Source organism: Neoarius graeffei, chromosome 21, assembly GCF_027579695.1.
Source record: "Neoarius graeffei isolate fNeoGra1 chromosome 21, fNeoGra1.pri, whole genome shotgun sequence".
Taxonomy (NCBI): domain Eukaryota; kingdom Metazoa; phylum Chordata; class Actinopteri; order Siluriformes; family Ariidae; genus Neoarius; species Neoarius graeffei.
In genome coordinates, this window is record NC_083589.1 from 56,364,294 (window position 1) to 56,436,382 (window position 72,089).

Genomic DNA, 72,089 nt, shown 5'->3' on the forward strand with positions numbered 1-72,089 from the left:
ATTCATTAAAAATCCTACAATTTAATTTCCTGGATTCTTTCCCCCCATTCTGTCTCTCATAGTTGAAGTGTACCTATGATGAAAATTACAGGCCTCTCTCACCTTTTCAAGTGGGAGAACTTGCACAATTGGTGGCTGACTAAATACTTTTTTGCCCCACTGTATATTATGAACAAGTAGGGGCGGCACGGTGCTGTAGTGGTTAGCGCTGTCGCCTCACAGCAAGAAGGTCTGGGTTCGAGCCCCATGGCCGGCAAGGGCCTTTCTGTGCGGAGTTTGCATGTTCTCCCCGTGTCCGCGTGGGTTTCCTCCGGGTGCTCCGGTTTCCCCCACAGTCCAAAGACATGCAGGTTAGGTTAACTGGTGACTCTAAATTGAGCGTAGGTGTGAATGTGAGTGTGAATGGTTGTCTGTGTCTATGTGTCAGCCCTGTGATGACCTGGCGACTTGTCCAGGGTGTACCCCGCCTTTCGCCCGTAGTCAGCTGGGATAGGCTCCAGCTTGCCTGCGACCCTGTAGAAGGATAAAGCGGCTACAGATAATGAGATGAGATGAGATGAGATATTATGAACAAGTAGGGGCAGCACGGTGCTGTAGTGGTTAGCGCTGTCGCCTCACAGCAAGAAGGTCCAGGTTCGAGCCCTGTGGCTGGCGAGGGCCTTTCTGTGTGGAGTTTGCATGTTCTCCCTGTGTCCGCGTGGGTTTCCTCCGGGTGCTCCGGTTTCCCCCACAGTCCAAAGACATGCAGGTTAGGTTAACTGGTGACTCTAAATTGACCGTAGGTGTGAATGTGAGTGTGAATGGTTGTCTGTGTCTATGTGTCAGCCCTGTGATGACCTGGCGACTTGTCCAGGGTGTACCCCGCCTTTCGCCCGTAGTCAGCTGGGATAGGCTCCAGCTTGCCTGCGACCCTGTAGAACAGGATAAAGCGGCTAGAGATAATGAGATGAGATGATTCGTTTGTTTTTCAGTAACTCGCTAACTCACCACACGGGGGCGCTGAAGAGAAAAACTGCAGAGAGCACAACAGAGAAGAACAAACGTAATATAGTGTCAATCCAGTTTAATACAACATCCTACTTTACTTCCCTTTGTTCTGGCTTCTTTTTAATGTCCCATGATTTTGTCACATTTTTCGGCAAATTCTTTACAAAGTTATATAGCTTTGCTTTAATGTTTTATACTGCGTACTAAAATGACAAAACATCCCTGAGGGTACAAAGTTTGTGCCACAGGGGTCCAAAATTCAAATTGATTCAAACTGGTTTTGTACCAATTTTTAAGTGGACAAGTTAAAGAACAGATTTCAGGTAATTTTTTGACATATGTGTATGGTAGTTTTGTGTAATCTGCTATAAGACGGGAGAAACAAATGAAGTGATTCTCGGAGAGGACTTTTTTTTTTTTTTTGACAATTCAGAATCCACTACTTCCATAGTGCTTTTAAATATAAGGCTGTAAGCTTTGTGTTAGTTGTCTCTAATATTTATGTCCCAATATCTTATATGTTATTTTATATTGAAAAATTAGCTGTCTCGGAGAGGACATTTTTTGACACAATTACATACTAATTTGATCAAAATAGTCTGAAAGCTTACTGGCATTCCACATTAAAACTTAACTATATGTTTCCAATGATATGGAACCAAATATTTGTTTTACGGTATAAAGAATGATTTAAGTGCATCCCTTTTGGAGCTACCTGTGGTCAAAAAAGCACTTTTTCTAAATGACACGAGTAATTTTGCTAAATATGACATATATTGCCATACATTCACCAAAAATAACGTTATCACCAAATATTTTTTTGTATGGTAAATAGAGCTATCACAGGGCTACAATAAACAACCAAGTTTATTTAGTCAAGCCTTTTGATATTGAAGATAATAAGTGTTAAATGTGATTTGTAAAACAACCCCTATACAAATAAACTTGACTTATCCTTGAAGGGGCACAAACTTTTGCACTCCATGGTACCGCCCCGAAAGCGGCCGTTTCCATTAGAGACCGAGTGCCCTAGATAGAGCGCACACTCCCGGATTTTATCCTCACTTCTATCCGGAGTAGGGCTCAGTGTGGGGTTTAACACTCCTCAGCTACACTTTGTCCAAAGTAATGATTCAAACTCACTTCTCAAACTTCCGCATTAATAAAGAGCATTAGCAACTCGCTAAACTAGCATTCAGCGCTGCTCGGGTAAGGGACTAGGGAGAAAGGACGAGCTGATTTGAAACGCGTCCGACACAGAGCCGCGGCCGTTGGTGGCTCGCTCAGTGTGCGAGTGCGACTCCGGGTTTAAATAAAAACAAACCGCGGTGTGACCGGTTTTAAAGATGGGACCCGAGGCTCCGCTGTGGAAGCGCGTCCAGGCGTTTCGCGGCCCTGTTCCTCGGGCGAGGCACGGACACCGAGCGGCGGCCATCCGGGAGCTGGTGGTGGTGTTCGGGGGTGGAAATGAAGGAATAGCGGAGGAGCTGCATGTTTATAACACGGGTAGGAGACCCGAGCAGCGCTGAATGCTAGTTTAGCAAGTTGCTAATGCTAATGCTCTTTACTTTATTAATGCGGAAGTTTGAGAAGTGAGTTTGAATCATTACTTTGGACAAAGTGTAGCTGAGGAGTGTTAAACCCCACACTGAGCCCTACTCCGGATAGAAGTGAGGATAAAATCCGGGAGTGTGCGCTCTATCTAGGGCACTCGGTCTCTAATGGAAACGGCCGCTTTCGGGGCGGTACCATGGAGTGCAAAAGTTTGTGCCCCTTCAAGGATAAGTCAAGTTTATTTGTATAGGGGTTGTTTTACAAATCACATTTAACACTTATTATCTTCAATATCAAAAGGCTTGACTAAATAAACTTGGTTGTTTATTGTAGCCCTGTGATAGCTCTATTTACCATACAAAAAAAATTTGGTGATAACATTATTTTTGGTGAATGTATGGCAATATATGTCATATTTAGCAAAATTACTCGTGTCATTTACAGTGGTGCTTGAAAGTTTGTGAACCCTTTAGAATTTTCTATATTTCTGCATAAATGACCTAAAACAGCATCAGATTTTCACACAAGTCCTAAAAGTAGATAAAGAGAACCCAGTTAAACAAATGAGACAAAAATATTATACTTGGTCGTTTATTTATTGAGGAAAATGATCCAATATTACATATCTGTGAGTGGCAAAAGTATGTGAACCTTTGCTTTCAGTATCTGGTGTGACCCCCTTGTGCAGCAATAACTGCAACTAAACGTTTGCCGTAACTGTTGATCAGTCCTGCACACCGGCTTGGAGGAATTTTAGCCCATTCCTCCGTACAGAACAGCTTCAACTCTGGGATGTTGGTGAGTTTCCTCACATGAGCTGCTCGCTTCAGGTCCTTCCACAACATTTCGATTGGATTAAGGTCAGGACTTTGACTTGGCCATTCCAAAACATTAACTTTATTCTTCTTTAACCATTCTTTGGTAGAACGACTTGTGTGCTTAGGGTCGTTGTCTTGCTGCATGACCCACCTTCTCTTGAGATTCAGTTCATGGACAGATGTCCTGACATTTTCCTTTAGAATTCGCTGGTATAATTCAGAATTCATTGTTCCATCAATGATGGCAAGCCGTCCTGGCCCAGATGCAGCAAAACAGGCCCAAACCATGATACTACCACCACCATGTTTCACAGATGGGATAAGGTTCTTATGCTGGAATGCAGTGTTTTCCTTTCTCCAAACATAACGCTTCTCATTTAAACCAAAAAGTTTTATTTTGGTCTCGTCCATCCACAAAACATTTTTCCAATAGCCTTCTGGCTTGTCCACGTGATCTTTAGCAAACTGCAGATGAGCAGCAATGTTCTTTTTGGAGAGCAGTGGCTTTCTCCTTGCAACCCTGCCATGCACACCATTGTTGTTCAGTGTTCTCCTCATGGTGGACTCATGAACATGGACATTAGCCAATTTGAGAGAGGCCTTCAGTTACTTAGAAGTTACCCTGGGGTCCTTTGTGACCTCACCGACTATTACACGCCTTGCTCTTGGAGTGATCTTTGTTCGTCGACCACTCCTGGGGAGGGTAACAATGGTCTTGAATTTCCTCCATTTGTGCACAATCTGTCTGACTGTGGATTGGTGGAGTCCAAAGTCTTTAGAGATGGTTTTGTAACCTTTTCCAGCCCGATGAGCATCAACAACGCTTTTTCTGAGGTCCTCAGAAATCTTCTTTGTTCATACCATGATACACTTCCACAAACATGTGTTGTGAAGATCAGACTTTGATAGATCCCTGTTCTTTAAATAAAACAGGGTGCCCACTCACACCTGATTGTCATCCCATTGATTGAAAAAACCTGACTCTAATTTCACCTTCAAATTAACTGCTAATCCTAGAGGTTCACATACTTTTGCCACTCACAGATATGTAATATTGGATCATTTTCCTCAATAAATAAATGACCAAGTATAATATTTTTGTCTCATTTGTTTAACTGGGTTCTCTTTATCTACTTTTAGGACTTGTGTGAAAATCTGATGATGTTTTAGGTCATATTTATGCAGAAATATAGAAAATTCTAAAGGGTTCACAAACTTTCAAGCACCACCGTAGAAAAAGTGCTTTTTTGACCACAGGTAGCTCCAAAAGGGATGCACTTAAATCATTCTTTATATATTCTTTATACTCATCTCATTATCTGTAGCCGCTTTATCCTGTTCTACAGGGTCACAGGCAAGCTGGAGCCTATCCCAGCTGACTACGGGCGAAAGGCGGGGTACACCCTGGACAAGTCGCCAGGTCATCACAGGGCTGACACACAGACACAGACAACCATTCACACTCACATTCACACCTACGGTCAATTTAGAGTCACCAGTTAACCTAAAGCCTCGGTCATAACCGGCCGTACGTGCTCCTACGGCCAGTGTATGTGCAAAAAACGCAAGAAACGCACGGAGGGCATGCGTGTGACATGCTGATTTTCGATCCGTAGACCGGCCGCAGAGGTTCTTTGTCATGTCAAACAAACTCTACGGGTGCTTATGTTTTTTTCAGGTTGCAAGACAAACTTACAGTCAACACGCATCTTTCTCCATGAACAAAAAAAACGCAGCGATTTGGGAAACGCCAAAAATCGCACGACCAAAAAAATCGTACGTCCGGTTGTGACCTAGGCTTAACCTGCATGTCTTTGGACTGTGGGGGAAACTGGAGCACCCAGAGGAAACCCATGCGGACACAGGAAGAACATGTAAACTCCGCACAGAAAGGCCCTCGCCGGCCCCGGGGCTCGAACCCGGACCTTCTTGCTGTGAGGCGACAGCGCTAACCACTACACCACCGTACCGCCCCTAAAATGATTATTTTCATCCTAAAATGTGGTCAAGATATTGGGACATAAATATTAGAGACAACTAACATAAAGCTTACAGCCTTATGTTTAAAAGCACTATTTAAGTAGTGGATTCTGAATTGTCAAAAAAAATGTCCTCTCCGAGAATCACTTCATTTGTTTCTCCCGTCTTATAGCAGATTACACAAAACTACCATACACATGTCAAAAAAATTACCTGAAATCTGTTCTTTAACTTGTCCTTCACTTAAAAACTGGTACAAGAACCAGTTTGAATCAATTTGAATTTTGGACCCCTGTGACACAAACTTTGTACCCTGATTGTAAAACAACCCATAGCGCTTTTAACAATAAACATTCTCGCAAAGCAGCTTTACAGGATTTGAACGACTTAAAACATGAGCTAATTTTATCCCTAATCTATCCCCAATGAGCAAGCCTGTGGCGACGGGGGCAAGGAAAAACTCCCTCGAGAGGAACCAGACTCAAAAGGGAACCCATCCTCATTTGGGCAACAACAGACAACATGACTATAACATTTGGTATAGGTAATCGTATGGGGCTGAGTAAAATTAAGGATTAATTTCATGAGTGATTTTGCAACTCGGGCAATTTCAAAACTTCGAAATCACAAGTGAAATCGATCCTTAATTTTAGGAGAAACCATATGATTACTTGTTCATAATACACTATATTGCCAAAAGTATTCGCTCACCTGCCTTGACTCATGAGCTTAAGGCTACGTTTACATTACGTCGAATCAGCGGATCATCAGATTAATGTTCTTAAAATGATTCGCGTTTACACTAAAACCGTTAGCCGTGCACACAGCAACACCAATACGTGGATACGCTCGGCTCCGCAGGCATCCTGCGCTCCAAATCACTCCGCCCTGAACAGCGAGTGCCCTCTGGAGGGTGTGCACTCCGGCCCTGCGCAGCTCACAGAGCGCGCGAGTGAAGTGAACAAGCCACGATTCGGGACTGAGCCGCTGTGTGTGAGATCCCAGCGCATATCACTTATTACTTGCAAGTGGAAGGATGGCAAGCCTAAAGACAATCATAACTACACAATGGGCAGTATTTGCATCAGTATTTGCAGTATTTTCATACTTTTATACTCTTTAATGAAAGGTGATACAAGGCGGAAGTCTGCGCCGTTTTTCAGCAGTCGCGTCACATGACCAACGCCAGCGAATCAGGAAGGTGGATGTCACAGTGACGTTGTCCAATGAGATGCCAGCTAGAGCTCAGCACAGCGTATTCGCGTATTCTCAATGTTTACACAGCACCGGAGCTGATACGATCTAGATTGAATACGTGGACGCTGGCGGATTCCCGTTTCCCCGCTTTTTCAGGGGAGTTAATGTAAACGGACAGTGCATCCGCGAAGAAAACGAGACAGATACGGTCTAGTGTAAACGTAGCCTCAGTGACATCCCGTTCCTAATCCATAGGGTTCAATATGACATCGGTCCACCCTTTGCAGCTAGAACAGCTTCAACTCTTCTGGGAAGGCTGTCCACAAGGTTTAGGAGTGTGTTTATGGGAATTTTTGACCATTCTTCCAGAAGCGCATTTGTGAGGTCATACACTGATGTTGGATGAGAAGGCCTGGCTCTCAGTCTCCGCTCTAATTCATCCCAAAGGTGTTCTATCGGGTTGAGGTCAGGACTCTGTGCAGGCCAGTCAAGTTCATCCATACCAGACTCTGTCATCCTTGCTTTGTGTGCACAGTCATGTTGGAAGAGGAAGGGCCCAGCTCCAAACTGTAAAAACAGTCTGCATGCCTAGGTGCTTGATTTTATACACCTGTGGCCATGGAAGTGATTTGGAACACCTGATTCCGATAATTTGGATGGGTGAGCAAATACTTTTGGCAATATAGTGCAGAGACTCAGATTCTTTTGCAGGTCAAGGGGCCCACAGGGCCCCTCCTGGGAAAAAAACAGGGGCCCATTTCTACAATGGGGGGGCCCAGTGATTATCCTTCAGTTGAAGCAAACCTAGTGAGCGAAGCAAGCCCAGTGAACAACTGGGGCAGCCCAGGGGCTGTTTTTTTCTTCTCAATTTTTTTTTTTGTATTAGAAGCCATATGTAGCAATGTAGATGACAAAAATCAATGCTTCAACCAAATATAATGAAATATTGTTTAATCAGTGGCAATATTTTGGAATTCAATCACAGGCCACTATATATCACATCTATATTATCTCCTCCTTGTAAATTATAATTTATTTTATTAACTTGTTTTCAGTTTGGTGTAGGTCTATAGTAGTGGTAGTGGCAGTAGTCGTCACCAGTGGCAGTAGTAGTAGTGGTTGCTGTTGTAGTAGTTGATGTTGCAGTAGTTGTTGCTGTAAATCTAGTATGACTAATTACCTTGGGTATCAGTTTTTTCAGGTGAATGTACTCTCTTTCTGCCGAAGAATGACAAAATAGATGTCTCATCTCATTATCTCTAGCCGCTTTATCCTTCTACAGGGTCGCAGGCGAGCTGGAGCCTATCCCAGCTGACTACGGGCGAAAGGCGGGGTACACCGTGGACAAGTCGCCAGGTCATCACAGGGCTGACACATAGACACAGACAACCATTCACACTCACATTCACACCTACGGTCAATTTAGAGTCACCAGTTAACCTAAGGCCACACCAATTTAATTAGTTGGTTCTTGGATTTTTTTCAGGAAAAATATGAAGCGAGCGAGCGAAATAAAATTAAAATTAAAAAAATGCTCTGATGGTAAAATTAGTGGTGGAAATAGAGGGCTTTCATAATATGCCCAGGGCTGGTTCGGGGCCAGTGCTTAGTTTGGAACCGGGTTTTCTGTTTCCACTGACAAAGAACTGGCTCTGGGGCCAGAAAAACCGGTTCCAGGCTAGCACCAACTCTCTGCTGGGCCAGAGGAAAGAACCGCTTACGTCAGCGGGGGGGCGGAGTTGTTAAGACCAACAACAATCGCAAGACCGCGAAAGGTCGCCATTTTTAAGCGACGAGAAGCAGCAGCTGTACAAACATGAAGTCATCCATTATTATTATTGTTGTTGCTGCTTCTTCTTCTCGGTGTTGTTGTTGCTTCGATATTCGCGCCAAGGTTTATGCAAACGCAGCGACGTAATGACGTGGCCTGACAAGTCAGAATGCCATCTCTCTGCACGCCTTTTATCAGGCAAACCAGTAAACAGATAGATAGGCTAAATAAACGGTTGAATTACAGTCAATTGAACATCTACAATGCACAGAAAAAAAGATTTGACCAGGAGTAGGCTACTTCTGATGGCTAAATACTTCGAATGATTTTTTGTTTGCCCCTCACATCAATCAATAAAATATATAAATCAAACCCACCTCCACAGAGTTGTTGTCCAAGTTGGTACATCGCAGGGTAACAAGCTCACGGCATCTTGAGTACAGCTGTGCAAAGTTTTCCCCCTCTTGAATTTTGACACACCTGTCAAAGATTTTACGCTTCTGTTTGCTGAATATCCTAACAATCACAAACACAGGCTTTGCAGGATTCCCCTCCACAGGCAGGTTTCTTCCACAAGTCTTTATCTAAAGTGAAAGGGGCGATTTGATTGATTTTTGACATCACGTGACCTCAACCTGCAGTCTTCAGTATTTTGAACCATCAGCCACGATGTTTTTCTGTTGGTGGGAGTTTGATTTCGATTTTTTTTTTTTTCATTTTGCATTTTCTTCAAGCAGCGATTCCGAGAACCAACTAATCGAATTGGTGTGGCCTAACCTGCATGCCTTTGGACTGTGGGGGAGCACCCGGAGGAAACCCATGTGGACATGGGGAGAACATGCAAACTCCGCACAGAAAGGCCCTCGCCGGCCACGGGGCTTGAACCCGGACCTTTTTGCTGTGAAGCGACAGTGCTAATCACTACACCACCGTGCCGCCCCTACTTGTTCATAATATATAGGGCCAAATTCATACTTCGGAAGCCATTCAAGTTCACAACATTTGTCATTCACGTTTTCTGAACCAATCAGGGCACAAGACTATCTTGCACGTTTGAATCAGTTTCTAAAGCGTCTTTCGTCATGACACGACACGAGGATTTTGAAAGTGGTTTACAAAATTTTATTGGAACTTCTTTACAAAAGCCATTTTGTTGACACAATTTGCTCGTTTTTGTAACCGTAACCAAGCAACGAACTAGCCAATAGCGTTTCAGAAACACGGCCCCGTGTTAAGGAAAAAAAAAAAGTCCTCCTTGATTGACTAATCAGAATCGAGTAATTTGGCCCTATGTATTATAAACAGTTTTAACATGAAGTCAGTTTTGTTGATGTTATAAACTCTTCATTGATGGAAACTTGAGTGCAAAACTGCTCATGACAACTGCAGTCCTAAAGTTAGCAAGTCAACTGTAAAAGCATTACTGTAAGTGTCCAACGCGTCCTCCCGGTGTGACTTTCAACTGTCCACACGGGGCCGTCCTCCACAGGAGCAATACGATGAGACTCCAACCAGACACAGGGCACCAGGATGGATCAGGCAGGTCCGAGGAGCAGAAGAGGTTCAGCGTCTTGATCCCAGGACCGACATGTAACTCAGAGGGACAGATTTTTTTTTGGGGGGGGGAGAGGGAGAGAAAACACAGGTGGTTAGGTATGCCCAATGTCACCTGAATAAGTAGGAACAGTATACATATTGCACTGAGTACAAGCAGGGACTCCGGCAACTAACTATGACAGCATAACTAAAAGGGGAGAGCCAGAAGGTAACACAGGCATGAGGGAGCCCCGGGACATAAAGCAGCAGCCACTACACCGTCAACAAACTCGAGTGAGCAAGCAAGTGGGGACTGACAGCATCCATACATCCCAGTTTACCAAAACACTCTGTCTGACGATCCTCCAGATCTACACCTCTACCTCATAAACACCATTAACAAAAGGCTTGACTAAACAGATGTGTTTCAGCCGAGACTTAGGCTACGTTCACACTGCAGGCTGAAGTGACTCAAATCCGATCTTTTCGCCCATATGTGACCTGTATCCGATCTTTTATTGACAATATGAACGACACAGATCCGATTTTTTCAAATCCGACCCAGGCCGTTTGGATATGTGGTCCTAATTCCGATTCCTATCCGCTCTTTTCATATGCGACTTCAGTCTGAACCGCCAGGTCGCATTCATCCGACTTACACGTCATCAACAAGCCACAAACGTCACTATTCTGCGCTGAAGTAGGCGGCGGGTCTCTCAAAAAAAGTTACAACAACATGGCGCATAATCACGGGCGCAGATAGAGGGTGGGACTCGTCCCAGATATAAATTCACCTCGTTCGGTCCCCCCCACTTATAGGGAGGAAAAAACGTCTATGCTGTCTTTCTTTGTATAAGGCAAACCTCACGGAAAAATCAAAAGACTAATTACCATTCGGTTTATTGAGGTGCACAGCAGTGTATACATAGTTGCAACAACTCACATAAAACAAAGACTGATATTCGGTTGGTTGAGCTGCGCAGACTGCACAGGTTGCGAGCTCGAGCTTGGTTGCTATGGTTATTAACAACAAGTTTGACAGGCATATCGGGGTTGGGGTTGGTTTGCTGGCAGCTTTGTCCCCCCCAGTTTTTTGTCCCTCCCAGTTCAAAAAACGTATCTGCGCCCCTGCGCATGACATCAATGCGAGGGAAGCTTCGGGCTGTGAAGGTTCTGAATCTTCTCAATGGAAGGACGCAGAGGTTAGGGAGCTGATTTCCATTTGGGGGGATGCAGCTATTCAAGCTAGATTGGATGGGTCATACCGCAACCGGGCGGTTTTACTTCCGTAAACACTGGCCATGCTCACTGCGTGTGACGTCGTCGTATCCTGCAGTGCGCATGCGGAACACTTTTAGGTCGCTTTTCGTTCATACTGAGAATCACATACAAGTCGCATATATTTGTTAATGTGAACGACCTCACAAAAAAATCGGAATTGAGCATTAAGCCTTGCAGTGTGAACGTAGCGTTAAACACTGAGACTGTGTCTGATTCTCTAACACTACTTAGAAGGCTGTTCCATAACTGTGGAGCTTTGTAAGAAAAGGCTCTGCCCCCTGATGTAGCCTTCACTATACGAGGTACCAGCATATAGCCTGCACCTTTTGATCGAAGTAGGCATGGCGGGTCATAGAGGAGCAGAAGTTCACTCGGGTACTGTGGTGCGAGACCATTCAGTGCTTTAAAGGTCAATAGTAGTATTTTATAATCAATATGAAATTTGATTGGGAGCCAATGCAGTGTGGATAAGACAGGGGTGATGTGGTCATATTTTCTAGTTCTAGTAAGGACTCTTGCTGCTGCATTTTGAACTAACTGGAGCTTGTTTATGCACTTATTGGAACATCCAGACAGTAAGGCATTACAATAATCCAACCTGGAGGTAACAAAAGCATGAACTAGTTTTTCCGCATCATGTAGTGATATTAAATTTCTTATCTTAGCAATATTTCTGAGATGAAAGAAAGCTATCCGGGTAATGTTATCGATGTGAGTTTCGAATGAAAGACTGGGGTCAATACTCACTCCGAGGTTTTTTACTGCTGCACGTGAAGAAACAGAAAGGCCATCCAGAGTTACTGTGTAATCAGAAAACTTCCTTCTAGCTGCATGTAGTCCGAGTACAAGTACTTCAGTCTCGTCAGAGTTAAGTAGAAGGAAGTTAACAAGCATCCAGTGTCTAATGTCCTTTACACATTCCTCAGTTCTATTAAGCTGGTGTCTCTCATCAGGTTTTGCAGAAACGTACAACTGTGTGTCATCAGCATAACAGTGGAAAATAATACGATGTTTACGAATAATATCGCCCAGAGGTAACATATATAAAGAAAAAAGCAGTGGACCCAAGACAGAACCTTGTGGAACACCAAACTTTACTTCAGTATGTCTAGAAATATCACCATTTACATCAACATGCTGATAGCGATCAGTTAAATAAGACCTGAGCCAGGAGAGGGCCATTCCCTTAACTCCCACAGCATTTTCTAATCTATCCAGAAGAATGGAATGATCAATGGTATCAAATGCTGCACTAAGATCAAGCAGCGAGACACAGCCCTGATCAGACGCCAACAGCAGATCGTTTACTACTTTAACCAGTGCTGTCTCTGTGCTATGATGAGGTCTAAATCCTGACTGATATACATTTCATGGATGTTATTCCGATGTAAATATGAGCATAACTGCTGTGCCACAGCTTTTTAAAGGATCTTGGAGATAAAGGGGAGGTTTGATATTGGCCAGTAATTGGCCAGTTGACAGGGATCAAGGTCAGGTTTTTTAATCAGGGGTTTGATAACTGGGGTTTCATGGATTTGGGTACATAGCCAATCCTAAGAGAAGAATTCATTATTTTTAGAAGCAGTTCAATTACTTCAGGCATTATCTGTTTGAATAGACGTGTAGGTAAGGGATCTAGTACTCAAGTTGAGGCTTTTGATGCGGAGATTAATGAAAATAATTCAGTTTTTCTAAGGGTAGTAAAACATTCTAACTGCTGATCTGATACAGTTATATTGTTAACTACAGGGTCACTTACATTGTCTGACCTTAAATTAGTAGTTTGAATTTTTTGTCGGATATTCTCAATTTTGTCATTAAAAAAATTCATGAAGTCGTTGCTACTACATACTGCAGGTGTGCATGTGTCTATAGTGGACTTATTCCTGGTTAATTTTGCTACAGTATTAAATAGGAATCTAGGATTATTTTTGTTATCTTCTATTAGGGAGGAGAGATATGTTGATCTAGCAGCACTAAGAGCTTTTCTATACTTCAGGAAGCTAATTTGAATGCTACTAATTTTGTTTGACGTCATTTACGTTCCAATTTTCGAGTGGTCTGTTTTAAAGTGCGAGCGTCATCATTATACCAGGGTGCTAATTTTTTGTCTCTGACCATTTTCCTTTTAAGAGGAGCTACATTATCTAAAGTATGGCGGAACGTTGACTAAGCATTCAGTTGCCTGATCAAGTTCTGCAGGGGCCGACAGTGACCCAATCAAAGTTGATAACTCTGGGAGATCATTTATAAAGCTCTGTGCAGTAATTGACGTGAATGTACATTTAATACAGTAGCGTGGCGAGGTGCACATATTATTACTCAGACATTTTGAATGAGATGAGAGAATGATCTGAGATAACTTCAGACTGTGGAAGTATGACTATATTTTCTACGTTTAACCGGAATGTTAGTATTAGATCGAGGGTGTGACCACCATTATGGGCCAGTCCTATGACATTCTGATTAATCCCTACTGAATCTAAAATGGACACAAACACTGTTTTCAAAGGGTCTTCTGGGTTATCGAAGTGAATATTAAAATCTCCGACAACTAAAGCTTTGTCTAAGGAAATAACCAGATCGGAGATAAAATCTGCAAATTCAGAAAGAAATTTTAACGTTCAGTAGGGATGGGCGATGATATCACTGGTTTCCTTTCCTATCCGATACTAAGGCTAGTATCCTGATATTGATACTGACACTTTAAAAAGTCCTCTTATGTCGGGGGAAAAGGTGGCCATTAGGTCCTATAGGGTATTAGGCCCCATGGGGCATTAGATTCTGTGGGGCATTAGATTCTGTGGGGTGTTAGATTCTGTGGGGCATTAGTCCCTGTGGGGCTTTTGGCCCTGTGGGGTATTAGTCCTTGTGGGCCACAAGTCCCACATTCGTCCCTGCGGGGCATTAGATTCTGTAGGGCATTAGTCCCTGCGGGGCATTAGATTCTGTGGGGCATTAGTCCCACATTAGTCCCTGCAGGGCATTAGATTCTGTGGGACATTTGGCCCTGTGGGGCATTAGGCCCTGTGGGGCGGTTAGTCCCACATTAGGCCCTGTGGGGCATTAGATTCTGTGGGGCGTTAGTTCCACATTAGATTCTGTGGGTCATTAGTCCCACATTAGGCCCTGTGGGGCGTTAGTTCCACATTAGATTCTGTGGGGCGGTTAGTTCCACATTAGATTCTGTGGGGCGTTAGTCCCTGTGGGGTATTAGTCCCTGTGGGGCATTAGTCCCACATTAGTCCCTGTGGGGCGTTAGTCCCACATTAGTCCCTGTGGGGCGTTAGTCCCACATTAGTCCCTGTGGGGCGTTAGTCCCACATTAGTCCCTGTGGGGCGTTAGTCCCACATTAGTCCCTGTGGGGCGTTAGTCCCACATTAGGCCCTGTGGGGCGTTAGTCCCACATTAGGCCCTGTGGGGCGTTAGTCCCACATTAGGCCCTGTGGGGCGTTAGTCCCACATTAGGCCCTGTGGGGCGTTAGTCCCACATTAGGCCCTGTGGGGCGTTAGTCCCACATTAGGCCCTGTGGGGCGTTAGTCCCACATTAGGCCCTGTGGGGCGTTAGTCCCACATTAGGCCCTGTGGGGCGTTAGATTCTGTGTGGTATTAGTCCCTGTGGGATATTAGGTCCTATAGGGCATTAGATCCCGCTACACTGAAAAAAGCATGGAATTTATCACCATCATGTCAGACATTATTGCAGGTTACTCAGGAGCCAATCAGTGTGTGTGATAACTGAACCCAGTAAAATGAAATAGAAATTGAAAGTTGGACTCTTCTGCTGGGGGCCCCCACACCTGTGGGGAATCGATGCTCTTGTTTAAAAAAAAAAAATTCACTTGTTAGAAAACTGTTTCACTTTCATCATTGGATCTGATGCCAGTTAATTTTGTAATTGTGTTTGTTCTGTTACACTGTTAATGAAGTTACATTATTTATACCATATCACTTTAAAACAAAAAAGTGTGACCCCTAATCCCCGCCCTTTTTTTTTTTTTGCCCTATGCTAACAGGAAATCTTTTTTTTAGATAGATAGATAGATAGATAGATAGATAGATAGATAGATAGATAGATAGATAGATAGATAGATAGATAGATAGTGAAAATTTGCGACAAAACATCAGAAGTTGTACTTGAAAGCTTTGGCACTATTATGAAGAACTGTAAAAGTTCAGCCTTCTCTATTCTGTTTTAACTTTAATAACTGCAATTATAAAACACAAGTTCAGTCAGGTGGAAGAATGTCCAACAAATGTTTATTTACATTAGTATCCTTTTCAGAAGTTATTCTCCACATGAACAGGTTCGAGGTATTCAGCATCAGTGTTTCATTTCCTTTCTGCTGTTGTGCGACTGATTAACTGGCAGAATCTGTTTCTCTGTGTGCCTCACTACTGCTTTACCGTAAACTGTGGTGAGACGAGGGATGTGGTGTGTTTTGTATCACAACAGGACCCCCCCACCCACACACACACACACACACAGAATGGTAGTGAAGCTGGGACTGATTTCTTTCCAGCCCAGACTGTAGACTCATGCAGTGACGGTCATGTCGGGTGATTTAAACGCAGTATGAAGATTTTGATTTCTCTTTGAGCTGATATTTTTCAGATACATCCCTAACACATCAGCAGTAGTGAAATACAGTTAGGGGTGTGATAAATGTGAACAAGGTTTACTTTCTTCTTTTTTTCCAAGGAGGAGAAACTAAAAGTAAACAAACTAAGCATATATTGTCCAGTCAAATTACACAAGGGTTTATGACCAAACTGTAAGTTTAGTAGGGTTTTTTTTTTTTTGAATGAATGAATGAATGGTTTACAACTTTATCAATTTGTTTAATGATTAATCTAGTTAAGGGCAATTCCATGTAAATGTCAACCTCACCATGCAAAAATAAAGCAACATGTAATACATCAAAACCACTCCCAGAGATATCACCTAGGCCTGTATTTTACAGATGTGAATAAGTTGAACCAATTTGTCACAAGAATTGTTCCCGTCGCCTTAATGTCAGTCTTTCTTTCTTATAATGTAAACCCCAAGCTAAAATCAACTTTGATCATGTACAATTCTGTATTATTGCCACAAGCCACAGAAATGTATGCTAAAATCCACAAAACAGCAAAACAATAGCCATCCTAAATATTATTTAAGAACTTTGATAGTTTTAGCTGATATTTAGAGTTTTTCAAAGGGTTATGGTGGTTAAATTGCTGATTTTCTAAACATATGCCATGTCTATTTCAGACGCGTCACATCCATAACGGAATTTCGTCACATCCATAACGCTGACTTTTCCTTCCGAAACTCTGCATGAAATACAAAATATTTTAAACAAAGATTTTTTTAATATTCACCTTGGACCCCTCTATCAAATGGATATCTCCATTTCGACATTAGGTTTACAATTTCACAGAGTTTGATAAAAATGTACAGTCACCCAAGAAAAGTGATACTTTTTCTGTCACATCCATAACGCATCTTTTATTGGCATTTTCTGGCATGTCCTAGATGTACTATGGGAATTGTTCTTGTTCTATCACTTCTCCAGTATGGTACAGCCTTAAAATATGCAACACCTGTTTAAATACTGGGAGACAATAAAACATGCACTGGGTCATTTGTTGCCATTTTGAGTTCAAGTGTCACATCCATAACGCTGGAATTGCTCTTAATTAATTCTGTTGGAAAATTGTAGCCCTGATGGCACTAATGGACTCGTACACACCTTCCTTCTGTCTCTACCCCCTTAGTTTCCAGACAGTGGTTTCTCCCGGCAGTGAGAGGAGACATCCCTCCTGGCTGTGCTGCACATGGGTTTGTGTGTGAAGGCACTCGCATCCTGGTGTTTGGAGGAATGGTGGAATTTGGACAATACAGCAACAGTGTCTATGAGCTGCAGGTTACAACGCTCAGTCATTAAAAGAACAACAGGAGCATTACGTAAAATATAAAAATGCTGAACTCCTGCTTCATGATCTTTGTAGGCCAGTCGCTGGCTGTGGAAGAAGCTGAAGCCACGGCCACCGAAGAACACTTCGCCTCCTTGCCCTCGTCTGGGACACAGTTTCACTCTCCATGGCAACAAGTGCTATCTGTTTGGAGGGCTGGCCAATGACAGTGAAGACCCAAATGGTAACGTGCCTCGGTGAGTGCTGTTTTTAAAGGTACACTCTTGGAATTGAAAATGATAATTTTTAATTCCATAACAAAACCTTTTCAGTCCCCAAAAGAACTTTTTCAACGTTTTATATGTGGCTGGATTAAAGATAAATTCTGTATCGTTTATGCCTGGGTAAGTTGGCATTTTTGGGCTTTTTGTACACGTCTTTGCAGTGGTTACAAGGATGCTACAGGTTTTAGTATTGGGTGTAAACCAGGGGTGGGCAATTATTTTTTCCATGGGGCCACATGAGAAACAGAAAATTTTGTGGAGGGCCGAACCAAAAGGCTGAACTAAATTCTGCATAATATTAAGTGTATTTCTTTATATAAAGCAATAAATAACATTGTTTTTACAAGCTGCTAAGACTGGTAAGAGTATGGAAAAAACGAGGTTGCCTTACAAAAATGTCATTTATTCAGTCAGATTTCCCAAAACAATGGTTAACAAAATGTGAACGTTTGTCCTTTTTTTTTTCAGTCACATTCACCCCAAAACACAATAAAGACATCACAATATTGTCTTTCTACTCCAAATATCAAGCAAGATACATCATATTATAATAATGATGCCCACATTTGTAGTCTAATCACCTCATTTGATGTTTTTCAGTTTTTTTATTTGTTCAGTGAGAGAAATCTAGTCTCTGTTGGTCTTTAACGAGTGCATCAGAGTCAGGTTGAATGTCTGAGGCGGAGATGCGAAGCACAGCTGACAGATGATCATCAGTCGATTCGGTGTAGGTATCAGATCTACAGATCGGCTCGGGCTCCGGCGCCTGCTGGTGACGTCACGCTATGTGATTGGCTGGACCATTTGAAGGATGACGTACAAGTTTGTGGTTGGTCTGGACAAATTACGGAAGTAGTTATCGCGGGGGGCGGCACGGTGGTGTAGTGGTTAGCGCTGTCGCCTCACAGCAAGAAGGTCCTGGGTTCGAGCCCCGGGGCCGGCGAGGGCCTTTCTGTGTGGAGTTTGCATGTTCTCCCCGTGTCCGCGTGGGTTTCCTCCGGGTGCTCCGGTTTCCCCCACAGTCCAAAGACATGCAGGTTAGGTTAACTGGTGACTCTAAATTGACCGTAGGTGTGAATGTGAGTGTGAATGGTTGTCTGTGTCTATGTGTCAGCCCTGTGATGACCTGGCGACTTGTCCAGGGTGTACTCCGCCTTTCGCCCGTAGTCAGCTGTGATAGGCTCCAGCTTGCCTGCGACCCTGTAGAACAGGATAAAGCGGCTACAGATAATGAGGAGTTATCGCGGGATTAGGTTTCGTGGGATTTCATGTCATGTTCATGTCACGCGCATTGCGTTTTTGTTGAACACAACTTCAAAATAAAAGCAATGCACATTCAGTCCATGCATGAGGTAAAATTAGAAAATACATTTATTTTGTAATTTCTAATTAACCTTACGCGGGCCGGTCAGAATGAACCAAAGGGCCGGATGCGGCCCGCGGGCCGTAAAATGCCCAGGTCTGGTGTAAACAAACCACAGCCGCGCGATTCTCAATCCTCCCTGCTCTTCTCTTCCAGCAAATGATAAGGGTTTTTTTTTGTTTGTTTTAAATTAAAACTGAGAAGGTGCATTCCAGCATCTACCGATCTACCGTATGTAGGTAACACTAGGCCACAAATCTACATCGTCACTCCAATCGTTTCGAGGAATTTTGTACGGATCATAACCACTAATAAACTCTAATTTCCACGTATATCTATCCTTCACTTCTTTCTGACTGCGATTATCCAAGTAATCCGGTAGTAAAGCTTTTTTAGCTGTAGTTTCCTTCGAACTCAAGACGTCTGACGTGTTCAGTATCGCTTGTCTTCTGTATGTAAACAAAGTTCGCTTGTCCCGCAGGACAAGGCTAGCAACGGTTGCTAATATAAATCTGATGTCAGTGCAAAGGGTCTGTAATTCTTCACCTGTTGTTTTCACAATAAACTAAAGGAAAATTTCTTATACTGTGGAGAATTCTTCTCTTCTCACATGTAGGTTTGAGGAGCTGAAAGAACAAAACACCTACTTATTTCTCAAAATCAGTAATAAAATTTATTACAAAGGAAAACCGAAGAAGTAAAAGAGGGTGGTCTAAAGAGTGAACACTGAAGAGCTGATCATAGAGCACGATCTAAACTGCCCCAGGAGCTGGACATATTTCATACCTGCAAACTAGTCACCTTTTGGCGAAATTCGCCGTTTTGATCCCAAAATAGGTCCCTTGTGTGAATCGTGTAGATCCGAAGAGTTTTTTTTTTGGGGGGGGGTGCGCGAGGCTACGTTGCCGAACATTTGGTTTCAATGTACTACTACTACTACTACTTTTCTCCTCACACCCACATTCAGACCATTTCCGCCTTCTTCATACTTCAAACGTCTCTCTGATTGGATGACATTCCAACAAGCCAATAGTCTTACAGAACGCTGGACAGTATCCGCGAATTGTAACTGAATAGAGGCGGGGTTTTCTTGAATACGGGTGTGTATAGGAGGATGGCAGAGATCATCCAAACGCAATGCAGAACGGGACACTGAGTCATGAAAACAGCTCACGGAATCATATTTTCTGATTTTTTCCAGAACTCTATATTACATCTGGAGACGGAAAAACATTTTTAGTATGCGGAGAAAGCTGTGTTACGATGAGTGCGATTTAAAGAGGCTTTAGGGTGGTTTTTTTGGTACCTGTGATTTGGTGGTCTGTGAGTCGCGTTTTATGACGTAAGACGCAAGGGGCGGGGCTGTTACGTTTGAACCGAACGCGCGACACGGAAGATGTTTCTGTGGGCTGAAACAAAACAGAAAAAAAAAAGTCAAATCAGTTTGAGTAAAGTCATTTTTTGTTGAACATAAGGATCTATAAACGCGTGTTTTGGGTAAGAGAAATCATTTTTATGTGAAACTATTGGTGGGATTGTCAAAATTATAACGTAATATGTGTTGATCTCGGTTGTATTCAGAGAACCAGTTGTGTGTGTGTGAGAGAGAGAGAGAGAGAGAAAGTGAGAGTGAGTGAGTGAGTGAGTGAGTGAGTGAGTGAGTGAGTGAGTGAGTGAGTGAGTGAGTGAGTGAGTGAGTGAGTGAGTGAGTGAGTGAGTGAGTGAGTGAGTGAGTGAGTGAGTGAGAGAGAGAGAGAGAGAGAGAGAGAGTGAGTGTGTGTGTGTGTGTGTGTGTGTGTGTGTGAGAGAGTGTGAGTGAGAGAGAGAGATTCTCTCTCTCTCTCTCACTCGCGCACACACACACACACTCTCTCACACCATGAATTTGGCAGCACTGAAGGAAAGGAGGGCTGAATTTGGTGTGCTGCTGGTAATAGGGCAGAGGTGGTGAAGAAGGATAGCATGGCGCGAAAGAGGCACATGGCAGAGCAGCATAAACGTGCCCTTGAACGGCTTGTTCGGGCCAAAAGGTCTAAAAAATGATAAACTGGTCTGCTGAAGAAAGTTTCCAGTGTCACACTTCAAAAATTACGTTTTTAAATTCAAATTTTACTTTTTATACTTTTCCTTCCTTAATGGTAATGTAATGAGGTGTCAGATGCAAAACTGAAAATTGCAAAGCTAAAAATAAATAAATCTTGTCTTTGTTTTAAATGTTGTCTTTTCCCTTTATTTTCCTTGATCGCGCGCTGTTTAAGGGGGCCGGGGGGTTACCGGTGGTTTGTCACCTTTTTCAACCCTCATGAGTTTGCAGGTATGATATTTGCTTCTGGCTAATTCTAATTTATCTTCCTCACTCTAACTCTCTTTACCATCACTAGATGTCTCCCCAACACTTTTAGATAACCTTTTTGTTATCTAAAGCAAACAAGGCCACTGAGACCTCACCAGATCAGGCTGACCTCGGAGGTGTCGCACCTTTGACGCACATACTTATTGCACATGTACTCTGAGTTTGGCCTGGTTATTTATCAAGGCTTTTCCTTCTCCTATAAAGCAGTGCTGTGCAAAACCTGGTACGAACTACATTTATATGAGAAACTTATTGTTGCCTGTTACTCTGACAGTGATGTACACAATCTGCTCCAAGTCCTAGGAATTAACGCCTTTTGATAACAATGAACTGGTTTTCTCATGTCAAGTTGCCTTTCGCGTAGGCCTAAGCTCAGCTTTCCTTCTTGAGTCACATTAAGATAAATATTATAAAATGGATTATATGCAGTATAAAATGGGTAATATGAAAATATAAAATGTTTTTTTTCTGATTATTTTCCACACCTACCACAAAGATCATGTGACATAATGCTTAGATTTATGCTGGGACCCCCCCAACACAGCCAAAAAAAAAACCAAACGGTTAAATATCTATCAATGAAGAGGAATATTCTATATTTATTCTACCCGCATTTACTGGATATGAGCAATCGTGCGCTCTGACTATTGTAGTACTAGGATATCAGCTCATATACTGTACCATGAGTAGAGAAAAACAAAATGGCGGAGTGTGTTGCTGAACCAACCGAGGACGAAATAAAAACTCTACTCAGAAAATACAGAAAAAGGCAATAAAATATGGAATGAAAGTATTTGATGGTAAGAACGTATTTTTTTTTTCTTTCACAAATTGTTCCGATCGTTTTACCGGTTTGTTGACATTCTTCATCTTTAAGCATTTAAAATTGATTTTTTTTTTTTTTTAGACTGGTTCAAAAGCTCAAAAAAGTTTGAAAATTACAGAACTGAAATGTCCAAGGAAGAATTAAATAAATGTCTAAAGCTATCCTATACCTCGGCACGACAGCAAGGTGGCACTTTCTACCAAAAAAAACAACACAAGTCAATTCCTGCAGCCATCGATGGGTTTTTAAGAAGTCCGACTAAGCGGAAATGATTTTGTCAGATGTTTTGTGTAAAGTTTTTAATTCATCAAATTTGCAAAAAAAAAAAAAAAGCTCTGTTTCTCAAAATCCAGTGAATGTGGATAGAATAAAACAGTTATTCCACTCAATCTTGTCCTACCAATGCGCCGCATCGGCTATCAGCTCATGTACCACTCGGTTTCGTGGAATAACTGTTATAGATATTCAACTCAAATTTGTCAGTCACTTGCTATATAAAATCCCTCATACATAAAGGTCTGGATAAGCAGCTTATACTGTCTGATTGAATGGGGACAGTAGTTACCTTTGTGAAAAGCCTTTCTCAACAAGCTGCTTTGGGGTAAATGAGACAGACAGACAGACAGGGTGGATCTGCAACGACATCCAGGTTATTTACACGTTAAATTTTCACTGCTACAGTTTTTTTTTTTTTTCTCTTCACATGCTCGGTTTGATCTGCTGAAATACACTCCCCGGACACTTTAATAGGGACTTGTTCTTGGTTCTAAGATCCCTGTTCTTGGCTGCAGGAATGGAACCCAATGTGGTGGTCTGCTGCTGCATGCTGAGATGCTTTTCTGCTCACCACTGTTGTAAAGAGTTGCTATGAGTTACGATATCCTTCCTGGCAAAAAAGCCCAAACCAATCTGGCCACATTTTCCTCGGACCTTTCTTATCAACAAGGCGTTTGTTTCCACCCACAGAACTGTCACTCATTCTGTGCTTTTTGTTTTTCGCACCGTTCTAGAGACTGTTGTGTGTGAAACCCCCAGGAGATCAGCAGTTTCTGAAATACTAAAATCAGGGCTTTGAACCGGTTCAAGGAACGAAAACGAAAACCGGGAACTTTTTCTATTTCACATGGAACAGAAACGAAACCAGAAACTTTATTATTTTTTATGTTCCGGAACAGAAACGCTTATTAAAAATAATGGTAACCGGTTAATACCGGTTTTTATTTCGTTCCTCAAAGTTTCTGTAGCCTACAAATAAAAAACCCATTCTTCTCCTGCGCAAGTTTCTATGACCCGCTGGGGTTCACTTCCTGTGTGACGTTCGCTGACTGAATGGAGAGAGCGGGAAGGTGGACTACTATCACGTCTCCACGTGATAATAAGTGAGTAAGTGCATTACTGAGTGTCTGAGCAAAGAAGAGCCTGAACGATGCAACCTCCCTATTGGCTGTTTGTAAAAATGTATCAGTTGTTGCCCTTCCCACGGGAATCATCGCGGGCTCGAGAGACGAGACCTGACGAGTTAGTTCGTTGGTAGCAGAACAAAATGTCTGGACACAAATCGGGTTTTCAGAAAAGGAAAGAAAATAAACGGAGGGTCGAAAATACAAAAAAGGAGGCAGAAAATGCAAAACGAGTTTTAAAGTTAGGACAAATGGTTACTTTTTAAGGCAGCCCGCCGTGGCTGCAGGCTTTCAGTTGTGTCATTGAATGGTTACTTTTCTGAGGCTGCCCGCCGTGGCTGCCTGCAGGCTTATTTATTATAGCCCATTTAGTTAAAATAGTTGATATAAAATGTTTATAGTTATGTGATGGTTGTCCTGATTTAGACTGTTTTTTTTTGGGGGGGGGGTTGCGCGATGTTGCACCCGGGTCCAGATTAGGGCAGAACCGGCCCTGGCTACATTTCAGGTGTAGTGTGTTTTATGTATGTATGTACTTGCATAGATGTGTACTTGGTCTTCCAATATGGCGCCTAACAAAATCTCGCGGCGCGGTGACGTCATGCGGCAGCCCTCTATAGGGCCTGACTAGCCTTTGGTAACACACTAAACGAATTATCTTTCATTTTTGGCACTTTTTCTGTTTGTGTAGATGGGAAGACATACTGAGAATCCAAATCGCCAACCTTTGAAATAATAATTGTTTTGAATTATTTCTTGTCTTATTTAATGAAGGTTGTAATAGAATTAGCCTACATTTGGCTTAAGCTGGATGAGACAGAGACATAACTTTATAGCCATTTGTTAAACAGCTGACAGGGAACGTAATTAACCGTTCCGGGAACGAAATTATTTTGTTCCAACCGGTTCGGGAACGTCTATTTAATGGTGGAACCCAAAACCAGAAACGTTAAAATTCCGTTTCTGTTCGGAACGAACCAATAGGAAAAAAATTCTGGTTCAAAGCCCTGACTAAAATAAACCAGTCCATCTGGCTCAAACCAACACCCGTGCCACAGAGAAAGAAAATCACACTTTGAGATCACAGTTTTTCCCGTTCTGATGTTTGAAGTGAACATTAACTGCAGCTCTTGATTTGTATCTGCATGATTTTATGCATTGTGCTGCTGGCAAGGGATCGGCTGATTAGACAGATAGGCATAATGAGTGTTCCTAATAAAGTGGCCGGTGAGCGTCCTTTGCTGAGTCCACATCCAAATTGCTTGTGTGTGTTAGTGTAGTCACTATCTGAATATCTCATGTCCGTATGATACTAATACAAGCTAAGTGAGTATTGGCTTATGTCTCATGATATGCTGTCCAATGCCGACGTTCTCTTTAAACTGAGCGGTGTGATTGGAAAACGTCAAGTTTCAAAGCAGTGTCTGCACTCATACTGGGACCCAGTATTGGGTCAGTAATACATCGACATGTAACGATATATTGTGCAACAATAAATCATAAAACAAATTTGACAGTTTGAATTAATGAAATAAAAAAATGAATTATTGTGATTATCAGGTTAGTAATCTCTTAGTTTTTCCTAGACGGAACTGTGTTTTAGACAATAATGAAAATAGCAGGAATACATGCGACTTCACTGTAGGCAGAAGTAACACAGCTCGAATGCCATGGAGAAAACGCACCCAAAAAAAAAAACTCAGATCAGCGATCGACTGTACAAATAGATTTAACAAGAAATTGGAGCTCTCTTTTTACAGACTGCTGAAAGTTAAAGAAAAGAGAAGGAAATGGAGGAAGTACAAAGGTTCATAAAAGTTTAACTTTTTTCTTTTTTTTATAAAAGGAATATTTTTGTAAATATGCTATTATTACATTACATTACATTAATGGCATTTAGCAGTTGGGGGTTAGATGCCTTGCTCAAGGGCACTTCACCCATTCCTGTGGGTTCAGGAAATCAAACCAGTGGCCTTTTGGTCCCAAAGCTGCTTTACTAACCTTTAGGCCATGGCTTTTATTAGGCCACAGTAATGTGGGTAAATTATTGTTGGTTATTAAGGAAATTAAATTTTTTTTAATTTAACAAAAGGAATATTTAAAGCCTCGGTCACAACCGGCCGTACGTGCTCCTACGGCCGGTCTACGTGCAAGAAATGCACTGAGGGCGCGCGTGTGATGTGCTGATTTTTGAGCCGTAGACTGGCCGCAGACCGGCCACAGAGGTTCTTTGTCATGTCAAACAAACTCTACGGGCGCTTACGTTTTTTTCAGGTTGCAAGACAAACTTACGGCCAACGTTCGTCTTTCTCCATGAACAAAAAAAAAAACGCAGCGATTTGGGGAAACGCCAAAAATTGCACGGCCAAAAAATCGTACGTCCGGTTGTGACCTAGGCTTAAGGTGATGAATAGTAAAATAAATGTTGCCTTTTTTTTTGCAATAAAATGTTTTTTCATTTAATTTTTTTTCCAAAAATATCATGGGAAAATTGAATCGTGAACCTGATATCGTGAATTGAATCGAATTGTGAATTGAGTGAATGTTACACGCCTAATAAAACATCCCCAGTTTAATGTAGGGGTTTGTGCTCATGCTTCTCTCACCCTTCTCATGAACTCATTCCTTCAAATGTGACGCTGTGTAGATATTTGGATGACTTCTATGAGCTGGAGCTACAGACACAGTCGGGAGTCAAAAGCTGGATCGTCCCTGAAACAAAAGGAGGGGGTCCATCACCCAGGGAGTCTCACACGTGCGTGGCCTACAGCGGGAAGAACGGCAGCTCGCCGAAGCTTTACATTTTTGGGGGCATGTGTGGGAACAGACTGGCAGATCTCTGGCAGCTTGATCTTGGTAAGCTTTGAGTGTAAGCCTTTTGAAGTGGCAAATATAAGAAATCAGTACATTTTTATAGTGCTATAGTTTGATTATGAGATCCTGAGGGAAGACCATGCTCCTTAAGCAAAAAGTATTTTTCAGACATGTAGATTACTGACTTAACTTTTCTTTCTAGTAAAAAAAAAAAAAAGGTGAGAAAACGAAGATTGTCCCACACACTCTATATCATAACTATAATTCAGTCTTTATTTGTGCCTCTCAAATCTCTTTTATTACTGTGGTTTCTCTTTCAGACACGATGACCTGGTCATTACCTAAAACTTCAGGGCCCTGTCCTTTCCCGAGAAGTCAACACTCTTCAAATGTGATTGGAAACCAGTAATAAAGCTCTTACCTTTTGCTCTCTTTCTCTCCTGTAGAGCACTGACCATGCAGTTCCCCTGCTTTTTATTATATTTTGTTTTGTTTTCACTGTTTTGAGAGGGAAATCACGAAAATGTTTAGGGTAGGCTTGCTGACATGCTGGCTAGGTTTGCATGCAAATATATACAGATGTATCAACAAAGTCTTGAAATTTCTCCTTCCACCTTGTGTGTAGGATGTATGTGTTTGGCGGCTGGGTTCCTGCAGAGCAGAAGAACGTTATAGGAGCTGAATGGATCTGTACGAACTCTATGTCCGTGCTAAACCTCGGTATGTACAGTACCTCACAGCCCATAACAGTGTTGTAGTCGAGTCCCTAGTGTTCAAGTCCAAGTCGTTAAAGAAAATTTCGAGTCGAGTCCGAGAACAAGACTCCAACCGCACCATTTGACGGTGGCTGTTTTAGCGCCATTAACATGAGTTTGTTCCTGAACATGGCGTATGAACAGGTGAATGTGCTTCTCTTTGTCAGGGAGTGTGAAGTATTCTGTCAGAGATGGTTGGGAGACGGATGTAAGTACAGAAGGTGTGTTTATTAATACAAGTGAAGACGGTAAACAATCCAGAACGGCAGGCAAAATCGTTGAAATAGGTCGAGCGAGGCACAAACAGGCTATCGTAGACTCGGCAGGATCAAAGACGAGAAACAGGAAATTGGGGATCAGGAAACCAAACAAGGAAATAAGGTTCAGTAACGTGTCAGCAACGCAACTCAATACTTCGCAAAGTAAGTGTGTTTTCACGGTTTTTATATCGGCACGCTGATTGCGCCTTAATCCTGTGCATGTGCGAGAGAGTCCGCTTGGTGCGTGCGCTGTCCAGCGCATGCTCGAGAGTCTATCTGATGCACGCGCCAAGGCGCGCAGGTGTGACACTCTTGGAGGAAATTATTACAAAATTAATGTAGCTATAAATATCTTATGGCAGATTATTATGGCATGTTGCAAAAAATTTTAAAAATCAGAGTCCTCATCTCCAATTTACGAGTCCAAATTAATGCACGAGTCCAAGTCATCGGTGCACAAGTCCTTAAAATTAGGGCACAAGTCAGACTCATGGACTCGATTATTACAAGTCTGTTTCATGACTGACAGTATTTACACACATCTGTTTTAAAAAAAATATATATTTTATCAAATTATCATGTGGTCTGCAATTTCTTTGGGGTTGTGCAATGATTGATTGATTTTTATTATATAATTCTATTATAATCTCTGACCTCACTTTAAGACACAATGACGTGGTGTGGTCTGAACCCTGAGAGCCAGCGGCAGTCGGGAACAGCTGTAGAGGATGACGAGGAGGAAGAGAAGGATCACGTCCGCTGGCCCAAAGCTCGCTCCGGTCACTGCGCTGTGGCCATCGGCACCCGCCTGTACATCTGGAGTGGACGGGACGGCTACAGGAAAAACGGGAACTGCCAAGTGTGCTTCAAAGACCTGTGGTATTTGGAAACAGGTGAAGATTCTTGTTTGAGTGTACGATACATTCAGTAGAGGAGCTCAGAATTATTGACAAAGCATTCGTGTTAATGATTCTTAACCCTTTGATGCAAAACATATGCACACCCCTTCTAATGCACAACATGGGTCAAAAATGACCTGCATTCATTTTCCAGGTTATTTCATGCTGACTGAGTTTTTCTTTGCTCTATCTTTTGAAATCAATTTATTTTATGATTGAATATTCCAAGTATTCTTTAAATATCTTGTTTTTAATTACCACAAATCATTAATTTCATTTTTTCTTTCCTACTTTATGAACAAAAATACTTTTTATATTACTACACATGGGTCATCCAAGTGTGATTTAAAATTAAATGTCTTAATACTATAATAATAATTTGTTTCAAGTAATTACTTTAGCAGTGAATGGGGCCAGTTATTTATTTATTAACTATGTCGTTAGCTAAGCCAACTACAATAAAATTAGCTAACTAAAGTAGAATATGTCAACAGCTCGGTAGCTAATAGTAATTACTTGTAACTTTCTGACAAGTAATCTACTCACTCTCAAGGGAACCTAAACATAATCAATTTTTTTCTAAGGTAATGTTAGAACAATTGAAAAACATTCCTTCCATGTATTAGATGGGCAAAGGGTGCTGTGCTGAGCTGTGAAATGTCTGACACAAGCACAATTCACAGTTCCCACCAAACGCTGGAGTAAATGCATGCGGGTCGGTTCTGACCCATGTGTGTAAACTTGATGTAGAATTACAAAAGCTGTGCTTGTTCATAACTTAAGAAAGGAAAAATAAAAATGATGATTTGTGCTAAACAAAAACAAGATATTTACTGCATATTTGGAAAAGTAAATGACGAAATGAATTTATTTCAAAAGTATATCATAGAAACACTCAGCCATACATGAAATAACCTGGAAAATGAATGCAGGTCGTTTTTGACCCATGTTGTGCATTAGAAGGGTAGTGATACAAAAAGGGTTTTTATTCAAAAAGTAAGAAAGGAAAAAATAAAATAAGGATGTATGATGATCAAAAACAAGTTAATTGAGGAATACCTTGAATACTGAATGATGGAATTAATTTATTGCAAAGATATAGAAGATAAAAACTCAGCCGGGTCACTTTTGACCCATGTTTTGCATCAAAGGGTTAAAAAAGCGTCAGTCTAGGAATCTGAATCCACTACCAAGAACTGTTTTATCAGTTGACAGTGATGCATATTTAACACGATTATACACATTTTAAATGGAAACATATGTGAATGTTCTGTTTGCACAGTCTTTGACTATTTATACCAAGTTATTTTGGTGACGTACACTATCAAAAAAATTTAACAACTGGCATTTATATTTTAGTACAGTTCAATTACAGATTGATTGATTGATTTTTTTTTTTTTACTTCATTGATCCCATGCTGGGAAATTGCTTGGTTGCAGCAGCAAGTTATCAGACATGCGAAAAGAAAGACACACTGTACAATATAAAATACAATTAACAAAAATCCCAAGAACAAGCTGACTATACAATATACAGATAAAAATGTAACGATAAAAAAAAATCTATAAATGTGCCTTGTACGTGTGAATGTGCATCAATAGTGCTAAAAACAAAAATTGCAATAATTGAAGATGACAACTGTGCAAAGGTGGCAGTATTGAACAGAAGATGGACAAATAAAAACAAGCTAATGGTGTAAAGTGACTGACAGTAAACAAATAGCTCTAGCAGTGCAAAATTACAGCCATTAAGTAAAAAGCTAATGGCAATTAAGTCAGCAAAAATAATCAGACAAGTGTACAACCAAACTTCTTATTATGACAGGTGAACTTTTGAAATTGAATCAATTTAAACAAGCTCATCAATTAAAAACCCATACTAATTCATGTTGTGTAGTAGAAGCACCTCTTTAGAGTTAGTGTCCTCCAGATTTATTGGTGCCCTTCAAAAATGAGCAAATATGATTGTGTAATATAAACGTTGCTCACAAAAATTGATTTTAAAAAAATCCTATTATTTTGGGGGGAGATAGAACATTCTCATTAGAAGTACTTTTTTAAATAATGTTTCTCTTAACTTGGTCCCAAAAATTGATACCCTCAAGGAATATTCTTTTGTAGTATTTATTTTCATAAAAGGTGCCATTAATTCTGGAGGGCACTGTATAAAGATCTGGTTCTTTTTCACTTAGATAGAAATATAATTTAGAAAGGGTACAAATATTTACAATTCATGTATACCTTTTGCTTTTATGATTTCAGTATTTAATAGAAGCCAACAGCTTGATTTCTCAAAAAATAATAAAAATATAGGGTGTTTTGAAAATATTACATATTTCATTTAAAGTGCTGATGACACGTTTTTGACATCTTTGGCGATGTTTTATAACATAAAAAGTAATTCCCGATGATCCATATATTAATTCACGAAGGCGCCTATTTTACAAGTTATGATGATAAACGCGGCTATTTGGGCAAATTTGACGGGGCTGCAGCACCCAGGAGACGAAGGAGGAGGAGGAGGAGCTATATGACGTCAGCGAAAGAACCTTCCTCCTAACTTACCAGTTTGTTGTTGATGCGACAGGTGTTCAGTTTATCATTATTAGTATTTTTATTAGACATTATTATACATTATTATATATATAGTTATTATGCCTTCGCGTTGTGTTGCCGGCTTTTGCTCCAAAACCCACAAGGATGGGGTAAGTTTATTCAAGTTTCTCAGAGATCCCGAGCTGCATGCGAAGTGGGTGAAGCAAGTCAGGCGCACTCGTGACAAGTGGGAGCCCTCACCAACATCCGTCCTGTGCTCTGAACACTTCGATTTGGATTGTTTTGACACCCTTCCCAGCTTAAAAGAATCTCTTGGGTGTTCAGTTCAGCACAAACGTGTGTTACTACCATCAGCAGTGCCTACACAGTGTTGCCAGATTGGGAGGTTTCCTGCCCAGTTGGGTGGTTTCAAGTGCATTTTGGTGGGTTTTGAACATATTTTGGGCTGGAAAACATCAGCAGTATCTGTTGCCAGATACTGCTGAAGTTTTCCAGCCCAAAATATGTTCAAAACCCACCAAAATGCACTTGAAACCGCCCAACTGGGCGGGAAACCTCCCAATCTGGCAACACTGCCAGTATTCCGGAGGGGGTCTACTAGTAGCTATGCCGGATCCAAAGACAGTCCTCCTGTCAGAACATGTGTTGTGAAATGACATAAGATAAAGGTACGTAGAGCTATAAATTCTACATGATGATCATAAATGTAATCATAAAGTCAGCGTGATATCAGTCATGTATTTGCTTGTGAAAGCTTGCGGCTTTCATGTAACTGCCGCCTAGCAACGAGAGTCAAAGGGTAAAGAGGGTAGGCTATCATAGATTCTATTCGGAAGAGATCAACACAGTTCTAGACTCCCAGAAGAGGAAGAGCTAGCACTAGAGAGTTCACCGGCGTTTTCATGCGCCATTTCCATTGAGTAGAACCAGAGTAGAACAGCCAGTGAACCGCAGCGTGTTCTCCCGCTGACGTCACAACATGGCCGCGAGCCACGGACCCAGTTTTCTTGCGCTGTGCAATTAAAAGTTGGATATTTGCGTAACAACAGCTTCTTTTCACGTAATTATAACAGAAATCTAACATGTTTGCCATGTTGTATAGTTTATTTAAGAAATTGCATAGAGTCATGTTCGTGTCATCAGCCCTTTAAATGGTAACACATTGGACAAAATCGTATTGATTGTTGAGTGATGAAAAAAGGCAGTACTTAGACCCTACTGTAAAGTCATATTTTGTTTACAATCCTAAGACGTGTGTGTGTGTGTGTGTGTGTGTGTGTGTGTGTGTGTGTGTGTGTGTGTGTGCGTGTACACAGAGAAGCCAGCAACACCAGCTGCTGTTATTTTGGTCAAGTCCACGATCAACATGCTGCATGTCGCCTGGCACCCTGTACCTGCAGCTGAGTGCTACCTGCTTCAGTTGCAGAATATTGCACCACCTCCACCCTCACAAACACAGGCCTCTGATTCGCCAGCTACCCCAACCCCACCCACCAGTCTCGCAGAGGAAGAGGACGAGTTTCTACAGGGACCTGTTCACAGACCACGTATGTGTTCAGGGTGTTGGAAATTGGAAATGTGCTTTCCATTTACTTGGTTTCACACAGTAATTAACTGTAGTGTTTTTCCTCCAGAGTCGGAGCCGTCTCACGGAGGTGGAGATGGAAACCACGGGAGCGCAACACTACAGGTCAGAGCGCGCCACATTCAGCATTTCAACAGGAATGAAAAATGTGAGAAAAATCGTCAAACCCTTCAGAACACAGTATAATTCTAGGACGTCCTGAGAATTAGCCTGAGAACTCTATTCTGACTAATAGGTTAATTACCTCACCCCCTGGTGACCAGGGGGCGAGGTATTGTTTTCAGTCGGGTTTCTTTGTTTTTATGTTAACGATATTCCGGGAAAACGGCTGGACCAATCTTCATGAAACTTTCAGGATAGATGGGCATTGATCTCAAATAGAACCTCCAACATTTTGGGGGTCATCCAGTCAAGGTCAAGGTTTTTGTGGCTACTGCCTCATACACTCTTACATATGAGCGTAACAATCGCGCACTGCTGGTGATGCAGATGTGCATACGCGTGTTCCGATTAAAATGGCCGGTGAGTGTATACAATTCGGTTGACCATTCGAAATAAATGGACTAGACTAGAAATCGCTTTCAGACATGTTTATGCTTATTACAGAGGGAAAGTGCGTTCCACTGAGCTCTAGCACCAGGCCATTTCTGGGAAATGAGAGTTTGGGTCATGGCGACAAAGTGTGTATGTCAGCCTCGGTTCAGAGGTTTCAGTTTCGAAAACTGTAAGAGTAGAATAATATAAAGTACAGACACTTGGTATATTTTACTAATGTGATTTTTTTTTTTTTTTTTTTTTTTTAATCACTTTTGGATTGCGCTTCATTTTTGTGGCTACTGCCTCATAGAGTAAATATACAGGGTGTCTCAAAAAAATGTACTCACACTTTGAATGATGAGAAAACCTTTATTTATGAACATAGAGTGAAATGGAATAGCTTCGAATACAGAAGACAAATGTAATTGAAGAATCATGTTCGCAAATGTTCAAATTGATGACCATTATTGTCCAGACAACGCTGATAACGCGCACCAAGGGATTCGCAAACGTCACGAAACCGGTCATTAGGAATATCGTGACATTGTCTTTCAATTTCCAATTTCAATGCATCAATTGTTCTTGGTTTGGTGCGATAATTTCCTGCCATGCTGTGATTAATTAATTACACCTGCAACACAAAAAAGGCAGCATGTTAGGGACAGTTAAAGTGCGAGTACATTTTTTTGAGACACCCTGTGTGTGTGTGTGTGTGTGTGTATATATATATATATATATATATATATATATATATATATATATATATATATATATATATATATATATATATAATATGCTATATTTACTGTATGGACATGGGATCAGAAAACAATTTTATTTATACGCAGTAGTCATGTACACACAGGGTACCTATTTTTTTCCATGATATCTTCCTTTATATTCATCATAAGTGCTACCGGGCGAGGTTTGTTTTGCCTGGCAACACTTGTTAGGATGCAGTGCAAAGCACTGCAACTATTGTTCTTCTACGTGTTTCTTCTTCTTCTTCCGTATTCTTCTTCTTCCTCCTACGCAAATTTTGATTTCGAATAACTCAATAACCATACGTCGCACACAGACAAACAATATATCAAAACGTGCGGCTCGATCGGACTCGCTATGCTATAACTTTTCTCTACAGAATACGATTATTTCGCGACATAGTCGCGAAAAAATCGTCGAAAAAAACCCCATTCATTTCTATGGAATTAATTGAAAAAAAAGCACTTTTTCAACATTTTTCAAACGTCCGCTGCTCTGGCATGCTTTAACCTAGAGACGTGATTCAAACTCTAAAACGTAGGAAAACTTCTCCTCTGTGGATCTGGCATTCAACTTTTCTGCTAGGTTCTACACTTTCGGATCAGTCCCGGCTCAAACACCATGTGGGTTCCGGGAGAAAATCCGGCTTTTGAATGGGTGTCTATTGCGTTACACACCAGTGAAGCTCGTTAACTTAGAGTGGAGAGAGGTTGAAAATAAAGCTCAAACTTTCTCGCTTAAACTGTGTTTTCAGCCACAAATTTCACTCTACAGACATGATTTTCTCAAAAGTAGTAGTAAAACTTGTCCTGATTCACACAATGTGTCTACCTAAACGATAGGATTTACAGTTTTTGAATGAGAAGCCTCAAACTGAGGAGAGCACAGGTGAGCGGCCTCACTGACTCCCATTATAAATGGGACAGAAAAGTCTCTCATTTTTAACTCGTTCTAGTGTCGTCATTTTTAACACTACAGACAAAAAAATACATCATTTTATTCAAGAGACCCTTCTAGCGCTCACTGTGAAAGAATTTTGTGAATAGCTGCTTCCGTTGTCGAGTTATTTGTCATTGTTCGAGGCCTGGTCCTTCATAAAAAACAGCACAAAACTCCATACCTTGTGTGTCTTAGCTCATTGACACCCATTATAAAAGTGACAGAAAAGTCTCTCATTTTTAACACTACAGACAAAAAATTACATCAGTTTATTCAGGAGACCCTTCTAGCGCTCACTGTGAAATAATTTTGTGAATTTCTTTTTATTGTGAAAAAAAAAACCAGCCTCGGTCGGCATGACACTTCAGCTTAGCCGCCCACTTTATTAGGAACACTTCTGTTCGTACATACAAACTACAAACACTCTTCTTAGAGTTTAGAGTTTATTTTATTTTTAAAAGGGACAGTGCACAAATTAAACATTATCCTTGTGGTAAGGACAGATGTCTGTACCAGGTTATAGCAGTACATGCTAATTTCCGCCTATAGTCACTTTGTTTATACTCTTGAATAGCTCTTCTTCATGACGGCTGCTGTCTCAAGCACACACATAATCATTGCATTGAAACGTCATTGCAGGTCACACATTCACGGCCAGCAAACATGCGTGACCGAATTGCTTCGCGCACTGCATCCTCTCACAATTTCCCCTGGGGAATTGTCCGGTCTAGTTATAATTGTAATGGACACTGCAGAGTCTTAAAGGCTGTAGGTTATTTGATGTGGGTATGAAACAACAGAGGAAAGAAGAAAGGCTAAAAATACCTTTGAATCTGTCGGGTACCTTTATACTAAATTATACTAAAGCTACCGTCAGCTGTCTTGTATAAATTTTCTAACGATGCTTTCACACCTATTAGTCCATTTGCCAAGTCTGAATGATGGAGAGCTTCGTTTTCATTTTACATTCATTCAACAAGCCAAAACACAAAACAAAGGTATATAGGTGTTGCCATCCATTTTGGCACATCGCTGCAGTGACGTGGCCGCTCTGACGGCCTCAGCCATCAAAGTCTCTAGGGAACATTACAGTCAGTGCGTTTACATGCACATAGAGAGAATCGAATTTCTGCCGTTGCTCGACTGAAATCGAAGTTCAGAATGCCATGTATACACCTTAATTCGGCTGAAATTGAACCGAACTTGATTTCTCGGAATCGAGCTACACGACCTCGATTATGCGATTTCTGCTGAGCTACTTAGTGCATGTAAACCCTATCGAGCTAGTAGTCGAGCTACTTACTTCAGCACTGCCCCTTCCGAGAGTGACGAGACCACAAGCGGGAAACACAACAGCCTTGGTCGGCATGACAACAGTAGTAGCGAGTAGCAGAAGAGGTCAGGAGGAACAAACGAAGAAGAGAAAATGGCGAGCAGAAACGTGCACTTCTGGAGCAATGAGGAGACAGAGTTCATGCTCATTCAGCTTAAGGAGTTGAATATATTAAAATTCATGGACGGGAGAAAAACGCGCAATGGAGAACACGGAACTGATAACTTTGTTTACACTCTTGAATAGCTCTTCTTCATGACGACAACCGGAAGTGTACCAACACGATGGGGCGTGTAGCGCCACCTGTGGCTCGGGTGCACAATGCACCTCACACAATAGCTCGATTTCATTGTGTGCATGTAGGATTGGATTTCTCTGGCACCCCTGCTGGGACCTTCAGCTCGATTACCGACAGCAGCTCGATTTGGATGTGCATGTAAACGTAGTGAGTGGTGGTTTCCTGTTGCCTTCTACTAGATTATTATAGAGGTTTTCTCCTCTCAACCATTCACACCTATGGACAATTTAGAGCCACCAATTAACCTAACCTGCACGTCTTTGGACTGTGGGGGAATCCGGAGAACCCGGAAGAAACCCATGCAGACACAGGGAGAACATGCAAACTCCACACAGAAAGGCCCCCGTCGGCCCCGGGGCTCGAACCCAGAACCTTCTTGCTGTGAGGCGACAGTGCTCACCACTACACCACCGTGCCGCCCCATATGGGTGTATAGGATTTGAGAATATGCTCATAAAAACTCATTCACTGGTCAGGAGTACAGCAATAGAAAAATCATCTGAGCATGGAGAACATAGAACAGAGGTTAAATAAATGATTGATTAAATTACTGTTGTGCATGTTTTGCTTCGTCAGTCCAAATATCCAGAACAAGTGACATTTCTGCAATTTTACCGCTTTTGGTTTAGTTTGTGCCTCGCGGCTCAGTGTAGCAGCTTGCATCTACAAAAGAATGCTGCAACTTATCAAATCACATTCTCACTGCAATCGTGAGAAAACCGTGGTAGAGTTCACATGGAAATGGACCGAGACGACCTCACACACACCAGGGTTTTATTCAAACGCACTAAACACTCCATATGTGAAATATACATAATTATGCTATGGACCGAAATGTCTTGAAATGACAATGCTTTTCAGAACACCTTTGTGATCCCACAGGAGAGAGCGGGTGCTGGTGATGCCAAAGCAGAGACTACAGATAAACCGAACAAATTAGAGTTTAGTCCGGCTGCTGGTATCAACACAGACGAGTCTGGTAACACACCCTTCCTCATGTTCATGCTGGCATTTATTTTATTCTCTCATCACAGTCGAACAGAGTTCATGTGTGTGATTGATTGATTGTATTTCCTCAATACTGACAGTAACTAGGCAGCAGGCAGCCACTTTAAGACCTGTGACAGAAGAAGCGGATGAGCAGAATGGGACTAAATCTCAGCAAGGTAAAAGCTCAGTTCAGAGTAGAGGTGTGCATGGGATGGGTTTTTTTTGGTTTTGTTTTTTTAATTATATATATCAGGGGTTTTCAAAGTGTGGGAGAGTCAGCCCCCCCCCCGAGAGCAAATAAACAACAGCGCCCCCTTACATTTTTTTGTTGTTGCTGTACTTAATGTTCCATTCGTATTTTTAAAAATGGTTGTTGTACACTTTTTTTCTTTTACACATTTTAAACATCTGTGCTTTTTGAAAACACCTTTTTTTTTACACATTTAAACCATATGAGCTTTATTAAAACATCTTTTTTACACATTTTAAACATCTGTGCTTTTTAAAACCTTTTTTACACATTTTGAACATCTGTGCTGTTTTACACATTTTAAACATCTGTGCTTTTTAAAACCTCTTTTACACATTTTGAACATGTGCTTTTTTAAACATCTTGTTTTATACATTTTAAACATCTGTGCTTTTTTTAAACATCTTGTTTTACACATTTTAAACATCTGTGCTTTTTTAAAATCTCTTACACATTTTAAACATCTGTGCTTTTTTTAAACATCTTGTTTTACACGTTTTAAACATCTGTGCTTTTTAAAACCTCTTTTTACACATTTTAAACATCTGTGCTTTTTTAAACATCTTGTTTTACACATTTTAAACATCTGTGCTTTTTTAAAACATCTTTTTTTACACGTTTTAAACATCTGTGCTTTTTAAAACCTCTTTAAAATGTGTAAAAAAAAAGGTTTTAAAAAGCACAGATGTTTAAAACGTGTAAAAAAGATGTTTAAAAAAAGCACAGATGTTTAAAATGTGTAAAAAAGGTTTTAAAAAGCACAGATGTTTAAAATGTGTAAAACAAGATGTTTAAAAAAAGCACAGATGTTTAAAATGTGTAAAAAAAAATGTGCTTTTTTAAAACCTCTTTTACACATTTTAAACATCTGTGCTTTTTTAAACATATTTTTGTTTTACACATTTTAAACATCTGTGCTTTCTTTTAAACATCTTGTTTTACACATTTTAAACATCTCATAGCATTGTTAGCTAGCACCTCTTGGCAGACAACACACTGTGGCAGTGGAGCATCTTCAGATCCAGTCCATGAAAATCCAAACTTTAAATAATCGTGGTCATACTTCCTTCTTTTTTTGCTTGGCCCAGACTCTGTCTCCTCACTCACTGTAGCTTTAGGTACTAAAAATCGATCCATTTTGTCTCTGGCAAAGGCTAGCTGAAGTTTGCTAAATGTCCACAATAGTAACTTATTCTGGTTTATTTTTCCTCACGTTGCACCCCCCCTGAAGAACTCTGGTGCCCCCTAGGGGAGGTGCGCCCCACACTTTGAAAAGCCCTGATATATATAATCCATCCCATTCCCTGCTGAAGGAATTCTGATCAATCCCACCCCTTTGTGCGGAAAGTTTGACCAGTTCCTGAATACTCCTGCAGTTATTGCTTGCAAATGTCAAAATATTTTTTAAAAAGTCATTTTAATCGCTGTGACCCTGACTAGGAAAAAAATGTATTAAAAATAAATGAATGCAGTACAATGTGAGCTCTACAGTGGCATGCAAAAGTTTGGGCACCCTTGCTGAAAATGTCTGTTACTGTGAATAGTTAAGTGAGCAGAAGATGAACTGATCACCAAAAGGCATAAAGGTAAAGACGAGACATTTCTTTTCAGCGTTTTATGCAGGATTTGTGTATTGTTTTTGTTTTGTACAATTGGAGAGTGAAAAAAGAAAAGGAACACCATGCGAAAGTTTGGGCACCCCAATACATCTGAGTTCTCGGGTAACTTTTACCAAGGTTCCAGACCTTAATTAGCTTATCGAGCTGTGGCTTGTTCAAATTCTTCGTTAGGAAAGGTCAGATGATGCAGATTTCAAAGCTGTATAAATTCTCTGACTCCTCAAACGTGTCCCTAAAATCAACAGCCATGGGCTCCTCTAAGCGACTCCCTCGCATTCTGAATAATAAAACAATTGATGCTCACAAAGCAGGAGAAGGCTACAAGAACATAGCAAAGTGTTTTCAGGTAGCTGTTTCCTCAGATTGTAATGTTATTAAGAAATGGCAGTTAACAGAAACAGTGGAGATCAAGGTGAGGTCTGGAAGATGAAGAAAACTTTCTGAAAGAACTGCTCGTTGGATTGCTAAAAGAGCAAATAAAAACCCCTGTTTGACTGCAGAAGACCTTCAGAAAGATTTAGCAGACCCTGGAGTGGTGGTGCACTGTTCTACTATGCAGCGACACCTGAAGACCTTCATGGGAGAATCATCAGAAGAAAACCTTTCCTGCATCCGAGCCACAAAATTCAGCGTCTGAAGTTTGCAAATGAACATCTAAATAAGCCTGACGCATTTTGGAAACAAGTCCTGTGGACTGATGAAATCAAAATAGAACTTTTTGGCTACAATGTGCAAAGGTATGTTTGGAGAAAAAAGGGGGCCAAATTCCAGGAAAAGAACACCTCTCCAACTCTGAAGCATGGGCTTGGATCGATCATGCTTTGGGGTCGTGCTGCAGCCAGTGGCACAGGGCACATTTCATTGGTCGAGGGAAGCATGGATTCGAATAAATACCAGTAAATTCTGGAAGCAAACATCACACCATCTGTAAAAAAGTTGATGTTAAAAAGAGGACGGGTCCTACAATAAGACAATCCAAAACACACCTCAAAATCTACAATGGAATACCTCAAGAGGCCCAAGCTGAAGGTTTTGCCCTGGCCCTCACAGTCCCCTGACCTAAACATCACTGAAAATCTGTGGATAGATCTCAAAAGAGCAGCACATGCAAGACAGCCCAAGAAACTTGTAGAACTAGAAGCCTTTTGCAAGGACGAATGTGTGAAAATCCCCCAGGTAAGAACTGAAAGATTATTAGCTGGCTACAAAAAGTGTTTACAAGCTGTGATACTTGCCAAAGGGGGTGTTAGTAGGTACTAACCATGCAGGGTACCCAAACTTTTGCTTCAGGTCCTTTTCATTTTTTTGGTATTTTACACCTGTAAATGATGGAAATAAAAATGTAATCTTGCGGAAAATATTGAAGAAATATCTGGGGGCATCGTGGCTCAGGTGGTTAAGGCGCCATACCATGAATGCGGGCGACCCGGGTTCGATTCCGGCCCGAGGTCATTTCCCGATCCCTTCCCGTCTCTCTCTCTCCCGCTCATTTCCTGTCTCTACACTGTCCTATCCAATAAAGGTGCAAAAAGCCCAAAAAAATATCTTTAAAAAAAAAAAAGAAATATCATCCTTACCCTTTTGGTGATCAGTTCATCTTCTGCTCACTTAACTATTCACAGTAACATTTTCAGCAAGGATGCCCAAACTTTTGCATGCCACTGTATGTACACTCGCAGGTTAATAAACGTGGCCTTTCTTTGTCTCGCAAGCTTCATATTTGTTGGCCTGCTCCTTCTCACATAAAATATATTACATTACAGGCATTTAGCAGACGCTCTTATCCAGAGCGACATACAACATACCCAGAGCAGCCTGGGGAGCAGTTGGGGGTTAGGTACCTTGCTCAATGGCACTTTGGCCATTCCTGATGGTCCAGGGAATCGACCCGGCGACCTTTTGGTCCCAAAGCTGCTTCTCCAACCATTAGGCCATGGCTTCTCCCACTTCCCCCAAAATACCCACTTGAGCAACATCTTTGTTGGGTCCTATGACATCCCAGGCCAGATGCACACTTCTAGCTCAGAGAATGTTGCAAACGATCTGTTATTGTTCTCTCTCAACTCTCAGACTGGGTTTAATCTGTTCAATCCACAGAACATGAAAATCGAGCCAACCCTTCAGGACAGGTAAAGATGGGTCCTGTGGGCGTGTCTGTGTGTGTCTGTTGTCGTAATCAGCACACTTGTGATGATCTGTCCCATCCCCTCCCTGCAGAATGATAGAACAGAAGTTTCCACATGGTTCGATGTCGGTATATTCAAAACACTCTTCGCTGAGGTCACACACTACTATCTGCCCTCTGAGAACGGGAGCACTGACCCGATCTCCAGTAACGGCGAGGTCAGTCTGCGAACATGATTTGTACACTTTTGGAGCTATGCAAATCCTCAATACAACTTTCTCTCTAATAGAAGATACCAGGACCTCACACATTTGAAGGACGAGAAAAGCAGGAGCTTAAATCTAATGTGACGTACCGGTTCAGAGTGGCAGGCCTAAACTGCTGTGGCCGAGGAGACTTCAGCCCCACTGGGGAATTTAAAACATGCTGTCCTGGATTCCCAGAGGCACCTCCTGCTGTCAAAATCACCAAGGTACAACTACTCATGCAGAAATATCTACAAGATATAAGGTGCTGGTTATAAATGCGGTCATCTCATGCTATTCTTCTCCCTGAATCAGGCATCTGATTCAGTACACATCACATGGGAATCACCCTCCAATTCATCAGGGAAAATTCAGGAATATTCCATGTACCTGGCGGTAAAGAAGACGCGAGGAAACACCTCAGAGAAGCCAGGAGATCTTACCTTCATACGCATTTACCGTGGCGCCAAAACCGCATGTACAGTGAACGCCGCGAATCTGAGTAACGCGTACATCGACTGCTCGGCTCGTCCTGCCATCGTGTTCCGCATCGCCGCCAAGAACGACCGTGGCTACGGGCCCGCCACTCAGATCCGCTGGCTACAAGGTAAGTTTGTGTGTGTGGTGAAGAGGGTTCTGACACTGTTTTTAATTGCATGGTAGCCCGTGAAATTCTTAATGTTTGTTTTCCTGCAGAAAGCAATAAAATCAAATCAGCATTAAAACCAGACTCCAGCCCAACCAACCCTGAGCCAGATGACATTAGGTAAGATAAAGTAGCAGCCTGTCCTCTCTGATTAAATATGGCAAAGAACTTTCATCAGCCTGTGTAATTTCTTATGCCTGAAGCTAATCAGTACCTTTTTTTTTTGCCCCCAGCTTGTGACTGCTGCAGTGGCTGTTCTTACTCTCAAATCAGCTCTGGTTCTGGGCTTATTTTCACAGGAGCATACAGCGTTTTAATTTGATGCATTCTGCCATACTATTCAGTCCCAGATATATCTTTTTTTTTTTACTCAAGTGCATTTGTACAGTTTGCTGTAAGATTCCTAACTTATTTTTTTAAATACTGTTTCTAAATCTGCATTTTTACTACTGCCGTATTTAAAAATGTGCTCAATTTCCTGCAGAGACTAAACATGCATAGACATGTTTGTTGAGGGCTCAAGACAATTTTATATTTTGTAAAATTTCATTGGTCAGTCATAGGGGTTAGATGGTTTAGTTGACCTCCCCAAAACTTGTTTGTAGAAGCAATTGAATGATTGATTTTCTTAGTAACAACATGTAGGTGTAGAGCCTGTAGGGTTTTTTTTAACTTTAAAGCAAGAGGAATTAACACTAGAGATCTGTTATAGCCTTTGTACTAAGTGAACAAAAGAACCAACTTTTCATATTTAACATTGTGTGACATTTATGAAGAATCATTTCAACTTTTTTTTTTTTAAACAGGGAAGTCCACTTTAATGTGGTAATAGTAGCGCTTGCTTCCCCCCCTTAGTTCTGTCAAAGGTAGAATTTTGGTTCAAATTCATGACCTTTAATGTAATGTAGTTACATGAATTGTAATTAAACAGTGGTACAATTAGCCAAGCTGATGCATTTCCCTCAATTTTATTTTAAGAATCAGAATGAAGTTGACCAACCAAATGGAGACTCCATTTGTGTTTACATAAACCCAGCGTTAGCCCTCCCTCCCCCCACCTGCAAACCTTTAAAAGGTAACAAATACATGGAATTCCCCCCCAAAAAACCCCACAAAAATGATTCAGTCTTCAGACATGACAGACCATTTTAAAATTAACGTACATTATAACAAAATGACTCATGAATTATAGACATCACTAGGAAAAAAAAAAAAATTTACAAATTCAGGCTCTCCGCTAGTAGATTCTTCTTTCCCTGCTCACAACTCTGTTCTCCAAAACCACCAGGAAACTTTAGAAGGTGAGAGAGCAGTCTGTGGACAAGTGCATGGTCTAGAGCTGAGCCACGTCATGAGAACTGGATTTGTTGAACAGCAGGGAGCTTTAAAAAAAAAAAAGTCATATGACAAGACAGTCATTTAATATTTCAATAATTTGCCGTTCAAGATTATAAAGAAAGCTGCATTATAAGAGCCTGTAATCCATACTATACAGACCACTGATAAAGAGCTAAATAATGATATTGTGCAAGGGGAGACAGAAATCTTAGTCCACCTACAACATGGACATTGTTACTGGGTTTTGAAAACTACTTTCCCACCAGCGCAACACACTACATCAGTGTCCCAGATGAATACAATTCACCTAAATACTGTAATCACGGATGCACAGTACAAAAGGCCAGTTTATACTTGCGTAGACTACGCTGTAGGTACGGCGCCAATGCTCACAGTATGACGCATTTATACTTGTACATGTACTACTGCATGAAACACCAGAAGGCACAACAAGAGTTCTGCAATTCACTGTAGGAAACAATATACTGAAAACATGGGAAAAGTGTATTAAGTGTACTAGTGATTAAATCAGATATCAGCTAAACTCACTGAAAGCATTTTAACTCCATTAGTATGAGCGGCGCGAAGTGAAAGTCCCGCTGCAGGCAAAGGAATAAGGCAAAAGTGACTGCATTTTAACCCACAGGATTAAACTGGCCATTATACTGAGCTACAGCCGCTATAAATGAAGCGCGAGGCTTTAGATCATAATAGATGGAAATACAATGCTAAAGTGGACCAATCAGCATTGTGAGATACAGTAGGTATTCCTAAAAAAGCACATCAGTTGTACAAGTATAGTGTAAAAACCATCATAGCTTTATCTGAACATCCATGGCAACAGCTAAAAGAATTATGGTTGCACCAACTGGCATTTTATAATAATTAATATAGCCTTAAGTTTAACTTAAACCATCCAAAATGAAATACGTAGATGCTTCATTACCTGTCTGTATGGTTTGTTACGAAAAAGTGTTGAAGCAAAACAAGGGCATAAAACACATTTGAGCTCACCATTCTCTGTAATGCCTGAAGGGATTTTGTTAATGTGCTTAAATGACTCGAAAGACTGACCTTGCTTGAAACAAAACGTTACACTGAAGACTGACACTAATCACACACAGTATCTGGATCTCAAATCATAGATGTATTTCCAGTTTATATCATTGTGTTTGATGCATTTCACCATCACCAGCCACAGTGTGACCGTTTTGAGCTACGACCATTTTCCATACTCATACTACTACTAGCAGCATACCTTAGAGATACGCAGAACCATGGCCTCACTTTGTTTATAAATGCCTTGAGACCTCAAGAATGGCATAGGAATAGTTAAGCATTAACAATACATCTAATAGTAATTTTTACAATTAAAGTGATTCATATATAGCCTGGGAAATCCCATGCTGCTTTGCACAAATCGTTCCGATCTGAAAAGACAGCATGGAAACTATGGTCTAAAGCAGGGGTCTTCAATCCTATCCACAAAGGGCCAGTGTGGCTGCAGGCTTTCATTCCAACCAAGCAGGAGCTACACCTGATTTCACTTGTTTAATCATTTCACCCTCGTCTCCAGTCAACAATCAAGTGAGCCTCCAATTTGGCTGTAATGAAAGCCTGCAGCTACACTGGCCCTTTGCGGATAGGATTGAAGACCCCTGGTCTAAAGGCTCGCCTGAGTTAGGGAGCCAATCAGAGAGAGTGGGGAGGGGTGGAAAGACGGTGACGCGTACTACTCGACAAACAGAAGCTTGTAGTTTATTTGGGACTGTTTACAGATCACATTTAACATGGCGGCGAGCGATACGAACCAAACTTTCGATCAAGCTTTAGGACACTTTTCTGAATAGTTTAAAGCGAAAGTTTGTTTTTAAAAAAAAAAAAAGCGTTTGGCGTTACAGTCTCTTCTTCCCCTCTTCGTCGCTCTAACTACGTCACCGGGTACAACTGCCATGATTGGCCATGGGCTACGTAGACGCCAAACGATAGACATTCGCAACGTCCAATAAACAGCCGTTGACAATCGTAAACCACACCTCCCCTACGAGAAATTCAATAGGCAGATTCCAGACCATATTTCACTTGTGATATGGTCTGGTGTTAACCAGACTAATTCATATAGGTAGTGGTCTGAGAATAACCTTGACATGTGATGTCACAGCAGGAAGTCTATCAGTCTCATCACCATTTCTGCTATACTAAAAAAACAGAGCTGACTGCAACTTCGAGCCTCCATTTTGAGCCAATTCATCGCCATGCCACAAAGCAACACGACAGAAGGTGGATTTACATTGCGTTCATGGCCCAAGAATGTTCAAACTGCAAAGATTTGGATGCATTTTGAGAGATTCACGGGCACATTGGGTGCCTACGAAGTGGTTTATCCTCTGCACATTTACTGAGGACTCGTACGAGACCTCTGATCTGTTGAGCATTGGCTACAAGCCCATATTGAAAGAGGGTGCAGTACCAACAATTAAAGGAAATGAAAACAAGTTGAGTTGCACCACTTCTCCTGGAGTGTGAGCTGAGGGTTGTTGCTAAAACCCAGAACAGGACGTGACATCACGGGTTTTGATAATTGCCTGAGCCGAGCAGTAATGGCGGAGTACTCAGTACTGAGAAAATGGAGAATGAGTGGACCAGCAGTCTGATTTCCCCGCTGGATATGCTTGCCTCAGCAGCAATCTCTCACCCTTGCATGAAAGTGAATGAACAGAGAACTGAAAGACTGTTTCAAAAACAAAAATCAGCCACAAGGTCAGCCTTCAAGAAGCGACTCATTTGGATACAAAAAAAAATAAAAAAAATAAAAAAATACATTTACCTGCATTTAGATCAATGCATGTAACTTGTATTGTGTATAAGTTACGGGTATAAGAATATTTAATTTGCTTCAGAATGCAATCGTCTCGGTTCATCTAATTATTTAATTAGCCTCTTACATTTTAGCAGTGAAAATGCATGCATGTTGCACAAGTTAAAATACCTATCCTGTTTTAATGAGTGTCAACCCACAATCAAGGAAGTCCAATCAGTCTGAGTTGAGCAAGTTGGTAACGGTATTTCTTACTTTCACCAAGTTTATTTATATGACTTTGGTCTATAACTCTCAAAGGCCTCGGCCTTAAAACCGGTTCCCGCTGTGACATCACGCACTCAGGGCTGACTGGCTCAGCAGGGCAACTCGAATGCCAACCTTGCGGTCAATTTTAACTCAAATTTGTGTGCGTATACATTTCCCCCCATTCATGCAGCATACAAGAGTCAATAACAGATGCTATCCACTCAAATGTATTTAAAAATAAAGGTTCTGCGTATCTCCTTTAAGATCAAAGTTATGTTCAACCTGGTGCGCTGAGAGTATGTTGGTGGCTCTGTCAAGACACTAACCTGTTGGTATGTCGTGGTGTACACCATGACATTCTGCTGTTGGCCATCAGTTGTGATCATTCCAGCAGATAATTGATTTGCTGTAACACAAACACTTACACTGAGTACACAGCACTAATGACCATCTGGTGTACTATTTTTGCAGCATTACATAGTTTACACAGAAGATATTACACAGCTGTACAAAGACGTTTCTTCAAGTGGTGAATATACATTTTAAATACAAGATGATAAACTTTATATCTTCATGCCACCATGTAATGTTCTGATATATGGACCCCAAAAAAAATAAAAACACCCACGCAAGTTAATCAAAAGAACTTCAATTTTGAACCAGTTCACCATTTTGACAACATGTGTCTAGTCAGCAGGAAAACACTGGGAGTGAGGTCATCGGAATGAAATACCAGGAATTGTCATATGACCTGTATGGACCCATGCACACGCTTAATAAAACCATTGGGAAGTCATGTGACTGGGCAGATACGGAATTTTTGAATCCGGTCTGCACAAAGCTGTAGGAGGCCCAGGACCCATTTCCCCTCACCTCCACCAGTTTCAGTTTGCTAACAAGGTCATCTTAAAAATAGTTTTCATTTCGAGAGAACAGTAAAGTTAACTGTAGTTTATAGAATTCAAACTTATTCAAAAGGTGATTGGTTCGTTTTTCCTCACACCATTCTTCCTTGTTTTCTACCGTGTCTGTTAGTTAAAAAAGGTCATATGACAAAATGCTTCTTGACTTAGGTCAGGCAGGAAAATATTTGTCTCTTGGTCATTTGTATGGACCGAGCGCATGACCTCGAGCCAAATATTTTCCCATCCAGCCCTCCCACTCAGTCAATAAGTACATAATGTCACTCTGATCCACGATGTATTTTGGATGAAAAACGAGTTTAACATGAGAAGATAAACTTCATATCTTCATTCTCTATAATATAATATTTTTATTATATATATATATATATATATATATATATATATATATATATATATATATATATATATATATATATATATAATTTTAAATATATATTATATACACACACGTGTGTATGTACAAACAAAGTACTCAAATTTATCAAAATTCATTAATTTCCTCACAAATGACATAGGGATTTATATCATGGCTTTGGACATTTCTCCATGTCCCAGATGGAGCGCGTATGAAAAATACAAGTGGTGCATTTCCCAGTAAAACACTCTGGTCCATATAGTATACAGCATATGCTGTAACACGATCGCACTCATCACTTTAGCCAACACCGGAGATATACATTTATTGAGCACTTTATCTTAAATGATGTAGCACTCACCACTCATGTGGAGATTGCATGCGCATGTCTGTTAGTATAACTTTGTGGGAAAACATGCAAGTATGAATTTCTCTGCATTGTCCATTTAAAAAAAAAACCGAACTGTTACAACAAGCACTCTATATTCAGTACTTACTGAAACTGTCTTCTGTAAGGTCTTCACTCAGGCCTTCTGCGACTGCCACTGTTGCCATCCCCTTCTCACCCTTCATCGCCTAAAACACACCACAGCCCCTTTATCTACTCCGTTACACTAACATTAAGGAACACGCAGTGTGCATGTGAGAGAACCCGTACCTCTCTGAACTTCTGCAGGTAAACTTTGAGCGGCTCCACATACATATCAAAACCCAGTGTGGACATGGCAAACAGGATGTCCTCGCCATTGATAGTCTTGCGCTTCTCCTGATGACATCGCTCGCTGGCTTCTGATGTGATGAAGCTGATGAACTCGCTCACACACTCCTGTACACATTCTTTTGCGTCTTTTGCGATCTAGGAGCAAAATTATTAAAAAAAAAATAAATAAATAAATACCATTCAGGACTTGTGATAGTTGGTGCATGTGAACGGATGGCCGAGACACAAACCTTTCCCGTCTGTGGGATGGCGTTCTTCATGATGCGAGCTACGTTAGCAATAGGCAGGTAGATATCCTGCTCTCGGAGATTGTCTTTGCAACCATTGCCATCTTCATGATCATGAAGACTTTCTTCGCCATCATCTAGACAGAGACAAAATACATTTATGAATATTTACACCATGAACAACCACCAGAAAGGATCTAAAACATGCTACAACTCTTCCCTGAAAAATGTTACAGTGGTCTCGGAGCGCTACACCAAAACCTAGTCTCTTGAGTGTAGTGTCTTTTTCTCTTGGTGTTATCCCAGTGTTGTGTGCTTCAAAGTAGGGTTGGGCGGTATTACGGTAAGAAGGTATCCCGAGGTATCCAAAAGTACCAACGGTATCGGTCTCATTACTGTCATTTTAAAAATATATATAATATCTAAATAAATATGGAATACATGAGGTCATAATATAAAATAATAAATTGAAGATCATCCCGAATAACTGTAATCGTATTTTCACTAATTCTATCAATTTCCTAAAGAAGTTCTCATCGCGTGCAGGGTTGTTTATGTCGTTACCATGGCAACCCTGCATGACATTTGGAGTCTGACAGAAAGCTTCGCAAGAGACTGAGACCGCGGTTGAAAGATGTCAAGTCAAGATAACGAGTTAGTGGCAAAAAAAAAAAAAACACAACAGTGTGGCAGTATTTTGGTTTCAAACCAAACGAAAAGGAAGAGCCAGCAATAATGTAAATGACCGCGCAAAATCGAAAAAAATCTAATATGTCCCCTAAGGCACACCATAGCCTGGGGTACTCCACTTCCACGAGATCTCTCCAATGAGTTGTGTTTTGAGTAGGTTACATGAGTAACAACAAGGTAAAATAATATAACGTATGACATTTGGGATGTGGGTAATAAACGTTTGAAATGTCATCTACTGAAGAAACGGAAGAAAACATCGTAGCGTAAACTGTTAGGTTTCTGGTGGGAATTAGCAATGCGCTTGCTATCTTTGTTGGGTGTGTTAAACCGTATGGATTTAAGTGGAATAATTGTAAGGAGTTATGTGATCAAGACAACGTTTTAAGCAAGGTAAGGCCATTTGATTATTAATTTCCCCGCCATGGCATGGACCCATATGATTTTGCCTTGTGCAGCTATCACGCATTTGAATTAGGTTCGCCTCATTTGCGCTGAAGAATATGGTTTATCGCGCAGTCTAAACGGACATTGGGTGTTGGTTGATTCTTTTTCTTTTCTATTTCCCATGCTTGAAAGGGTATGATCCTGCTCATCGTGTACTTTTTTTTGATGGAGTAGGTGAAATAGTGCTGCAAATGGCGTTTCAACACAGACATGTGTAAACGACAGTTGAATGCTATTTTCAAGATGAAGGAAGAGTTGCGTGATGCTTTGAAATATCTCTTAATCCATTCATCAATGCACAAAATTCACTTTGCTGCTTAATCCATACCACAATGCACATAATTCACTATGCTGCTTTTAAATAGTACATTTGAGGCATAGGCGCAGGTCTGGACAAGGTCCGCCGGTATAGGCGCACGTTACACAGTAGGCCGAAACAAAATATTTTTTTCCTCGGTAATACCGTATACCCCGGGAAAACACAGACAGTTTAAAGGTATCAAAATTTGGATACCGCCCAACCCTACTTCAAAGATACATTTTCAATTATTGACATGGGTATTATTATAACCAGTTTAGACCACCTACCTTCGAAAACTCACTACTACACTTCAACTAACGCTGGGTTACAAATGCGATTTTGAAGCGCATGCACCCCTGCGGATTCACTACAGGTTTGCACTTTGTTGATGTCAGGAATTGTGCACAGTTTAGGACAACATTCAGGACACGACAAACTAAAGAGCACAAAATTATCTTCACCACTGTTTATGCAGCATGGTAACAGGAAACATTCCTGGCATCCAAGTAAGAAAAATAAATTTGAATGTCCCTTTATCTTGGAGATTTTTAAAGAGCCCAGCTCACACTTCCCAGAATCCAATTCATTTACATACAGGCAACTGCGTTTTGAAAATGTGAGCACGACTGTTAGCTCTCTTCATGCATGCTCAGCTAGCAGAAAATCAAGCCTTTACAAGAAAGCTTGCACTAATAAAAAATGTAATCTTATTCCATGATGTCTTCCGAGAAGTCGAATATCAGCCTAGACATAGAAGGGGCCAGTTATCCTCAACGAAACACCTACGGTTCTCCAATTCTACCAACTTGAACAGTAGCAGACCAACAAAGTCAGGCAAACTCCTCTAGTTGTGGAAAATTATTAGCCTCAGTAAGCTGCAAGACTGATACTTATCCATCTTCCTTTATTACATGGATCATTGAATGTGAATTACTTATTACATGCATCATTAATCAATTACGGTATTCTATGGTCTGTCATACCTGAATAGCAGACCATTACTGTGGACCAGATCATTAGCAGAAGCAATAAAATAATTTTATTTTTCTTCACGGTCTGGTTTCCATCAAATCCTGCACCCTGATTGGCTGGCGAGCAGGTCCATATCCTACAATACGGACCCCAGTTACTGACCTCTGGCAACTCGCTCGCTCACAACAAACATAGTAGCATTTTGTGTCAACATTTCTCTTTTTTTAAGATTATCAAAAATCTTGTAAATTTTTGCCAGCATTTCTCAGGAGACTAGCATTAATTTTACAGCATGGATAGTGATAACAGTCTTCACAGTGAAAGCGAGTTTTACTACCCTGAGGAAGAAGAAATAAAAGAAAACATTTCAGGAGAAAGCTAAAAATCTGTAACTGTTGCTAACGCCGAGCAAAAACATGGCTGAATGACTCAATTTTGTATAAATAGGGGACTACATAGGCGGCAAAATGTAGCATTTTTCCTGCCATGGAAGTGCACTTGTATACCGAGGAGGAAGCAATTTGAATTACAGCCATGAATGAGGATTCAAAATGGCAGCTCGGCTTTCCCTTTCAGGCGCTCTCGTTTTCTGTTAGAATTTGGTAAAGAAAAGTTAAATATATTGTTTACCAGCTTAAGGTCAGTCTGTATGGTGAAATACCGTGACCTCGGCCTGTACTTTCAAGACCTCGGTCACAGTATTTCATGATGCCGACCTCCCAGCTGGTAAATAACATATCAGTTAAAAAAAAAACACATTGATTTCTTTAGGGCACTTTCACACCAAAGGTTGCCTTAAAAGTCCCAAAAACAGTTGAAAATGAACTTCAATGTAATGCAAAAATCCATCCTGAATTCCATAGAATACATATTGGGTAACATGTACCTCAAGTATCAAGGCTACAAGTCATTTCAAATTCCAAAATTTATTAGTTTTAACATAGCAGGAAGGTAAAATTCACAAATTTGGATTTTTTTACATTATCATTCAGATTTAAGCCTAATTGGTGGATTGGGTCCCCTACATTCCACCTAATTATTGCAGAGATGTTAATGGAACAAAGAGAGACCAAAATATCCATCAATGGTGGACATATTTTGGAAAATCTAGTTTTTGGTGAATTTTTTCAGTCTATTTTAGGAGTCACTTCACATATCAATAGAGCTAGAAATGAGAAATAGGTCCAGGAAATCAGCTAAAATGCCTTTTTAGAAAGATACACCAATCTGGTAGGTGACTAGAAAATTTCAACTTCATACTGTATCTACTTTCCGGTCACCGCGCAAATCAAGTCAGGTCACAAAATCCATATTTCTGTTCAGGAGAGGACAGAATGTTTAACATCTTTTCAAATGAAAAATTACTCAGGAAAACTATGGCAACAATTTTGAATATGTCTTCTGATTGAAAAAAGAACCTTTTGCAGTTTCTTGGACCATTATATTATTTCTTGGACCTTTACAATAATGGTTTATTTATCCTTATTATCCTAAAAGTACTTAACATAAGTTAGCAATTTACATCCAAAACACCTGGAGCCACAAATTTCATATGTTAAACTATGCATTTGATGAGAGCAAACATTTAACATCTAGTCAGTGAGAGAGAATTAATAGTGTTGGGAGTCTTGGGCATTTGTTCAGGAGAGGACATTTTTCTTTAACGCTTAAATTTTCTCAGAAAATTAACCAATATTGTAACCTGGGCACATTTACATCCAAATTATTTGACTTGTCTGACCAACAGGTCTTTGTTTGTACTAGTACTAGTCCCCAGATGGTAACTTTGAGGCGAAAGTTCTCTCAAATTGCCACCTAGTTCAATCTCAGAAGTTCCTCATCTGTCTATTCTCGCTTTCCTACACATCAGTAGAAAAACCTGTCAAGAAGGCCTAATGCTACAAAAACTTAACTTATCATCAAATAACAATGAACAACACAACAGTGAAACAACACCAAAACTATGCCTACTTATTTTCCAATGGCCATAATTGAACATGAAATTCCCATGAACACAGAATGTCTGATCTGAAAGTCCTGGTCGTCTACAAAATCTATTCATTTCATACACGCTATGCCTCTTTAGCATTGGACCGACATTATCAACATCAACTTTCACTTAACATGGCTAAACAAGAACCAAAATGCTAACAGTAAAACTATGAAACAACAACAACAACACCACATTGGTCCTACCAATGACTACATTCAAACAGATCATTTACACATGAATGTACTAGTAGGCATGTGGAAACAAATGCATGATAAAACTATTCCAAGCTGACATTTTCTGGTAACTTGTAGTATTGATCCCGCTTATTAACTGAAGGCTGTCCAAGTTTGGTTACAATACATTCTATGCCAACTGTATCTGTGTCCTTTTCATCCACAATGAAGTATGGTTTGCCCCTAGATTTCAGATAAACTACATCATACTGTCTATTTATCCCTACACTCTGGATGATTGCTACGTAATTCTTGACTTTTCCTGTTGTTGTGACAAGCCTCAGTATTATGTAGTCACCAACATTGAAGCCTGAAATTATACAAATGCGGTTGGGATCAAGTCAGTGTCAATGACAGTTTGATTCATGTAGTTAAAAGATTCTAAAACTTTTGTTTTGGCCAAAAAAATACTATGCTCACCATACAATATATCAATTTTGGTCTTCTACCTGTTTACACTTAAACTGTACCAATGCACCCAATGACCTTAGAATGAACCCATAAAGCACTTTTTTTGCAGGGCCAGGTTTGCTGCCTGAGTTGTTTGGTGCATGAAGTGCATTGTGTAACGCAGTACAAAATATGCCTATTATGATATTAAATATCCTGTTCTGGAGAAGACATCCCCTTTAACAACATTTTTATGTAAATGTATCTCAACCATGCATTTGAATGCGATAGTTCCTCATGGGTTTTATATTGTTGGGCCCTAATTAATCCAGTAAGAATATTTCTCCATAAAACTGAGGTAAGTTTTACAGATTATCCCAAGTTCTGGAGAGGACAGATTTTTAACGCAGATTCTACATCAGGATTTCGAATAGCTGAAAAACTCACTACCTGCTTAATAACAGTTCAAATTGAAAATGAGGTGAAAACAGTGATAAAAAACAATTTCTTAAAATGTTATTCTAGACTGATAACGCACAACACATTATCAGTTACTCATGTTGTTCAGGAAAGGACAATCACTTTATTTGTTTTAACAGGGAAGGCCATGATTCAGTTAAATCACCATAGCGGCCAAACGAATTTACCGATTTTCATAAAATTTGGAATGGACATTTCTTGACTCACCCCCTATATAAGGAAGCAGCATGCTCAGCCATGCATGGGACAGAAATTTAATACTCAATGCAATATTTTAAAATTTAATTTGGGACTGCAGATTATGTCAAAAACATGTTAAAAATGGCTAATATTTCCACAATAATGATAGGATGGAAGAACCACCGACTGTGTAGCTTCTTTCCGACCCTCAGACAAAAACAGTGAACAAAAGTGATACATTATGTCACATTTAGTTTACTTTTATGACCCTAGAAGCTAAACTTGAAAAAGGCAACCTTTGGTGTGAAAGTGCCCTTTAGCAAATAGCTACATAATATATGGGATAATGTACAGTGAGCCAGTTATTATTGCAAAATAAAACCCTTCAGGGTGATCCAAGACCCTTCTGGGATCTTCACATTAGAGTTCTCCATCACCATGGTGCAAAGCAGGAACAAGAAGAGAACAGTGTTAATTAGGGTTTTGACTATTTGTGTACAATATGCTCTAGAAACCACTAAAAACAGGGCAATATTTGGAAAATTTAAAAAGTAAGTGATTTACCGTAATCACCACCTTAAAATAAAATTTAGTGCTGACTCAACAACACTTTTTGCATTATTAAGCTAAATGAGTGGTTTTATAGCTGCACAGAAACCAAACAAGTGATGCATACAGTAACAGTCAGTCTCTCCCAATCTCAACATGGTTGCAGTGTTTCCGCTATGTACAATTGGCTGCGGCGGGCCGCCGCACCTTGATTTTTGCCGCCGCACCTTCAGGAATTCCTGAAGGGGGGCCGTGGCCTGGGTAACTTTTTGAAAATTATTTTTGAAAATTATTTAAAAAAATAGGCTAAACCAATATTTTTTGGCGTTGAGTGGACTCGAGCCTGGCATGAACCGCTCTGACGTGCTATGACACCAATCTATCACCAGCCAATCAGAAGACTTAATCAAAACGCATCTCCCACCCACTTGTGTCCGCGTCTGAGACGTTGAATTTTCACAGAAGGAGGGAAGAAGTTGACTGAGGTAAGACTCAGTGATAAATTAACGAACAAATAAAATAGGAATTTCAACATATAGGGCTTAAGTTTGTTACCGTTAAATAAGCATTGCTTGTACAGTAACGTTATGTCGTTACAACGTTGACCCACTTTTAACGTGCCGAGTACCGACTGTAGCCGCTAACATGCCAATTAGCTTGCTGTCAAAAGTACAAAGACCTTAAATTGCTCTGTGTAAATTAGAAAATGGCGCAACTTCGTCTGTAGCCGTCAACTCAACTTGAGTTTTGAGCCGATCACAACAGGGCAGCACTGTGGTCTGAGGTAAAACATGATAGTTTAAGTTTGTTTAAATTACAAAAATGAGTACACCCAATGACTGTCTCATATACTCTTCATATACTCATACTGTTTAAGTAATGCAATAAAACTAATCTTTAAAAGTGGTATTTATTCAAACTGTTTGCATAGAATGAACTTTCGGGTTAACAGTGTAATAGTGTTGCAGTGTTCTGCAAATTTGCAATTTAATATTAAAGATCTTGAGACATGAAAGTGCTATTTTAAAAAATAAAAGGTCAGAAATGTTTTCTTTGTCGTCTATTTAGTTCATTTTATTTCCTCAATAACTTTCCTTGATTGAGAAATCGGTCTGGGCTCTTATGGGTTAATCAGTAGCCTGCATGCTAGTACATGTTCCATTTACAGTCAAACATTTTGATGGACTCCAGGCTCAATTTTGATTAATCAAAAATCTGCGTAGTAGTACAGTCTGAAGATGCTCTTGCACATTTGGTGTCAATTGAACAAAAAGTATGGGAGGATATAGGTTTAATAAGTTTTACAATTTTTGAAGTGAGTGATGGATTGACAAGTTTAGATGTGTTCAATATTTTCTTATCTTCAGACATAAAATTGTAGATGTTTCTTTACCTGCTTGATAGTTTTGACTGAGACTCCAATCTTCCTCAGAAGAGTCATTAGTCCTTAAATTAAATTCATTATAGACATGAACTTAAAATCATTGTTTTATTTTATGGCCTCGGTGCCCTGGCTTTTGGCCTTCGTGCCCTCGGCATCAGCAGAGCGTTCGTTTTCCACACTTCGTCGACTGAAATCATACCTCCGATCCACAATGACACAAAAGAAACTGAATAACTTGATGAACTGCCATATTCACCGTGACATTCTGGAACAAACTGACATGACAGCCATCGCAAAGGAGTTCGTGCAGGCCAATGACAAACGCAGGCAGGCCTTTGGGAAGTTAAGGGTAAGTCATTGGTTACTTCTATTAGCACCGCCGAGTGCACTGCTTCCTCTGTTTTCAATGTTTCTATACTGCATTGATACTGATACAAGCAAGTTGTTTAAGCTGAGTTAGCCTACTACCGAGGTGCTTTTGTTGTGTACTGTTGGCTGTTTTAGCATTTTATTCTGCGCAGTTATGTGCTGGCATGTTGTGGGCTAAAGTCCTGACCGATGGATTAATCTATGTATAGCCTTCTGTGCTGTTGGCTGTTTTTATCCTCGTACTGGGGTGGGACGTCTGAGCGCAGGTCTTGCCACCGCACCTTCAAACATTTTCTAGGGGAAACCCTATGGTTGAGTTTACTTATGGACCATGGGTGTCCATGTGCCATCAAGATGTACAGCTGGCACACTCCGTTGTGTGCATGACCAAAAACATGGCAGATTTCAAAAAGATTATTAAGCCAATTCAGGTGGACAAGATTATAAATTTCTGCTGAAGATCATTCCACCTACATGTAAAAAATAAGCAAAAAACAACTGGGTATTTCCTTGCTGCATTTACTTGCAGCTTTTATTGTGTACTTGGACATTTCAACAGGCTACTTTTTCATAAATTACTTTGTGAAAAACGCTGTACTTGTTACTCCCAAATTATTTACAATAGTAGAATTAACAGAGTTTTGGCATTGCAGCAACTATATTTGCAGTGTAGGAAATGGGTGCCCACCCCACCGTGGTCAGTTTGCAGCAAGGGCGGAATGAATTTATAAGTTGCCAGCCCCACGAGCGGTCCCTCTTTGAGGGGGCTCATCGTTCTCTCAATATTTCATCATATTGAAGGACTTTTCAAGACATTTTCACTAGATTCTGTTGGTTTGTTTACCGACGCGGACGCAGCCATATTGTTTTTGCTTAGAAATTAAACGAGCGCTCTGATTGGCTGTTGCTTCGGAGGTTCAGCCAATCAGACAGCTCGATACACACAACTCCATGAAATCCACCCCAAGTCTCACCTATGTCTGTGACTTTGAAAACCAGCGTCCTACCACACGAGTTGTCAAAATATCACATAAAAATGATTGTTAATTGTTCCAAATATCTGAAAATGTATGACTATCTTGGGATAAAACCACCTGAACCAAAGACCTCTCAAAAACAAACTGAAGAGAGAAAGAAAGCACAAGAAAAATATGATAAAGATAAGAGAAGGAGAACTGTTGTGGACAGTCGGAAGCAAGAGTTTGACTGGCTGGTATCCGATGACAACAAACTACTGTAAGGTGTATAGAGCTGCATATGGGCCCTTGTCTAAATGAAAAACCCCAGATAGACTTTAGGAAATATGCCAATGGAGCTTTTGTCACTGGTTCTATCAGTCTGAAGCATGATGGTTTGGCTGATCATGAGAAAACCATGGGTCACCGGGAAGCCAAGATGTTTATAGATAGGAACTCAAACATAGGTCACATACATTTATATACATAAACACCAGTAATAAGTCATAAAACTAAATTGAATATATGAAATTACATGCATGATACAACATTACATGCATTGCCTCTTTTACAATTTTTCGAAAATTATGCGATATTACAGCGGATTATTAGTTGAAATTGGGGCAGGCAACTTTTCAGAGTCGCCTGCCCTGTGGTCTGGCTGATATTTTCCATGAATTTCCTACACTGATATTTGTAGCTGTCCCATGGGGTCTTGTATAATCCTATACCATTCGTGGATTTTAGATTAAATCCACTCACAAACAAGACCAACAATTTAAAATTAAAAAAATAAATAGCCAAGAAGCCATTTGAGAGCTCGAAGAGTCGACTCGTTAGTGAACTGAACCGATTGTTCCGACTCACTGAGGCTTCGGTTGTGGCGCACTTCAACATCTCCAGAAGCACACCTACATTTACATTTCTGTCTACAATGCAGATATCAAACATCAACTAAAAACTCTGAAATTTAGACTACATCCAGAGCCCACAGTTGCCATGAAGGCCATTAACTCTGTAGCAACATGAGCTAAACTCGGTGCGAGTCGACACATGTAGAGTGAACCGACTCACTTGAAGCTTCGTTTCATTACCTTACACTATACACGAAATGTTTTTGAACATGTCCGTTGTTGGATGGGTATTTAAGATATACAATTATATAAATATGTACAAATCAGCCATTATTAACTTACCCTCTTGTGTTTGAAGCACATAATGGCCACTGGTCATGTACTCGCTCGTTATAGCCAACTGCGAGGTATCGGTGGTGGTGCTGTCTCCGTCCATCTGAAAACAAACACCATAAAATTAGTCAGGAATGCGACAAGTGAAATAAAACTTGAGCAAATTTAACAGCCAAGCTATCTAGTTTCTCTCAGTTAGAAATGCTAGCTATAGTTAGCTACAGCGCGGGATTATTATTACTTCATAAACTAGCCAGCTCACTAAAATTAATTAAGTCCGAAAGGGGTTTACACGAAAAATAAAATAAAAAGTTATACAGTTATCCATATTCATTTTCAAATAATAAAAAAGGTGTTTGTGTTCCTTGTTTGTTTTTCAAATTAGCTTGACAACAGCTAAGGACAGTTAGCCACCTAGCTAACCGGAGAACCGCCACAGTTACTACTGAGAAATAACAGGTCCACCATAACTGTTTTTTAAAAAAAAATGAACAGACCCCTTTTTAAAGATTTCTACATCACTACATACCAGCAATGCACATAATTCCGTGGTTAGTCAGAATCCTGAGTCGGGGATGTGCTGGTGACATTTTTCCCAGAAGAGGAAATCGTTAGTGGAAGGTTTTATCCAGCAGTGTAATGTCGCTAGCTAGCTGCCTGTCCAACAAAGAAATCCTCAGCTCAGGATTGAGTTCGGGCCTTGTGGTTTATACCAGACTACAATCCCAAACCTGTCTCTAATTAAGCGTTATTCTCGACACTTCCTGCTTTCAATCGTACATTCAGACAGACAACAAGCAAAAAAATCTGTCCGAGACGGACATTTTCATTCGAGCTAACGAGAAATCGGTTAGCAATCATTGGCCGAAGCCAGATACAAACCTGCAATGAAGCCCTGGTTGGTTCGCGTCTGCAAACGGCCGTGTGGTTGGACAGAAAATGGCTGCGAAAGGACCAGTCCCAGCGCGGAGAGCGCCGCCATACTGCACCGCCTACTGCTCCCACTAGAGGCCGAGTCAGGGGCGCGACACTGGGCCAGAGCACAGCTTTACTCTGCTGCAACGCTCTTTAATCACCATTTGTTTTATTCCGTTTTATTTATATTATCACAAAGCAGTTTTACACATCCTGATGAACACTAAAAACAACAACAACAAAGGTTGTGTCCATGACACTTCCTCTGGCTGTGGTGATCTGCTCAAGTGAACACATTTGACCCTTTAGTATATATTTACACAGAAAATGCATGTAGTTTACAGTTTAAACATTTACAGTCCATTAAATCATTTTTGGATGGCTACAGCTAGTCTAGGCACGGTGGTGTAGTGGTTAGCATTGTCGCCTCACGGCAAGAAGGTTCTGGGTTCGAACCCAGTGGCCGATGAGGGCCTTTCTGTGTGGAGTTTGCATGTTCTCCTCATGTCTGCGTGTGTTTCCTCCTACAGTCCAAAGATATGCAGGTTAGGTTAATTGGTGGCTCTAAATTGACCATGAGTGTGAATGGTTGTTTGTGTCTCTATGTGTGTGTCAGCCCTGCGATGAGCTAGCAGCTTGTCCAGGACGTACCCTGGCTCTCACCCATGGTCAGCTGGGATAGGCTCCGGTTTGCCCCCTGCGACCCTGCATGGGATAAGCGGTTACAGATAAAACAAAAACAAACAGCTAGCCTAAATCTCTATACGACAAACACGTGGATGGTTCCCCAAAGACTGCACTTTCCAAATACATCCATCCATTATCTGTAACCGCTTATCCTGTGCAGGGTCGCGGGCAAGCTGGAGCCCATCCCAGCTGACTATGGGTGAGAGGCAGGGTACACCCTGGACAAGTCGCTAGATCATCACAGGGCTGACACATAGAGACAAACAACAATTCACACTCACACCTACGGTCAATTTAGAGCCACCAATTAACCTAACCTGCATGTCTTTGGACTGTGAGGGAAACTGGAGCACCCAAGGAAACCCAGGCAGACACAGGGAGAACATGCAAACTCCGCACAGAAAGGCCCCCGTCAGCCGCTGGGCTCGAACCCAGAACCTTCTGACTGTGAGGCGACAGTGCACCACTACACCACTGTGCCACCTTTCCAAACACGTTTATGCTCAATTCTCTCAATCATTAGACAGTTAATAACTTCACTTTTATACAATAGCCGTAATGTCAAAACTCTAACGAAATCCGAAATGATTCTGACAACAGCTTGTACACTGTTGATCCTGTGGTGTACAGTTATAGAAGAGAAATGGTTTATAATCGCACTATCTGGTGTCGCCCAGATAATGATGGGTCCCCTATGAGTCTGGTTACTCTGAAGGTTTCTTCCTGACATCATCTCAAGGAGATTTTCCTTTCCACCATCACCCCTGGCTTGCTCATTATGGATAAAGTTATCATTTGGGTCTGGTAAAGCTGCTTTGTGACAATGTCGATTGTTAAACATGCTATAGGCTTTGCACTGTCACGTGACTCCCATAGCAATGGTAACTACACTGCCATGACAGGAGGCAGCTTGTAGTGCTTCATTCAGACGAGTTAGTTGTTATTGATTGGTATGGGAAGGTTTTGCTGCGTTTTTAGATATGCAAATCGCAATGCAATATCTCTAGCCGCTTTATCCTTCTACAGGGTCGCAGGCAAGCTGGAGCCTATCCCAGCTGACTACGGGCGAAAGGCGGGGTACACCCTGAACAAGTCGCCAGGTCATCACAGGGCTGACACATAGACACAGACAACCATTCACACTCACACCTACGGTCAATTTAGAGTCACCAGTTAACCTAACCTGCATGTCTTTGGACTGTGGGGGGAACCGGAGCACCCGGAGGAAACCCACGCAGACACGGGGAGAACATGCAAACTCCACACAGAAAGGCCCTCGCCGGCCCCGGGGCTTGAACCCAGGACCTTCTTGCTGTGAGGCGACAGCGCTAACCACTACACCACCGTGCCACCCAAAGAGAGACATCAGATTTTTTAATTTACCAAAAGTAATTCATCATCAGAGGAAAAAACAAGAGAGATTTCTAAATGTAGAAGGGAAAAATGGTTCACAAACATACAAAGTGCAGCGAAGTGCTCATTCTTATACAGTGAAGTGAACATGAGTGTAAAAGACAAAGTGTAGCAAGGTTCTCAAGCTCATGTTCACTTCTCTGTATCAGAATGAGCACCTTGCTGAACTTTGTATGTTTGTGAGCCATTTTTCCCTTCTACATTTCGAAATCTCTCTAGTTAAAAAAATCTGATGTCTTTGTTTCATTCAGAACAATTTGCACATCCAAAAACGCAGCAAAACCTTCCCATACCAATTGATAACAACAAACTTGGCTAAATGAAGCACTACTAGCTGCCTCCTGTCATGGCGGCATAATTACCATTGCTATGGGGGCCACATGACCATGCAAAGCCTCTATACAAATAAAATTTACTTGACTTGATTTTAAATATACACTCTCTGTCCTGACCATCACACCCATATGTGGTTCTTTCCCAAATTGTTGCCACAAAGTTGTAAACACACAATTGTATTGGACGTCTGCATACTGTAGCATGGTTTCCCTTCACTGGAACTAAAGGGCACAAATTTGTTCCAGCATGACAATGCCCCTGTCCATGAAAAACAAGGCCCATGAAAACATCATATGCCAAAGTTGGAGTGGATAAACTCAAGTGGACTGCACAGACCCTGACCTCAACCCTACTGAACACCTTTAGGATGAACTGGAATGCCAACTGCACCCCAGACCTCCTCACCCAACATCAGTTCCTTAGTTTACTAATGCTTTTGTGGCTGAATGGGCAAATCCCCACAGCCACGATCCAAAATCTAGTAGAAAGCCTTCCCAGAAGAATGGAAGTTATTATAACAGCAAACATACAGAGGACTAAATCTGGAATGGGATGTTCAACAAGCAGATATGAGTGTGATTGTCAGGTGTCCACAAATTTCTTACCATATGGTGGATGTGAGCTTGGGTACATTCTGTGTAGAATATCTCCCTACGTGTCGGTTTTCTTTGGTTTCTCCAGTTTCTTTCCATCTCTCAAAAACGTATCTGTAAGTGGATTGGCTATGCTAAATTGCCCCTAGGTGGGAATATATGCATGGTGCTCTGTGGTTCCATTCATTTACTTCTTTTGGCTGACAGTTCCAAAGCAACTTACAACTGAGATATTCAACTGAATCAGAATCAGAATCAAGTTTATTGCCAAGTACATTCTCACATACAAGGAGTTTGCTTTGGCGATCGGTGCTTGAACAGTTAAGATAGAAGGAAAGTCTCTCTTAACCCTCAACTTTGAGGGTTAAGGGCCTTGCTCAAGGGCCCAACAGTGCCAGCTTGGCAGTGTTTGGATTTGAACTCACAACCATCTGTTCAGTAACCAAATACCAATCAGGGTGTATTTTGTCCTCATGCCCAGTGTTCAGGATAAAGTGGTTACTCTTACAATGTGAAGATGAATAAATAAATGAACTATTTAGTACTTAAAAATTGTAATATACCCCCATCTGTTTGTTGCCTTACAGATGATCCATGTGTGTTCACTACACACCATGACTATAAAGGCAAGCAGTGATAAAACATGGCCTGTTCAATAATTTCTCCCCAATCAAATTCCAATATGATGAACTCGGTGTAAAAAAAAAATGCTGCCAGGCATAATGGTCTGAAATGTCTTGCAAGAAGTTGGGCAAAACAAACACATCAGTTAATTTCCCACTGGTTGCTATCACACTTATGCAGTGTTGTAGTCAAGTCACTAAACCTTGAGTCCGAGTCCAGTCTCGAGTCCCCAGTGTTCAAGTCTGAGTCAAGTCCAAGTCATTCAAGAAAATTTCGAGTCCACTATTGATCCGAGTCGAGTCCAAGTTGAGTCTGAGAACAAGACTCTGACCACACCATTTGACGGTGCCTGTTGCTGCCTTTATGTGTGTGGCGAGACGCACTGAGTTAAGTGCTCCTTAGTAATTGGGGCAGTCTCAACCAATGGTGTGCGTCTCCAGCCTATTTATGGTAGAGTGATTTTGAACTCTGGATGCGCGACGACCCGTTCCCCCCTCGCTGTTTCCTGTCACAACCCTTCCCGTTTACCTGTGGCCGTGCTCCCACTGCTTGGCTTTGTTTACTTCTTGTCAGCAGTGCACCTTCCTGCGACGTGATTTTTTTTGTCTGCCGGTGACTGGTATGTATGCTTGCTCGAGCATGCTATTACTTTTGTTTACCTTGCTCAATTCAATGCTGATCTAGTCTGGCTAACACGACTTCAAAGCTCTGCGAGCATTTGGTCTGGCAAAGATATTAAGCCCAACCGTTTCCCAAAGTGCGTGGTTGACCCGCCTCCCTGAAATGCCTCAGTTTGCTACTGGTCGAAGCCAGAAAAGGCTGTGACGAAGCTTAAACCAATCACATCACTCTTTCCTCTGACGTATGTGACGCGACGGGGCTAACTGGTAGATTAAACTCTTACCGAAGCTGGTCGGGAGCAAGGCGAAAATGTCCTTCCTTTCAATAAATACCTCCAGGGCTGCTCTTTGCTCCGTTTTCAGTGAGAACTTGCTCCATGTTCGTAATGTTTCTAGTGAATGAAGCGCTTCCGGCATAGATTCTGTAAACAATCTATGGCTTCCGGTCGCAGTTCTACTACGTCAGTGCCTTGAACATGCCTCTCTACCCAGGGCCGTTGGAGATGCTCAAAGTTGATTGGCTCCCGATTTTTCGGGAGCTTGGAAGAGCTGTAGATAGCTTGCCTTGCCAGACTAAGCTCGCAACAGGCCCTCGTGTTGCGTCACGCTTAGGAAGGGCGGGCCCAGGCTAATGCTGATCCGCCTTTGGTTGCTTTTTTTTTAGTGCATCCACCGTTTGGTTTTCCTTCAGTCTTGCCCAGCTGCGCATTTTGTGTGCGGTGATTTCTGAACGTTCTCTTGGCGTCTGTTACTAAGTGCAGATGACCCATGGAATTCTGTGAGCTTCGCTGGGACTAAGCGAGAAGTTTTGGATCGCGTGGTATGTGCCCCTCCCCTTGAATTCCTACTACTCCGAGTTTATTAAGCCTGGCGTTAATTGAGTATTTTGCGTGTTCTTTAGGTGTTGCCGGTTTTGGTCCGGGTTTGCTGCTGTTCTTGCCAACGCGTTTCTATCGTGTGCTGCTTTTTTTTTGGATTGGTGCAGCTGTTTGCATGAGGAGGGCTGCGAAACCACCACAGCACTTTAACATTAGTTTTAACTTTTGTAGTGTGTGTGTGTGTGTGTGTGTGTGTGTCTGACCATTATTCATCAATAATCAGTGTATGTGTGCTTGGAGTGTGGTGTGAGGGATATTTTCTTTTCTTTTAAATTGGGTATTTTTTTTAATTTGCTTTAGTCCTGCTCAGGTTTCACCTACTGGCAGGAGGCTCTTTTTCTATAGCTGTGGATAGCCAGTGGGCTATCTTATTGGGCCTGATTTATGTTAATGCTTTTTCTTTATTTCTTATGTTTGTTTGGTTTAATGCTCGCAAGAGCTTATTTTATGTGAATTTGTGTGCGGCTAGCAACCACGTCTGCCAACTTTTTCTGCCGTGGCAAGCAGCCTTTTGTTGTCAGCTGTATGCCAGTACTGGTGGGAGGCCATTGCAAGCTGTGGATCATCAGTGGTCCACGTAGTTTCCCTCCCTTAGTTTATATCGTGTGTGGTTGTGTGTTTTAATTGGTTAGTTTGTTGTGATCAAGCTGTATGTTATTTCTTTTTCTTTGTTTGATTTTCTTTTCTTATACCTCTTCTGTTTATTTACTTTTCAGGTGCTGAGTGCCCAAGGCAGGGTGGCAGTAGCCTGGGCCCGCCCATCCTAAGCGTGACGCAACACGAGGGCCTGTTGCGAACTTAGTCTGTCCAGGCAAGCTATCTACAGCTCTTCCAAGCTCCCGAAAAATCGGGAGCCAATCAACTTTGAGCATCTCTAACGGCCCTGGGTAGAGGCGTGTTCAAGGCACTGACGTAGTAGAACTGCGACCGGAAGCCATAGATTGTTTACAGAATCTATGCCGGAAGCACTTCATTCACTAGAAACATTACGAACATGGAGCAGCGGCAAGCCTTTGACACAGCGGTAGATGCTGTATTGAAAGCATCCAACGGGAAGTTCTCATTGAAAACGGAGCAAAGAGCAGCCCTGGAGGTATTTATCATCTTCCTGTTACTCAAGCAGTTTCCATCGCGTCACATTCATCAGAGGAAAGAGTGATGTGATTGGTTTAAGCTTCGTCACAGCCTTTTCTGGCTTCGACCAGTAGCAAACTGAGGCATTTCAGGGAGGCGGGTCAACCATGCGCTTTGGGAAACGGTTGGGCTTAATATCTTTGCCAGACCAAATGCTCGCAGAGCTTTGAAGTCACGTTAGCCAGACTAGGGTGGCAGCTGATCCCTTAGGTGGTGGTGTTCCCCTATTTTCCGTGTGTGTGTTCACGTGTGCCTGCGTGGAATTCTCCTTTTGCTGTGCTTTTGATTTATTTGATTTATTTCGATCTGTTTGCAGTGAGTGTGACACGTATGCTTGTATGGTGTGCCTCCTTGGATTCCTCCTTCGTCTCTTGGTATCTTGCTCCCGCTGGTAGGCCTCAGCCCCGTTAATATTGATTTCTCCCTTATCCTTGCCCCACATACTGTACATGTCAGTCAAATCTTTGGATTGTGAGTGTGAATGAAAGTTATTGTTTGTGAAGTAAAGGACAGAACTTTTATTTTTGTAAACATTGTAATAAAATAAACCTTTTTGTATTTTCATAACTTTGGTCTCTGGTGTCTTTAGTCAAACGAACCTTGCGTGTCAACATTGTGAAGTGTTTTCTGGTTAATATTCCTGGGGTGAAAGTCCCCTGGAGGCGTAGTCAACACTTGCTTTTCTGCCCAAGGCCAAATTTAGTCAACACTTGCTTTTCTGCCCAGGGCCACATGTGAAAGCGTCTCTGCTACTGTGTTGGACTAATGTTACTGCTTGACTGCCCCATTTTAGTTAACAGGCTACAGATAAAAAAGCTCGTTCATCGCTCAGCAAGCCCCGCCCACTATCAACAGAGCAAATAACATGAGAGAGGGTTAACACTAGCTATTCATCGCTCAGCAAGCAAGCCCCGCCAACTATCAACAGAGCAATGAACATAGCGTGTCACTTCCTTCTCTGGGTGGAGTCTTGCCAAATGACGATTGAAGTTCGAGGTTGTCCCCGTCGTCTCCTCGATAGTTCTTCTACATATGGAACACATAGCAGTGCATGTTTTCCCACTGCACGAGAAGTCTGTATAAGTAAAGCAGACAATCCTGGGGCGTTCTCTCCAGGCATTTTAGCACCATTGACGTTAGTTTGTTCCTGAACATGAAAGTTCCCTGGTTCCTAACAAAAACTGTGTTTATCAGGATTTTGCTCTTAATAATGTATATGGGGCAAAATTCACAGGTTCTTTTGTATTTGCTACCTCATTGTCTGGGAATGCATAATTATCATTTTATCAGTTTGCTTAGACTGCACAGAATTCAGAAGAACTTTGGTTAGTTGTTTGTAAAGCCTTAAAAGAAGAGGAAAAGAACAAAGAACGTTTCCTAATATGTTTATACTTCTGCGCTTTATGTTTTTGATAGACCCTAAGGTCTTACAGCAAGGTTTTTCAACAATCACTTTCATCCTCACAAACTACAGTATGTTATTGTGGTTTCTTAAAACGTGATGCTCTTTAGATATTTCACACCTTTTGGGAGTTCTAGAGCAGCTATAAACATCTGGATGCTTGCTGTTAAGTCATTCAATGAGGAACCCACAGGGCTTTCATCTCTCCAAATGACTTTCTGTTGTGTAGATCAGATGTTTTTTCCATCAACAATCGTGAAAAATGAGTTTGTTAATGGTGTTATTTCACCGTGGGCTGTTTGGTTCCATCTTAGAAAAGGAAACCTTCAAGGAGCTCTTTGGCTCTAGTGTGCTTAGGGATGGTGTGATGTGGCTCGATATGAAGCAGAGTTACTATTACCAACAATTGTACTATTTTCACAAGCACATTATCAATAAGTAAGTGTCTGTTTCTCTCTGTCGAGTTACATGTCAATCCTGAGACACCAGTGATGCTGACCTCTTCTAGCCTGGGCCCGCCCATCCCAAGCGTGACGCAACACGAGGGCCTGTTGCGAGCTTAGTCTGGCCAGGCAAGCTATCTACAGCTCTTCCAAGCTCCCGAAAAATCGGGAACCAATCAACTTTGAGCATCTCCAATGGCCCTGGGTAGAGGCGTGTTCAAGGCACTGATGTAGTAGAACTGCGACCGGAAGCCATAGATTGTTTACAGAATCTATGCCGGAAGCGCTTCATTCACGCTTCTGCATCTATTACGCATAGATGCTGTATTGAAAGCATTCAACGGGAAGTTCTCATTGAAAACGGAGCAAAGAGCAGCCCTGGAGGTATTTATTGAAAGGAAGGACGTTTTCGCCTTGCTCCCGACCGGCTTCGGTAAAAGTTTAATCCATAGATATACATAGAAGACTTCTATGTACGTATATCTATGGTTTAATCTACCAGTTAGCCCTGTCGCGTCACATACGTCAGAGGAAAGAGTGATGTGATTGGTTTAAGCTTCGTCACAGCCTTTTCTGGCTTCGACCAGTAGCAAACTGAGGCATTTCAGGGAGGTGGGTCAACCACGGGCTCTGGGAAACGGTTGGGCTTAATATCTTGGCCAGACCAATAACTTGGAGAGCTTTGAAGTCGCGTTAGCCAGGCTAGACCTCTTCTGCTCTTCAGACTCACCTGATCCATCCTGATGCCCTATGTCTGGCTGGAGTCTCATCACATCACTCCTGTGGAGGACGGCCTCATATGGACAGTCGAAAGTCACACTTGGAAGATGGCTCTGGACACTTACAGTTTTGCTATCATGGCTCAGGACTACAATTGGCATGATAACTTTAGATGCAGTTGTCATGAACAGTTTTGCACTCAAGTCTCCATCAATGAACAGTTTATAACTTCAACAAAATAGACTTCATGTTAAAACTATAATGAATTTCCTGGTTACACAGTTATACTTTTTGACTATAGAAGCAAGTTAGTTATAATCACGCTATCTATTATCACCCAGATGAGAATGGGTTCCCTTTTGAGTCTGGTTCCTCTCAAGGTTTCTTCCTCATGTCGTCTGAGGGAGTTTTTCCTTGCCACCATCGCCACAGGCTTGCTCATCATGGATAAATAAATTTATTAGGGATAAAATTAGCTCATGTTTAAGGTCTTGAATTTTCTGTAAAGCTGCTTTGTGACAATGTCTGCTGTTAAAAGTGCAAATAAAGTTGAAGTAGAAGAACAATAAAAAGAAATACAGTGGTGCTTGAAAGTTTGTGAACCCTTTAGAATTTTCTATATTTCTGCATATATATGACCTAAAACATCATCAGATTTTCACACAACTCCTAAAAGTAGATAAAGAGAACCCAGTTAAACAAATGAGACAAAAATATTATACTTGGTCATTTATTTATTGAGGAAAATGATCCAATATTACATATCTGTGAGTGGCAAAAGTATGTGAATCTCTAGGATCAGCCGTTAATTTGAAGGTGAAGTTAGAGTCAGGTGTTTTCAATCAATGGGATGACAATCAGGTGTGAGTGGGCACCCTGTTTTATTTAAAGAACAGGGATCTATCAAAGTCTGATCTTCACAACACGTTTGTGGAAGTGTATCATGGCACGAACAAAGGAGATTTCTGAGGACCTCAGAAACAGCGTTGTTGATGCTCATCAGGCTGGAAAAGGTTGCAAAACCATCTCTAAAGAGTTTGGACTCCACCAATCCACAGTCAGACAGATTGTGTACAAATGCAGGAAATTCAAGACCATTGTTACCCTCCCCAGGAGTGGTCGACCAACAAAGATCACTCCAGGAGCAAGGCATGTAATAGTCGGCGAGGTCATAAAGGACCCCAGGGTAACTTCTGAGCAACTGAAGGCCTCTCTCACATTGGCTAATGTTAATGTTCATGAGTCCACCATCAGGAGAACACTGAACAACAATGGTGTGCATGGCAGGGTTGCAAGGAGAAAGCCACTGTGCTCCAAAAAGAACATTGCTGCTCATCTGCAGTTTGCTAAAGATCATGTGGACAAGCCAGAAGGCTATTGGAAAAATGTTTTGTGGACAGATGAGACCAAAATAGAACTTTTTGGTTTAAATGAGAAGCATTATGCCTGGAGAAAGGAAAAACACTGCATTCCAGCATAAGAACCTTATCCCATCTGTGAAACATGGTGGTGGTAGTATCATGGTTTGGGCCTGTTTTGCTGCATCCGGGCCAGGACGGCTTGCCATCATTGATGGAACAATGAATTCTGAATTATACCAGCGAATTCTAAAGGAAAATGTCAGGACATCTATCCATGAATTGAATCTCAAGAGAAGGTGGGTCATGCAGCAAAACAACGACCCTAAGCACACAAGTCGTTCTACCAAAGAATGGTTAAAGAAGAATAAAGTTAATGTTTTGGAATGGCCAAGTCAAAGTCCTGACCTTAATCCAATGGAAATGTTGTGGAAGGACCTGAAGCGAGCAGTTCATGTGAGACAACCCACGAACATCCCAGAGTTGAAGCTGTTCTGTACGGAGGAACGGGCTAAAATTCCTCCAAGCCGGTGTGCAGGACTGATCAACAGTTACCGGAAATGTTTAGTTGCAGTTATTGCTGCACAAGGGGGTCACACCAGATACTGAAAGCAAAGGTTCACATACTTTTGCCACTCACAGATATGTAATATTGGATCATTTTCCTCAATAAATAAATGACCAAGTATAATATTTTTGTCTCATTTGTTTAACTGTTTTTTTAAAATCTACTTTTAGGACTTGTGTGAAAATCTGATGATGTTTTAGGTCATATTTAAGCTGAAGTATAGAAAATTCTAAAGGGTTCACAAACTTTCAAGCACCACTGTAGAAGAAGAAATATAAGGAACAGGAAGAAGAAAAACAAATAGAAGGAAAAGAAGAAGAAGAGGAAAAAATATGAAAGATGCAGAAAAAGAAATATGAAGAAGAAGAAAAAGAGCAGTGGCGAGTTGTGTTTTTATGGTGGAATTTTTCCACTGCAGTTACAAGGTCTGACCAGCAGATGTCGCAAATTTTGCAGTGTTTTATAACAACGAGTTATTATTATTTTTCTATTATGTTCCACTCTTGTCAGCCAAGAACAATAATCTGAGGCTATCATGGGCACAGACTCACCGAAACTGGACAGTTGAAGTCTGGAAAAAAAAAACCAAGTGATTTTTATTTCCTTCGAATCTCCAACTGGCCAGTTTGGGTGATCCTGTGCCCACGATGGTCTCAGATTCCTGTTCTCGGCCACAGTTGTAAAGAGTGATCATTTGATTTATATCCGTCCTGGTAGCTCAAACCAATCTGTCCATTTTCCTCTGACCCTCTCTTATCAACAAGGTGTTTGTTTCCACACAGAGAACTGTCCCTCACTCACTCGATGTTTTTTGTTTTTCGCACCATTCTGTATAAACTCTAGAGACTGTTGTGTGTGGAAACCCCAGGAGATCAGCAGTTTCTGAAATACTCAAATAAACCAGTCCATCTGGCTCAAACCAACACCCAGGCCACAGTGAAAGAAAGTCACACTTTGAGATCACAGTTTTTCCCATTCTGATGTTTGATGTGAACATTAACTGAAGCTTTTCACATATATCTGCTTGGTTATTATGCATTGTGCTGCTGCTAAAGTATATGATTAGCTGATTCAATATTTGCATGAAAAAGCAGCTGTACAAGTGGTAAAGTGGTCAAAGAGTGTTTATATAAAACATCGGCTTAAAGCTGTAGTTCTACTCGTACATTTGCTCACAAGTATCAAAACATTTATGTTATAGTTTCACCTTGCGCAGCTATTATTTATTCATTATCCTGATCATTGTCTGAAACTAGTAGATAGTTTTCATACATCAGCGAGGAATGAGAAAATGTATAATTTGGAACATTGGGTCTTGAGTAAACTCAAATGCATTTTAAAGTTGTAGTTTAAAGTGATGATATAAGATTAATATTGTGATAAATATCAGAGTTTTTTCCTTGATGCAGATTAAAGATTTGAGTTTCAGGATCAGATCAGCACAGGCAGCTTAAACACGTCAGCCTGATTGATAGGAGAATCTGAATTCACTTTGATTGACCTGTAAACAATTTTTAAAATGAAATTTTATTTTGTCTATATGTTGATGTTGACATAGACAGCTTTTTTTAAATGCACATGATGAATAATTTTGCTTATAATTGTGTACATGGGTAGTATTGATATAAAATAATCCATACAATGTTTGCAAATGTTTGTGATTATCATATTTTATTGTCATTTTTTCATGATATGTACTGTCATTGTTTTGTATAACCCTAACATAAATTACTCACAAAATAATTCTTTATATTTTATTTTTATTTTGCA

At 41.1% G+C, this 72,089-nt stretch overlaps 2 protein-coding genes across 2 annotated transcripts; one reads left to right on the forward strand and one right to left on the reverse strand.

The window, feature by feature from the left end:
- The first annotated feature begins 2,205 nt into the window (after positions 1-2,205).
- On the forward strand, positions 2,206-42,810 carry hcfc2 (host cell factor C2). The gene is made up of 17 exons (XM_060903396.1): positions 2,206-2,493; positions 16,887-17,035; positions 17,121-17,281; positions 25,898-26,106; positions 26,385-26,469; positions 26,690-26,784; positions 27,745-27,972; positions 31,851-32,081; positions 32,169-32,224; positions 36,871-36,967; positions 37,077-37,154; positions 40,945-40,976; positions 41,065-41,190; positions 41,262-41,444; positions 41,533-41,824; positions 41,914-41,983; positions 42,097-42,810. The coding sequence occupies exons 1-17, from the start codon at positions 2,334-2,336 to the stop codon at positions 42,101-42,103; spliced, it is 2,259 nt and encodes a 752-aa protein (XP_060759379.1). The 5' UTR covers positions 2,206-2,333; the 3' UTR covers positions 42,104-42,810.
- Positions 42,736-59,616, reverse strand: nfyba (nuclear transcription factor Y, beta a). Its single transcript, XM_060903397.1, has 7 exons — positions 59,511-59,616; positions 58,638-58,731; positions 48,501-48,634; positions 48,208-48,405; positions 48,047-48,125; positions 46,595-46,674; positions 42,736-43,245 (listed from the first exon to the last, which is right to left on the reverse strand). Exons 2-7 carry the CDS (start codon positions 58,729-58,731, stop codon positions 43,213-43,215), a joined length of 618 nt encoding a protein of 205 aa, XP_060759380.1. The 5' UTR covers positions 59,511-59,616; the 3' UTR covers positions 42,736-43,212.
- Positions 59,617-72,089: the final 12,473 nt, after the last annotated feature.

Bases quoted from the DNA above. Each gene is read 5' to 3' on its own strand.
- hcfc2 (XM_060903396.1), top strand. From the start codon at position 2,334: ATGGGACCCGAGGCTCCGCTGTGGAAGCGCGTCCAGGCGTTTCGCGGC. The intron at 26,107-26,384 runs GTAAGCTTTGAG...TTTCTCTTTCAG, and splicing joins TCTCTGGCAGCTTGATCTTG to ACACGATGACCTGGTCATTA. The intron at 41,825-41,913 runs GTAAGTTTGTGT...GTTTTCCTGCAG, and splicing joins TCAGATCCGCTGGCTACAAG to AAAGCAATAAAATCAAATCA.
- nfyba (XM_060903397.1), bottom strand. From the start codon at position 58,731: ATGGACGGAGACAGCACCACCACCGATACCTCGCAGTTGGCTATAACG. The intron at 48,635-58,637 runs GTAAGTTAATAA...GTCTCTGTCTAG, and splicing joins TGTGCTTCAAACACAAGAGG to ATGATGGCGAAGAAAGTCTT. The intron at 46,675-48,046 runs GTAAGTACTGAA...TTTGTGTTACAG, and splicing joins CCTTACAGAAGACAGTTTCA to CAAATCAATTATCTGCTGGA.